The following is a 72,089-nucleotide window of genomic DNA, read 5'->3' as shown; positions in this document are numbered from 1 at the left end:
TAAATCTGCTGCTACTTCTGTCACCATGGTAACTGCATTCATACTCGGCCAATAGGATTGCTCGGTTTGAATTTGGAAAAAAAAAAAAAGTCCTATATCGTCAGTTTGTTCCTTCTCATCTGAGTGTGAAGACAGACACCTGCGATCAGCGAGAGATTATAGGTATAAGACGTGATATAATATAACGGACGGAGCCACATCCCGTCACACGCACTCAGCGACCACAACTGACAGGAATCAGCACATTTACCAGACAATAAGTTATTATTCCCCAACACATGATACGCTGAGACACCAGTGGGGGGCGCCACACTCGTTACATCTCCCATCTGGATGGATCCAGCGACGAGATCCTGATATTTCCCCCCAGCTCCGCTCCTCCATAGGGAATGGCCCAGATGCACGCAGAACGGACCGAAGTGTAATACTGCTAGAACTCTGCATGATATCACATCCTCCATATATACCACATAATAAAGGGGTGCTCCCACTGGGACAGGTCATCACCTATCCAGAGATCAGTGATAACTTGTTCCAACTAGACATCCCCTTTAATGGAAGAGATCACATCTCTAACAGTCAATACGCTATTCATTCCCAATCTTCCCTGGCCCCAGTAATGCCCCTGAGTATATCGCCAATATGAGCCAATCATCAAACCCTCTGCTGACTGTTCCCGATGTTTTATAGAGTTTGGAGACGTTGCTACAAGAGAAGATATCAGCGGACACCATGGGGGTGGAGTATTCTGCCAGCGATGGAGCAGGTAGTATCCACCAGTCTGTGATATCTGACCTTCCTCCATATTCTGCTCTTACATGCGTTTCTTCAGCTTTACCCCTTCCCGACATAACCAATTTATGTTTTTTTTCTGTTTTTTCCTCCGCTTTTTCCAACTTTTCTAACTTTTTGGTATCTGTCCACATAGTGTGAGGTCTTGTTATTTTGTGGGATGAGCTGTCCTTATAAATGACACCATTCATTTACCACATAGTGCTAGAAAACGGGAAAAACATTTCAAGTGCAGTAAAAGTGCGAAAAAAAAAGCCTGACATTGTTTTTCTGGGAACGGTTTTAACGGCGTACATTGTGTGGTAAAAATGACCTGGTAATAGGATCCTACTCCTCAGTGTGATTACAGCAAGACCAAACTTCTCCAATAGTTTTGGCAAAAGAAAAAAACTTTTTTTTGATGCTGTCACCATTTTTTCTGAGACCCGTAACATTTTCAGTTTCCGGGTTGATGGAGCTGTGTGGGGGCTTATTTTTTGAAGGGCAAGAGGACTTTATTGATAACATTTTGGGACACATATGTCATGGTCATCGCTTCTTACAGGATTTTCTGCAGTATTGAGGCGAACAAAAAAATGCAATTTTGTCTTTTTGAATTTTTTTCTGTGTTCACTGATCGTTTTTTTTTTTTATATTTTGATAGATTGTATTTCTCTGAAAGAGACCATACCACAAAATGTGTATATTTTTATTATCTTTATTTTTAGTGGGAGGTGAGTTGAACGTGTGGGGTTTTAATAAATATATATATACTTTTTTTCACTGTATTTGTATACATCATCTGATTGCTTGTGCTATATACAGCGATACCACAGTAATGCTCCATATAGCAAAACCACGGTCTTCTTTACAGCCCAAATGAAGCTTTATGATGACAGGCACGGAGGCTTCAGCAGACCCCCGGATGTCATAGCAGTCCATCGGCGCCCTATGATCGCGTCACAGGAGCGCCGGTGGGCGTATGGAACGACGCGTCCCAATGCTGGCGCACTGTTAATGCTGCTGTTAGAGATTGACAGCAGCACTGAACAGGTTAACAGTGGTGGGCAGATCTTCGCTCCACTCGCAGCTGTTAGAGGCAGGTCCTGGTTGTTTGTTACAGCCATTATCTGCCATGTACAGGGTGAGCTGACCCTGCTCCATACACCCGCTACTGACTTATACCATACATGTACGGCAGATGTTGGTAAGGAGTTAAAGCGGTTGTCCAGCTTTGGGGCCATTTTTTTTACTTTAATGCAAGTATTTGGGGCTAAAATCGATTTCTGTAATTGAGTTTCATTAAAAATGTTGCCTTCTGTAGCATCTGTGCTGCACTGTCTATTGCTGGCTGCAAAATTAGCTAACTGAGAATCTATCAGTGAGCTCCTTAGTCTTAAGGGAGAGTTTGTAGATCTTTAATCTGTTTTTTTTTCCTGAGTGCCTATTAGCTGATCTATGCCCAAAGAAAACACAAAACTTGAATGTGCAGGGAAACAATAAGTCTGTAATAGTCGGTGTAAAACACTTAATGAAACCTAAATGTAAAAAATTACTTTTAGTAGTAAATACATGACATGAGAAAATATACACTGCTCAAAAAAATAAAGGGAGCACTTAAACAACAGAATATAACTCCAAGTAAATCAAACTTCTGTGAAATCAAACTGTCCACTTAGGAAGCAACATTGATTGACAATCAATTTCACATGCTGTTGTGCAAATTGAAGACAATAGATGGAAATTATTGGCAATTATCAAGACACACTCAATAAAGGAGTGGTTCTGCAGGTGGAGACCACAGACCACATCTCAGTACCAATTCTTTCTGGCTGATGTTTTGGTCACTTTTGAATGTTGGTTGTGCTTTCACACTCGTGGTAGCATGAGACGGACTCTACAACCCACAGAAGTTGCTCAGGTAGTGCAGCTCATCCAGGATGGCACATCATTGCGAGCTGTGGCAAGAAGGTTTGCTGCGTCTGTCAGCGTAGTGTCCAGAGGCTGGAGGCGCTACCAGGAGACAGGCCAGTACACCAGGAGACGTGGAGGGGGCCATAGCAGGGCAACAACCCAGCAGCAGGACCCCTACCTCTGCCTTTGTGCAAGGAGGAACAGGAGGAGCACTTCCAGAGCCATGCAAAATGACCTCCAGCAGGCCACAAATGTGCATGTGTCTGCATAAACGGTTAGAAACCGACTCCATGAGAGTGGGATGAGGGCCAGACGTCCACAGATGGGGGTTGTGCCCAATGCCAGACCTCATGTGGCTGGAGTATGTCAGCAGTTCCTGCAAGATGAAGGCATTGAAGCTATGGACTAGCCCGCCCGTTCCCCAGACCTGAATCCCATTGAGCACATCTGGGACATCATGTCTCACTCCATCCACCAACGTCACGTAGCACCACAGACTGTCCAGGAGTTGGTGGATGCTTTAGTCCAGGTCTGGGAGGAGATCCCACAGGAGACCATCCGCAACCTCATCAGGAGCATGTCCAGGCGTTGTAGGGAGGTTATACAGGCACGTGGAGGCCACACACAATACTGAGCCTCATTTTGACTTGTTTTAAGGACATTACATCAAAGTTGGATCAGCCTGTAGTGTGTTTTTCCACTTTAATTTTGGGGGTGACTCCGAATCCAGGCCTCCATTGGTTAATAAATTTGATTTCCATTGATGATTTTTGTGTGATTTTGTTGTCAACACATTCAAGTTTGTACAGAACAAAGTATTCAATGAGAATATTTCATTCATTCAGATCTAGGATGTGTTATTTGAGTGTTCCCTTTATTTTTTTGAGCAGTGTGTATATATAATATAAATAATTACTGCAGCTTTAATGCTATTTATTACGTCTCAGGAGGAGGACGGAAGAGGAAGAGGACGGAAGAGGCGGAGGACGGAAGAGATGGAGGACGGAAGAGGCGGAGGACGGAAGAGGAGGAGGACAGAAGAGGAGGAGGACGGAAAAGGAGGAGGACGGAAGAGGAGGAGGATGGAAGAGAAGGAGGACGGAAGAGGCGGAGGACGGAAGAGGCGGAGGATGGAAGAGGCAGAGGACAGAAGAGGCGGAGGACGGAAGAGGCGGAGGACGGAAGAGAAGGAGGACGGAAGAGGAGGAGGACGGAAGATGAGGAGGACCGAAGAGGAGGAGGACGTAAGAGGAAGAGGACGGAAGAGGAAGAGGACGAAAGAGGCGGAGGACAGAAAAGGCGGAGGATGGAAGAGGCGGAGGACAGAAGAGGCGGAGGACGGAAGAGGCGGAGGACAGAAGAGGAGGAGGACGGAAGAGAAGGAGGACGGAAGAGGAGGAGGACAGAAGAGGAGGAGGACAGAAGAGGAGGAGGACGGAAGAGGAAGAGGACGGAAGAGGAGGAGGACGAAAGTGGAGGAGGATGGAAGAGGAGGAGGACAGAATAGGAGGAGGAGGACAGAACTGCACCTTAAGATCCCTAGGGGGAAAGGGATGGTAGTAATATAGTGGTAGTATATCCGTATTAGTGTAATATGAGTAATAATACTAGTGATAATAGTAAGAAAGTAATAAAATAACAGTAGTAATAGTAGTAGGTAGAATAGCAGTGTGATCCAGGGTCCTAGGACTGATCGCCTTTTCTCGGGGTCAAGAAGGAATTTTTCCCCTGTGACACAAATTGGCTGAAGGTGTCCTGGGGTTTTTGCCTTCTTCTGGATCAACACTGTAGGTATAGGGCAGTATTAGTAGTGATAGGAAAGAAGAATAATACTGTAATAAGATAGCACAATGTAATAATAACCATATCAAATAGATTTATAAAAACAAATTAAAATAACTCCAGTAGTACAATAATTAGTGTAATATTATATAACTTGTAATAACATTAATAGGTTTGATCCAGGGTCCTAGGACTGATCGCCTTTTCCCGGGGTCAAGAAGGAATTTTTCCCCTGTGACACAAATTGGCTGAAGGTGTCCTGGGGTTTTTGCCTTCTTCTGGATCAACACTGTAGGTATAGGGCAGTATTAGTAGTGAAAGGAAAGAAGAAAAATACTGTAATAAAATAGCACAATGTAATAATAACCATATCAAATAGATTTATAAAAACAAATTAAAATAACTCCAGTAGTACAATAATTAGTGTAATATTATATAACTTGTAATAACATTATTAGGTTTGATCCAGGGTCCTAGGACTGATCGCCTTTTCCCGGGGTCAAGAAGGAATTTTTCCCCTGTGACACAAATTGGCTGAAGGTGTCCTGGGGTTTTTGCCTTCTTCTGGATCAACAGCTTTAGGCATAGGGATTTTAGTAATACCATTATTAGAATCACAAGATTAATAAAAAAAAAATTAGAATTACATTTTTTTAATTCGTTTTATAACAGTTACAATTAATTGCATTAATGCAATAATAATAAATAGTAAAAATGGTGGTAATAATAATAATACAAAAAACTAGTCCCAGTTAGTAAGTTAGTGTAATGTTAGTGTAGGGACCCATCTGAAGAGGTCGCCTTGACGTTGGCAGATGGGCTCGCACAATTTGCTCAAAATGTGCGCTAAGAACCTCATATTTCTATGTACAGGAGATCTAGCAGTAATACCATTCAGGAGATATCTGTGTACACACATTTTGTTATATACTTTTGTGCAGCACACAGGGCAGGTACAGGGCGAGAGTGTTACAGTGATATTATAACTCGGCCTTAAGGATAAAATGCTGATAACTACAGATCCTGGAAACACATTCGAAACTAGACCTTGTAAGTAACTGGTTCCCAGCTAGTGGTAAATATGTACAGGGCAGTCCGGTACCAAGACCTGCTCTATAGGACACATTATCATCAGGCAGGTCCTTACAAGATCTGCGGCAGAAGTGTGGCTGTGTAACACAGTCCTGCTCCTGCCTCAGCTGCCCACAGTGGAGCCAACCTTGATCCTGGCAGCTTAATCCATTGTATGACACAGTAGGGGGCTTCCACAGCATTTAGGCACTTTAGACAGGAGAGGGAGGCATGATCATGGTGCCAATGAGTTTCTATGGCAGCTGAGATCTAACAATGGACCCCATGACGGCCATTTTACTGCTCCTATTAGACCCCGGCTGAGGAAAGGTCTATGAGGACACCGGTCAGACTTATGTCGCCTGCTCTGCACATATTAGAAATACCTAGGGCTGATTAGTTTGCCATTTGTAAATCTGATCCAGCAGCGTTGGGCTACCACTGACGTGATCAGGGCTATTGAGCTCCTAGATTGGGCAGAGGAGCTCAGTATTCAGCAGGAGCTGGCCGAGGAGAGCAGAGCAACTTGCATGGGGCTGCTGCACAAGAAGCAACTCACAAGGTGGAGATTTACCCGGAGACGCTGTGCTCGGGCTGTGATCTGCTGTGCAGGCTGCATAGTAGATGCCTCGAAGGACCCGAACTTCACCCCTAACAGGCACAGCAGAGCTCGGACGGCTGCAAGTGAACAGAGAGCGGCTGATTAGTAACTGCTGCGTCTCCTGCAGCTCAGATAAGAGCCGCACAGAGCGGGGGTTCAGTAATGATGAATATGGGAAGTGTCCGCCCCTCACATGCCCTAAATGCGGCCTCCAGAGGTAAAGTTTCCCCTGTAACCAGCGCCTCCTCCCACCTTCTCTGCTGGCATGCTCCATTACTTAAAGGGGATGTCTGTAGAAAACAAGTTATCACTTATCCACAGGCTCGGTGATCACTTACTGATCGTGGGGTCTGACCGCTGCGAGCCATCGTCTGATCGGGAAGGAGTGGAAAGTCAGGGATCAACTGCTGCTCCATTCATTCTCTATGGGGCTCCGGAAAAGCCGAGCTCAGCGCTTGAATGCCACATAGGGAATGAATGGAGCGGATCCTGGAGTAATAACATGCCCTCCTCTCCTCAGCTTTCTGTCTGTGTAAGTGGCTCAGCCCTTGTCTCCCCTTCTGCTCCGGCTTCTGTGCTGGTCCTTGTGAGGAAGAGGAAACCCTCTGCCCTTCTGCTCCGGCTTCTGTGCTGGTCCCTGTGAGGAAGAGGAAACCCTCTGCCCTTCTGCTCCGGCTTCTGTGCTGGTCCCTGTGAGGAAGAGGAAACCCTCTGCCCTTCTGCTCTCAGTCCTCTGCGACTTTTCACAATCGCTCAGTGCACCCATTATATGTAATAAGGATCATTCTTCATCCCTTGTCCAGCTTTCATCCCCCCCAGTCTGACCAGCGGACAAGATAATAAACATGTGAGTGGAAGGTTCACAATTATTAGATGTGTTGTGAAAAGTCTCCACAGCATTATCCGGAGAAAACTGCAGGGTGACCGCTTGTGAAACCAGCACAAAATCCAGCGGACAGCGCTTCCCTGTCCCCCGCCGGTCTCCGTATCCTGGCATTCAGCTATTCCATTTGGTGCTTATTCTGGAAGGAAAACAAAAATGTGATGTTCTTACACAGACGCCTGAAGACGCAGCTTTTCATCATCCATGTTGGGCTGTTGTATGACGTGTGGATTACTCTGCTTGCTGGATTCTTGCATTACCACAAACACTGCCTTTATTTTGTGATTTCTGTGCCGCTTCCCACTTCTATTGGCACTGTGATATATCAGCATGTGATGGCTGCCACAATCATGTGTCAATAGGTTATTGCTGGAGCCTGTGATATAGAGACCATCCTGGACCAGGGAAGACTTGGTACAGAAGCACCTAGAGAGGGGGGTACAGGGGCTTCATTTCAATTTTAAACTTAGCTGGATTGTGTTTAGCTACAAGAATGGAAAGTAAAATAATAAAATCTTAATTTTTTTTTTCTATTTGGCAAAATCGTCCATCAGAGGTTTGGCCACTACCGAAAAGTTTTTGATGAACTTACAGTAGTAGCTGGCGAAACCCAAAAAACTTTGTAATGCCTTTAAGTCTTGAATATAATACCAATCCAGTACCGTCCGGACTTTGGCCAGATCCATGCAAAAACGGTGAATGATAAGAACTAACCCTGAATGGAGAACATACATTTCTCTGGTTTGACAAATAATTTATTATCTTTGAGTATCTGTAAGACCTGCCTGATATGTACCTGATGTGACTGGAGGTAAGTAAATTAATATGTCATCAAGATTGGTTTGTTGTGATCTACCTGCCAGATGACTAAAAATGTCACTAACAGTGTTGAAAGAAAGTGGGAGCATTAGTCAACCCAAATGCCATCACAAGCTTTTCATAGTGCCCCTCAGGAGTATTGAAGGCCATCTTCCACTCATCTCCTCAATGTGAATGAGATTATAAGCCCCCCTGAGGTCTAGTTTAATCAAATCGTAGGAGCCAAATTTTTTTCTAAAGAGGTCGGGGATGAGAGGGAGAGGATATGCATCCCAGACCGTGATCCGATTAAACTCGCGAAAATCAAGGCGGGGGCGCAACCCCCAGTCTTTTTTTTTGACAAATAAAAACCCCACTGCAACGGGAGATGAAGAACGTCTTATAGGGCCCAATGGTAGACTGACTGACCATTCTGTTCTGAACTGCCACCCTAAGATGGCTTCCCATTATATACCTACTGTATAAGTGCTCCCTCTAACGGCTTCCTCCACCCACACCCACTACTGGTTCCCCCTACCTTTGGGTTCCCCCCACTCCAGCCAGGGACAGGGCTCAGCAGCTGCACTCTGCATGTTGGATGCAGGTGTTTTGGGGGGTTCTGTGCAGCACTACCATCTTACCTGAGTGAAGGGAGACACCACACCTCTGGGTGAGGTGCAGTACCACTGTGGCGACTGAACACTCAGGGGCGCCACATTCCCCCCCCCGGTAAAACACAGCACGTCCGCGGGCTGGAACAGAGCAAAACCAGGCATAACTGACATGCAAAATTTTTAAGATGCATCAGCATATTTGACCATAAAACAACATTTCTTCCCTTTATGGGAGGCACATTTCTTTTAACGTTACTGGTTACATTATAAAACATCATAAGTATTGTCATATAAAACAATTTTCAAGACAGTTCCAGCACCAGGGTGCAACAGTAGCAGCATGAGGGACCCGTCCACAAACCCTCAACGTAGGCCCTGGGCATGGCTGCAGGGCATAGACGATCCAATCCTGGACCTCGTCTTCCGCCACGCCAAACGGGTTTTTGTTCTGAGGTATATTTGTAATTATAAAACCAATAGGATGCACTTTAAGAAGTGCTAAACTATGTACAATGTCAACGTCCGGCTTCTCACAGTCCTCAGCCTGTCAGTCTCTGTACCCTGACAGGTAACTGGGTAGCAAACATGAAGTCAACTGCACCCTTCCGGGCAACTTATGTACAGTCCAGTTAACTAAAACAGTTTAACAGTGGGGCCCCCTCCGGGGGAACCCCTGGTTTCTGCAGGCTGACCCAGCCTGGTCATCAGCCTCAGGCTGCAGGGGGACTAGGGATGGAGCAGCGCCAGCCGCATTTGGGACAGGGACATCACTCCGACCTCCTCCCGCGACTGCGTCAGCTCGGCCTGACACCTCCCGGTCTTTACGCAGCTTCTCTCCACCGCCTCTCCTCTTTCGGGGGCGGTCCCATGGCACTTTGCTGTCGGTCACTCCCTGTGTCGGCCTCCCCGCTTTGACGGACACATCTATGCGGACAGTCACTGTTGCAAGGGGCAGGGCCTGCTTTTGGAGCCATTCTGGGACCCGGCCCACGACGGGAGGTTCCATTCTGTTGTTCTTTAGCACGCACATAATGGCGCCCGTTCTTCTGGGGCGGGCGCCACATTCAAGGCAGAAAACACTTCTTTAGGCGCACATTACCCGCAGATGGCAGGCTGGTCACGTATCCTGTTCGTGACGCCAAGTGGTGACTCGCTGCCACCTGGGCCGCGGGGCACACGGCAGCCGGGCCGTATGGCTGCTTTGGGGAATATCACGGTGGCTGGCCCGGGGAGGTCAGTGCAAAAGGGATTATTTATAGGATTTGTCGTGAAGCCACCTGTGGTGTCTGGTGAGGATCACCAGCGCTGCAACAGTCCTCTGAGGCAGATGTTAGGGCAGCTAGAGATGGAACGGATCCCCACAGGTGGAGCGGGCCTCAGGGCAGTGTAAATAGATGGAGGGTGCGCTGGGCGTTGTAGTGCAGGGAGGGAAATGGCACCAGTGAAGGAATAGACGGAGGCAACTCAGTGCAGTCGTCCAAGATTTTAATTCACAGTTCTTCAGGAAACACAAAAGTGCAAGTTATAGGTGAAGGCCTCCCACGTTGCGCCGTGTTCACCCTGGCAGGGGTTCAATCCTTCCTCAGGAAGTTTAGGAATGCTTGGCAGAACCCCACTTTCTCGTGTTCCTACTTTGACCGTCTTCACACTAGGTCCTTCTCCCTGCTGCCCTGCGCTGCCCACTCTCAATCCCGCTCGGGTATGCTGAAGTCCTTCCTGTACGTCGGATCCGGGACCAACCTGACCCCCTGGAGATTAGAATGGGGCAACCGATCCCTCTGTCTTCTGACAGATGCGGGGCGTATGGGTGCTGTCCTGCACGCGCCGTACCCCTGGGATCCCTTCTTAGAATGGAGCCTACTCCCTTCTCCCCTCCGGGGCCTCTATCCCGGGCCCTTCTTGTGGAGCAGAGCTCCTGCTGAGCCTCTGCTCCCAGACAGTCCTCACTGACCGTCTGTACTGTACTGACTGACCATTCTGTTCTGAACTGCCACCCTAAGATTGCTTCCCATTATATACCTACTGTGTGCTCCTTCTAACTGCTTCCTCCACCCACACCCACTACTGGTTCCCCCTACCTTTGGGTTTCCCCCACTCCAGCCAGGGACAGGGCTCAGCAGCTGCGCTCTGCATGTTGCCCTTCCAGCCGGTCTGAAGCAGTGTAATGTTGGATGCAGGTGTTTTGGGGGGTTCTCTGCAGCACTCCCATCTTACCTGAGTGAAGGGAGACACCACACCTCTGGGTGAGGTGCAGTACCTCTGTGGCGACTGAACCCTCAGGGGCGCCACATGCCCACGATGCAGAAATGCTCCGGATTTTTCCTGAGTGTTTCTGCATCTCCCTGGCAGAAAAAACGCATGCAGATTTTACATGCATTTTTCCTGCCAGGGACAAACGTAAGTGAAGCATTTTTCACATGCATGTCCGCATGCGGGTTGTCAACCGCTTTCCAAGCGATTTTAGCATCACTTGGAAAGTGCTTGACAACTTGGTCACACTATATAAATCCTTGCAACCGGCATGTATTTATATAGTGTGAACAAGTTAATAGTTGAAAAAAAGAATAAAAATGGTAAAAAAAAAAAAAAATAGAATTAGATTTACCGGTAATTCTGTTTCTAAGACCCTCCACGACAGCACACCTGGAGGTAGCCTCCCCATCCTAATTAGGGACAGGAAAACAAGATGTTAAATAGCCCCTCCCTGCTACAATCCCCAGTGTTTTCAAAGGACCACACAGTATGAATGCTCTAAATATTTATTAACACTAAGGATTTTTCCAATCAAAGAAATGGAGGGAACTACCCATGCTGTTGTGGAGGGTCTTAGAAACCGAATTACTGATAAGTCTAATTCTATTTTCTCCAATCCCCTCCATGACAGCACACCTGGAGTAATACCAAAGAATGAATTTTAGGGAGCGACAACAGCCTGAAGGACTTTCCTTCCAAATGCTAAGTCTCTATTAGATATTACATCTAGTCTATAATGTTTAGCAAAGGTATGGACAGACGACCATGTAGCTGCCCTGCAAATCTGCTCAATGGATGCACTAGCTTTTTCCGCCCAGGAGACCCACATAGCACTAGTAGAAAGAGCTTTCAAAGATTTCAGAGGAGGCAAATCTTGAACTATGTATGTTTCACAAATTGCTTTCTTAATCCAATTTGCTAGCATATTTTTGCAATTTTCTTTCCTTTATTGGGGCTTCCATATTGGACAAATAGGTTCTGATCCTTCCTCCAGGTTTCAGTCTGCCTCAAATAGCGGATTATAGTCCTTCTTACATCCAACGCGTGGAATTCTTCTTCCTTGCTATTTGATGGATTTTGACAGAATGACGGAAGAATTATTGGCTGAGACATATGAAAATTAGACGACACTTTAGGTAGAAAAGAAGGATCCAACTGGAGGATGATCCTGTCCTCCAAAATACGACAATAAGTCTCTCTGATAGACAGGGCTTGGATTTCACTCACTCTTCTGGCTGTAGTCAGAGCTATAAGCAATGCCGCTTTCCAAGACAATTTGTCTATGTGTGCCTCGGCTATTGGCTCGAAAGGATGCATAGTTAGGCCTCTAAGAACTACGTTGAAATCCCAAGGTGGAACTATTTTAGCTCTTGTTGGATTAATCCAAGAAGCAGCTATCATGAACCTCTTAATCCATCTGTTTTGGGCCAAATCAGCATCAAAATAGGAACTTAAAGGCGAGACTTGGACCTTCAGCTTGCTTGGTCTTAATCCTTTGGACAGACCGTTCTGTAGGAAATCCAAGATTCTGGCCACGTCAGGCCGAAAGGGATCTAATGGACGAGGCTCATACCATAGCTTGAAAGCTTTCTAGATTTTTCCATAGATGGAATTTGTGACTGGTTTTCTGCTTTTCTGCAGTGTATGTGACTCGCCCCCAGGGGTGTCGCGGGGCACCCGGCAGCCGGGCCTAAGACTGCCTGCGGGGATTATCGCGGTGGCTGGCCCAGGGCGGTCAGTGCCAAAAGGAATTATTTGTAGGGAATTTGTTGTGACGCCACCTGTGGTGTCTGGTGAGGATCACCAGCGCTGCAACAGTCCTCTGAGGCAGATGTCAGGACAGCTTGAGATGGAACGGCTCCCCACAGGTGGAGCAGGCCTCAGGGCAGTATAAATGATGCAGGTTGCGCTGAGCATTGTGGTGCAGGGAAAGCGATGGCACAGCAGGAGTAACGGACAGAGACAGGGGATTTGCTTCATTTCCTTTACTGGTACAGCTGTTAGGTACGGTCCAGGGTACTCCAGATGAAGGGCGCACTTTTGGACTTCTCCCCAGGGAGCAGGTATAGGGCCTACTGATCCGTGTCTGTCCCTATGTATGCTCTTGGCCAGCCTGCAACTGGGCCTAGCTTATGTGTCCTGCTTTTACTTCACCAGATGCTCAGAAATAGGACCTCTGGTTGGTAACCACTTTCCCTGGACGTCGGGGCCTTCGTGGTTCCTGATCCTGTGTGTGTCTAGCCTTCAGGTTTGTCAGGGACTTGTAGTCCTCCTGGGATTCCGGTTATCCCCACTGGGTGTAAAGGGTCCCTGTAGGCGCGGATCCGGTGTCCGGTAGATATAATGGGGTGAGCTTATTGTGCTCCTCTGCCCCCTTGGTTTCACTCCCCTTTTTCTCCTTGCCGTCGGCCACACTCGGGGCCCTCACTACTAGGCAGCTGACGTGCTGCGTCTTCACCGCTATCTGAGTGTCGGCACGCTCTCAGGCTCTCTCTCAGCCTGCCTGCTCTGCTCTGACTCTGAGCACTCACTAATCAACTGAGCTGCCTGGCTCCACCTTCCCTATATATATCCCTATCTGGGCTCCCTCTGCTGGTATGAGTTGGAAGGTAGAGGTGTTTGTATCTAGTGAGGGCCTCTTGTGGAGAAATCCATCCATGCACCCTTCTGGGTTCTGTGGCACCAATGCACAGCAGGGCGCCACATTTGGATCACCTGTACTGAGAAGCCTCTGGCTTTTCAGAGGGTGGTCTCAGAAGCCAAGCTGCTAGAGCCAAATTCTGAGGGGCCGGATGGAAAATCTGGCCCTAATGCAGCAGATCGTGGATTCGAGGAAGCATCAATGGATCATCCATTCTTAGACTGCTCAATGTTCCGAACCATGCTCTTTTTGGCCACATTGGAGCTATTAGGATAGTCTTGAGCCCTTCCGACCTGATTTTTTGTAAAGTCCTTGGTATTAACAGAATCAGGGGAAAAGCATTAGCGAGCCCAACTTTCCAAGGGTGAGCGAATGCATCTATCCCTGTTGCTGAATCCTCGGGTTTCAAAGAGAAAAAGGCTCTTACTTTTGCATTTTCCTGGTTCGCAAACAGGTCCACATCTGGGTATTCCCACTTTTGAACAATCATCTGAAATATCTTCGAGTTCATGCTCCACTCCCCTGGATGAATGTATTTTCTGCTCAGAAGATCTGCATGATAGTTGTCGGAGCCCCTCAGATGCAGAGCCGATAAGGATAGTAGATTATGCTCCGCCCAGTGGAAGATCCTTTCGGAGATCATCTGTAACCTCCTGTTTCTTGTACTTCCCTGATGTCTCAAGTGGGCTATAGTTGTCATATTGTCCGAGTAGACTCTGACATTCGACCCCTGAAGCACAGTAGTAGTGGCTGCCCATAGGGTTTCTTCCACCACTTTCATTTCTCTTAAGTTTGAGTACTGCTCTGCTATTTCTTGCGACCAGACCCCTTGGAAGGCCACGTGGGAGACTACTGCTCCCCATCCTCTTTTGCTTGCGTCTGTTTTGACGGATAACAAGGGAAGTTGAATCCATGCTGAACTTTTCTCCAGATTTCCTGGACAGAGCCACCAATTTAAAGATGCTTTCACCTTCTCTGGCAGATGAATTCTGTTGGAGAGGGAACTTGGAGATCTGTCCCAACAGGAAAGGATGTAGTTTTGAAGGACCCTTGAATGCGCTTGAGCCCAAGGTACCGCCTAAATAAATGAGGTCATGGACCCGAGGACGGACATGGCGAATCTTAATGACACTCCTCTCTGGTTCTTTAGTGCATAAACTTTCGACCTCAACTGAATCTGCTTCTCTTTTGGCAGAAAAGAGGCTTGTTGCTGAGAATCCAGGAGAATTCCCAAGGAGGTCTTCCTGGTGGAGGGAATCAGATCTGACTTTTGGTAGTTTATCAACCATCCCAAGGATTCCAGGATCTGGAGGGTCATCTGGAGGTCTCTTTCCAAACTTGAAACCGAGGGAACCATCACCAAAAAATTGTCTAAATATGGGACGATGCAGATATTCAGTTTCCTTAGATAAACCTACTACCTCTGCCATGATCTTTGTAAACAGGCGGGGTGCTGACAAAATGCCGAAGGGGAGTACATTGAATTGAAAATGAAGTACCTCTCGGTTCTGAGTTACAGCAAATCTGAGAAATTTTCTGTAATCCGGATGAATTGGCACGTGGTAGTAAGCCTCTGGCTGGTCTACTGTTGCCACGACAAATCCTTTTCCAATCAATAAGCTGCCATTGAGGAAGGAAGCTCGCAATTCTGCCTCCTACCTTCTTGGCGTCATTGTCTGTCCTGCCTAGAACCTTGAAAGATATTCCTACCTCTTCCCCCTTTTGTGTAACTCCAGCGACCAGTTTTACCCTTGCCTCTGTACTGAAATGCTTGCTGCTGTTGTTGTTGAGGGAGAAGAAATGGTCTCTTTCTGAAACTTTTTGGATTCTTTGGCTCTGGCAGAGACTTCTTCTTGTCGGATGCTTTCTCCAACAACTCGTCTAGCACCGCCCCAAACATATACTCTCCTTTAAATGGAATGGAACAAAGCTTAGATTTTGATGCGTTGTCCCCACTCCACATCTTCAACCACAGAGCTCTTCTCATAGAATTTGATAATGCTGCCGATCTTGCCGCAATCTTGACCGACTCCGCCAAGGCATCCGCTAGGAATCCAGTGGCCTTCTGCAGAAAAGGAAGAGATGCTAGGAGGTCCTCTTGAGTGGTACCTTTCCAGAGATGTTCCTCTAGTTGTTGGAGCCAGAGGAACATGGAACGAGCTACACAAGTTGAAGCGATATTAGTCTTCAGTGAAGCCGCCGATGTTTCCCATGCCTTCCTTAGAAGGCTGTCCATCTTCCTATCCATAGGATTTTTGAGCTGTGACGAGTCTTCAAAGGGAAGGGTTGTTTTCTTCGCAACCCTTGCCACCTGTACATCAACCTTCGGGACTTCCATCCATAGCTTAGCCGCCTTTTCATCTAGAGGGAATCTATCCTTCATTTCTCCTGCCATACTAAGCCTTTTCTCAGGTGACTCCCATTCATCCAAAATAAGACTCCAAATGTTGTCATGCACAGGGAACACTACCTTCTTCTTGGATTTCAGACCGCCAAACATTTCATCCTGAACTGTACGGGTTTCCTTCTCCTCTTCCACCTGCATCGTGTCTCTCACCTGCGACAACAATTCCTCCATATTCTCAGACGAAAAGTAATATTTCCTATCTTCCTCATGATCTTCACTTAGGACCCCTTCTTCCGGTTCCTCCATAGACCATAATTCTGAATCAGAGGTCTCCCTAACCGTATATTTTCTCCTTTTGGGGGGAGATGGACCTTCAGCTCTGGCTTGTGAGAAGGAGGCTAGGGAAGATTGTATTTCCTGCCGAACCATTCCCCTGACTTCTTCCATAAGGGAAGGCTGTTCTTCCTTCACAATGTTGTCAGTGCATTTCCAGCATAGGGGTTTCTTATGCCCTGAAGCCAGCTTTTTTATACAGATGGCACATTTGCAAACTGTAGTGCTTTCTCCCACTGTCGGTGCCGGATCCTTGTCTCCCTAAATTAAAAATAAAAAAAGGGGAGATTTAAAATATATTTAGGATCCTGCTCAAAAGAGAGTGGGGAATAACCTAGGACCTAGTACTTACTGGGGCCGGGTTAGCGCTGGGCTCTGCAGACGCAGGCTTTGGAACAGCACCCTCCATAGTAGCAGAATATTCTGTCCTACCTTAATGGAGTCTTCTCATCTGGGTCTTTTATAGGGGAGACCAAGATCCAGTGCCAAATTTTCACCTATCTGGTGAAGGATCCTCATTTTCAGGGCAAACCGCGGCTTCTCCTTTTGAATTTCCCGCCGCGGCCCCATGCGTTCCACGGTGGAACGCACCAGAAGTGACATCCCGCTGGCCAAAAGCCTGACTTCCGGCACGCCGCCATGGAGGACAGAGGAGACTCCGGCCGGGGAGCTACAGGAGGCCCCCAGCCCCCAAAACCCTACTCGGCTTTACACGCAGGCGAGTGTGTGTGTGGGGGGTCCCGCTCTCAAGGAGACACGGGAGCTGCAAAGGAAGGAAGGTCGGAGGCGATCGCTCCCTGCAGCCCGGCAGGTAAATTTAATAGGGCCCTGCTTGCCGGCTGCAGGCACCCCAGGTAACCTCTTCATCCCATAGGGACAGGAAAACACTGGGGATTGTAGCGGGAAGGGGCTATTTAACCTCTTGTTTTCCTGTCCCTAATTAGGATGGGGAGGCTACCTCCAGGTGTGCTGTCATGGAGGGGATTGGAGAAAATAACATTATACTTACCTTCTGATGGCCCCCGGTCTTTTCTCCACTGCGTCCGGTCTCTTGTACGGCTCGCGGTGGTGTGAAAGGACCTTCCATGACATCATTTAGTTATGTGACAGGTCACGCGACCGCCGTGACCAGTTGAACATCCGCAACAAGACCACAGAGAAACAAATCAAGAAGAAACGTCACACTCACCGGAGTGTTGATCAGGTTCAGGAGATACTTCTTTCCCTCGTAAGTGTAAAACAGAGACGCAGTCAGGGCCTTCACCGTAATCCCGCGCTCCCTCTCCACCTGCAGCTTGTCCAGAACTTGCTTATTGGAGGAGGCTTTTGGCATACAACCTGAGGGAAGGAGCGAGACACCAGAATCCACACTGTTAGATCGTAGTGGCAGTGTCTCCCTCCATACTAGTCTGTCAATGGTAGCTTGTTTCTTTGTTTTATATATGTATTTTAGGTGTGTAAACCCTCTTCATGTGTACAGCAGCCTGGAATGAACGCTGCTTAAAAAATAAATAATAGAGTAAGGCCTCATTCAGACTTTCATCAGCTTTGTTTTGCATCCGAGAAGCTCTAAACTTTGATTTGGATCAAAGTCCGACAGGTCAACGTGTTTCGGTGAAAAATACGCGGTCCACAGAAATATGTGAACAGCCCTAGACTATAATAGATATGAGCTCTGTGAAAAACATGGATCGAGCTCGTACGAAATCCAACATTTCATTCTATAAATCTACATAAATTAAGTAACGTGCCAAATTGCTTTTTTTTTGGTTTATGTTTTGTTTATGTACGGAGGGAAAGTTCCCAGTGCTAGTGTCTAGCTCACTGATTTTCCTTGTTTGGTGCCTGACGTCCCAAAAAACTGACAGTGAGCTATCAATCAAGATAAAGAGGCTGGTGCTGAGCAGGGAAGCAACCTTGGAAGGCTGAGGCTTGGTTAGTGCTCCGTTACACCCAAAGCACTCAGAAATGCAGCAACAGATAAAAGATATAGAGGTGTCTATGGATTTAGCTTTCCAAATCCTGCATGGTCATGAATGGGAATTGGAGGGAGGGGTATATCTGATGGATACCCTTAAATTGTTAATTGGCAATTGCAGTTCACATAGTTGCATATTACTTAATCATTAGAGCTACAAAAATTTGCACTTCAAGCACCAGTAAAACAGAGGCCAAAAAAGATTCCTTAGAGGCATCTGGTCACTATTAGTGATGATCGAGCGTGTTCTATCAACCCCAAGTATTTTGGCATGCTCGGCATTTCTTTTAAGGTCGCCGTGCCTGCAAGTGTCACGGCTGTTAGCGTGCTCGCTGAATGGGTTCATAGAACACGCTCAATCATCACTAGTCACTATACATTAGTATACAATAAAAAAACACATATCACATAGTGAATAACACAGACACTATTCAATACAGCAGGGTTGAGGTGTACTTTGTGGGACAAAATTACAGCATTTTTGAAAGACGCCATTCACTTTACTGTGCAACATATAGAAAAAAAAGGGCAATGAATTCCAAATAAAGTGAAATGGTGCAGAAGAAAACGAAAACATTTTACTGCTTTTAAAAAATTCTAAACTTTGCAAACAAATTGTTTGGCTTGTATTTCAATTTTCTAAGACCGTTTTTAATACCATTTTGGGGTACAACTTTTTGATTGCTCCATCAAATGTATAGTCGTAAGTTACTTACCGGTAACGGGATTTTTCAGAGACAGCACCACGAGAGAGGGGATCCGCCCACCAAGGAGAGGAAACCTACAGGCTTAAAAGGGCGCCACCTCTCTCCCGCCTCAGTTGGGATTACAGAGCATTGAGAGGACTGCCAGGTTAATAAACACAGCAAACAATCACAAAATTGCCATACCAGACGACACCTATTGAGTGTGATATTATAATTAATAAAAGGGGAGTGTTCCCACAAACGTGAAAGGAGGGAATATAAGGGTGCTGTCATGGTCTCCGAAAAATTCCATTACCGGTATGTAATTTAAGATTTTATCGGTCGACCATGACAGCACCACGAGAGAATTACAGAGATGAAGTAATCTATTGAAGGACCACAGCCTGGAACACTCTTCTCCCAAAGGTGAGGTCAGCCGATACACCCATATCTAACCTATCGTGTCTATGGAATGTAGAGGGACAGGACCAGGTAGCAGCCTTACATATGTCTTCTATCGAGACACCTGTCTTCTCAGCCCAGGAGGGGTGGGGTGGGATGAGCCTTCAGCCTTTCTGGCACTTCCTCGCCGCTAGATGTACAGACCAAAAGTTTGGACACATCTTCTCATTTAAAGATTCTTCTGTATTTTCATGACTATGAAAATTGTACATTCACACTGAAGACATCAAAACTATGAATTAACACATGTGGAATTATATACTTAACAAAAAAGTGTGAAACAACTGAAAATATGTCTTATATTCTAGGTTCTTCAAAGTAGCCACCTTTTGCTTTGATGACTGCTTTGCACACTCTTAGCATTCTCTTGATGAGCTTCAAGAGGTAGTCACCGGAAATTGTTTTCACTTCACAGGTATGCCTTGTCAGGTTTAATAAGTGGGATTTCTAACCTTATAAATGGGGTTGGGACCATCAGTTGTGTTGTGCAGAAGTCTGGTGAATACACAGCTGATAGTCCTACTGAACAGACTGTTAGAATTTGTATTATGGCAAGAAAAAAGCAGCTAAGTAAAGAAAAACGAGTGGCCATCATTACTTTAAGAAATGAAGGTCAGTCAGTCCGAAAAATTGGGAAAACTTTGAAAGTGTCCCCAAGTGCAGTTGCAAAAACCATCAAGCGCTACAAAGAAACTGGCTCACATGAGGACCGCCCCAGGAAAGGAAGACCAAGAGTCACCTCTGCTTCTGAGGATAAGTTTATCTGAGTCACCAGCTTCAGAAATCGCAGTTTAACAGCAGCTCAGATTAGAGACCAGTTCAATGCCACACAGAGTTCTAGCAGCAGACACATCTCTTCATCAACTGTTAAGAGGAGACTTTGTGCAGCAGGCCTTCATGGTAAAATAGCTGCTAGGAAACCACTGCTAAGGACGGGCAACAAGCAGAAGAGACTTGTTTGGGCTAAAGAACACAAGGAATGGACATTAGACCAGTGGAAATCTGTGCTTTGGTCTGATGAGTCCAAATTTGAGATCTTTGGTTCCAACCACCGTGTCTTTGTGCGACGCAGAAAAGGTGAACGGATGGACTCTACATGCCTGGTTCCCACCGTGAAGCATGGAGGAGGAGGTGTGATGGTGTGGGGGTGGTTTGCTGGTGACACGGTTGGGGATTTATTCAAAATTGAAGGCATACTGAACCAGCATGGCTACCACAGCATCTTGCAGCGGCATGCTATTCCATCTGGTTTGCGTTTAGTTGTACCATCATTTATTTTTCAACAAGACAATGACCCCAAACACACCTCCAGGCTGTGTAAGGGCTATTTGACCAAGAAGGAGAGTGATGGGGTGCTACGCCAGATAACCTGGCCTTCACAGTCACCAGACCTGAACCCAGTTGTTTCACACTTTTTTGTTAAATATATAATTCCACGTGTGTTAATTCATAGTTTTGATGCCTTCAGTGTGAATGTACAATTTCCATAGTCAAGAAAATACAGAAAAATCTTTAAATGCGAAGGTGTGTCCAAACTTTTGGTCTATACTGTATATGATAGAGAAATGGCCTCCTAATTCCATCTAGCTATGGTGGACTTCGTGACCTTAGACCGTTCCTAGCCCCTTGGTAGGATATAAACAACGAGTTATCTTTCCTAAAGCTTTTGGTAACTGAATGGTACCTAACCACACATCTCCTCACTTCTAACGTATGTAACTCCACCTCTTTCTGGTTACTAGGATGTGGACAAAAGGAGGGTAGGAGGACTTCCTGAAGTCTGTGGAAACGAGTAGCTACCTTAGGGAGAGAGAGTGATTTTTAGACCAGATCCTGCCTATCATCCAGAATTTGAGTAAACGGCGAGGCCATAGACAGGGTCTGGATGTCACTAATGCTCCTGGCCGAGGTTAAAGATATTAAAGCGGTCTTAAGAGAGAGGGATTTAAGGGTTGCTGACTATTAGCTCAAACGGCGAGCTAGTCAAGGCCTTTAGAACCAAATTTAAATCCCAGGGAACCAAGCTGCTTTTAATAATGAGTCTAGATCTAAAAGCTGCCTTAATGAACCGAGAAACCCAGCAGCTACAAGCTACATCACAGCTATATAGGGCACCCAAGGCAGAAATCTGTACTTTAAGGGTGCTGGTGGATAACCCTAGTTCAAGACCTTTTTGTAAAAACTCCAAAGATTTGTCCTATTGGCACCCCTTCCCCATCAACCCCAGAACCAGAGAAAGACAAAAACTTTCTCCAACTTGTGGCATAAATCTGGGTTGTAACAGGTTTTCTGCTGTGCAGGATGGTTACTAGACCTTTGGAAAAACCTTTCTGATTTGGCAGTGTCCTTTCAAGTTCCACACCGTCAAGTGGAGGCCAGTTGCTTGAGGATGGAATATCGGACCCCGGAGAAGGAGATATGGAATCTCTGGAAGAACCCAAGGATCAGAGATGGACATGTTCCTCAGGCATGAGAACCAGGGCCTCCTGGGCCAAAAGGGTGCGATCAGCAGAACCCTGGCCTTCTCCTCCCTGATCTTTCTTATTACCATGAGAAGAACAGCCAACCAGGGGGGGAGGAGTCATACGCCAGGCTGAAATACCAACGTATCAGGAAAGCGTCCACAGCTAGAGGATTTAGGGAACACAAGATCTTTGTCTTCCGATTTAGTTTTGTGGCAAACGGATCTACCTGACCGGAGGCCCCCCCATCTTCGGCTATTTGGGTAAAAATTTCTTGATTTAGTTCCCATTCCCCTTGCATCAGAGGATAGCAGCTTAGGAAATCTTCTCTCATGTTTTCTTTTTCCATTATATGGAGGGCCATCAGGGAAAGGAGGTGACTTTCTGTAATCTGGAAGAGATGATCTGTCACTCTCATCAGCGATCTTGACCATGTATCCCCCTGGTGGTTCACATATGCTACCGCAACTAGATTATCCAAGAGGATCTTTACATTCTGGCCCTGAAGGAAAGGTAAGAAATTATTCACCGCCTTGTCTACCGCCAGAAGTTCTTTTGAATTGGAGGAGAGACCCTTTTCAATATCTGACCAGGTCCCCTGGGCTACCATATCTCCCAGATGGGCTCCCCACCCTCTCGGACTCGCATCTGTGGTAATTGTTCTAGTGACCCTAAGTACCCAGGGAACCCCTCGAGATAGGTTAGGCTCATCCTGCCACCACTATAAAGATTTTACTGACCGGGGTGATAAGGACATCTTCCAAGTGCCCCTTAAGAGAAACTTCATTATGTAGCACATCCCACTGTAGAACTGTGGCGCCCCTGAAGGTTCGACCGCCACAGGGATGCTGCACTTCTGTAATGGAGTGTAGTGTTCCTCCTCCGAGGTAAGAACAGCGTGATGGTCGGGACCCAACCTTTGCATCCAACACCACATTTCTCCACCAGGGGGGCTAGTATGCACCAGGTGCTGCCCTCCTGGTTACAGGGAGACTGGGGAACCAAGAGTGAGGGGAACCAGTTAGTGGGTGAGGGTTGAGGACTTACAATTTAGTGACACTTTAAATTTCATATTTAATAAAAAGCCATCTTTGGTTTTGGTCTTTGTGCAGTTAATTACTGTGAGGTATTGTGATCTCCCACCCTGAACGTGGATCCTGTGTGGACCTGCAGTGGATGGAGACACAGCCCTCATACCCCAGCCTTGGGACGGGGGGCAGGCTGCAGACGAGGAATGTCTCAACCCGGTCAAGGACCACGACCAAGAAGGCCCGGAGCTTAAGAGTGTAGCTCCACAGCTAATGGATCCCGGGGAGGATGCAGACGGAGCAGTGTACGCCACCTGTCCTCACCATCTGATATATTCAGAGGGAGTCCGGCTGCAAGAGGGGTACCGGCCCCGACACCCGACCTTGCTTCTCCATGTCCTGGTTGGTAAAGCCTGGTAGGCCCAGAGGATCCCATCGGGTATCGGAAGGAGCGGAGCTGCCACCCGTGCCCTTGTTCTGAGAGGAGTTCAGAGGGAGACCCGGCCTATCTACACACACAGACAGGAGAGGATACGGTCTGTAGTTCAGGAACACTCTGGTGCGGGGTCCCGATTGAATGCTGGACTTGCTCGGAGGTTGTCGGACCCCCATCCCTGGTGACTGCAGGACTCCGTGGGGATCAGGGAGTCGCTGTAACATACCTGGCGGCGTCCTTGCATAGTGGTCCATTTCCCACTGTGCAGGAGCGCGCACTTGATCTCCTGTCCGGAATGTCTCTCTGGCTTCCCTCCATGCTGTCTGTTTGTGTCTGTCTCTGCTGCTTAAGGGCGGCGCCCGATCACTTCCTGCTTTTTGTACCTGCTGTGGGTCACACCCCTTGTGCGTCCTCAGCCTATTGCTGTCTGACACTTGGTATATAGCTCAGCAGCTCCCTTCTATCCCGGCCTGAGCATAGTGTTTTCCTTCAGTGTGTGCTTGCACTCTGAAGGTGCCAGGTCCCGTCTTTGTTTCCTTGTCTGCCTTTCCTGGAGGCTGTATTTCCAGGCCTGTCTGTACTTAGTCCTGTATGTCTCCTGCTTTGCGGTATTAGTTCCCGTGTCTGAACTAAGTCCTGTATGTCTCCTGCTTTTCGGTATTAGTTCCCGTGTCTGAACTGAGTCCTGTATGTCTCCTGCTTTTTGTATCAGTTCCCGTGTCTGAACTGAGTCCTGTATGTCTCCTGCTTTTTGTATCAGTTTCCGTGTCTGAACTGAGTCCTGTATTTCTCCTGCTTTGCGGTATTAGTTCCCGTGTCTGAACTGAGTCCTGTATGTCTCCTGCTTTGCGGTATTAGTTCCCGTGTCTGAACTAAGTCCTGTATGTCTCCTGCTTTGCGGTATTAGTTCCCGTGTCTGAACTGAGTCCTTTCTGTGTTCTCTTGTCTGTCCTGTCTGAACACGCTCCTTGCCTGTTCGTTCCGCCTTCTAGTGGCCGATTTCCTAGACCCGCTCCTGTTTCTGGTCTGTCCTGTCTGAACACGCTCCTTGCCTGTTCGTTCCGCCTCTCTGGGGGCCGTATTCCCAGACCCGCTCCTGTATCCCGCTGCAGTGTCGGTCTCCTCCGTACACTCAGTTCCAGTCTGAACACTCTCCTGTCCTTTACCTGTTTTGCCTCTATGTCCGTTCCCTTCCTTTTTCTGCAGAGTCTGAACTCGTACCTAACTCCTGCTTGTTTTCTCTGCAAGTACTGTGTGAGTATCTGGCTCTGTCTTTCCCTTCCTGTCTGTTCCGTGTGTACAGAGCCCTGTCCTCCCTGCTCAGCCTTGTCTGCACTCTAGCAGTGCTTGCCTGTAACCCTCTGCCTGTATTGTTCCTGAGTCCCGGTGTGTACTGGGTCCTATCCCGCCTGTGTTCCTACCTGCTAGTGCCTCCCTGTCTGCACTCTAGCTGTGCTTGCCTTTACCCCCCTGCCTGCATACCCGCCTGCCTGCATACCAGTCGTGCCTGCCTATACCCACCAGTCTGTGTGCCAGCCTACCAGCCTGTTCCTGTATTCCCCTGTGTGGGTCAACAGCCGTGTCCGGGGTCTGTCCTGGAGTAGCACCTGGTCCCTCTGCTCGGTTCCTCCTTGGTGCACTGGCGTCGTATGCCGTCGTGCGACCCTGGTCGGATCGGGTGAATACTTAGTCACGCCCCTCCAGGCATTCACTCTCCGGCACGGTCCAGTGGAATCACTACCAATCACACGCACACGCCGCTTAGCCCGGGCGTGTGCATAACAGCATGCTCAGGCCATGGTTCCCGTTGAGCCCCACGGCCTTCGCCCTCTGAGAAGTTTTCCAGCGAATATATGCATTAAAATAAATAAATAAATTTTTTTTCTCTTAGCTGAGTTCCAGGCGAAATTACGCACCGTCCAGATGGATCTATCAGCTCTCGTTCCTGCGGATCCGCCACGTTACTATGGGGATCCAAGACAGTGTCGTGCATTTGTGGAGCAATGCATGCTACACTTTAAGGCCTACCCTCTCTACTTTCCTTCCGATTGGGCTAAAGTGGCCTTTATGATGTCTTACCTGGCGGGTGATGCCTTGGAATGGATCAACCCCCTATATGAAACACAGGATCCGATCCTCCGGGACCTAATGGCCTTCCTGGTGGCCTTTCTAATGGTCTTCGATGATCCTAACCCGGAGGCTCCTGCTGAAGCTTCACCTCCCAATATCCCGGAGCAGCCCCGATGGGTAATGTGTGTGGGTAGCGCAATAGTCCTCCAGCCCAATGAGACTACTGCCCACCCAGAATCCTCACAGGGTGACTACGCTTTCCGGAATACTTCTCTCAACCTCAAGAGGCAGTCCAGACGTGCTAGACGTAGAGGCAAGCCGTCACGCCAGGGTCTGTCCTCCCTGAGACCTCCTGACCCCAACCTTGAAGTCCCTACTGAAGCTTCATCTCCCTGTATCCCGGAGAAACCCCAATGGGTAATGTGCGTGGGTAGTGCACCAGTTCTCCTGCCCGAAGAGACTTCTGCCCATCCAGACTCCACACAGGAGAACTTCCTGCACCCGGCATCAGATGCTTCTCTCTCTTTAACCGGTGTGCATGTCCAAGGATGCTCCAAAGCTGTGGTTACCTCTGAGTCTGTGCACCTCTACTACCTGGCGGAGGATCCCCTGTTGCCTCCTGAATCCTCCGGGATACCACTCGATGACAAATGGAGAGAGACTTCTCTACACCCGGTACTCAATACTTTGTCCGCTTCGTCCTGTGAGCCTGACAATGGGTACCCCAAAGTGGTAGTTACCTCCGAGTCTCTACACCCCTCCGACCAGGCGGAGGATCTCCAGTTGTCTTCTGAACCCTTCGGGGTGCTACCTGGTAACGAAAGGACAGAGACTCTCCTATACTCTGTACCTGATACCTCGCTCGCTTCGTCCAGTGAGTCCAACCTAGTGTACTCCGAAGCAGAAGTTACTCCCGAGTCTCTACACCCCTCCGACCAGGCGGAGGACCTCCAGTTGTGTTCAGAACCCTTCGGGGTGCCACCTGGTGGTGAATGGACAGAGACTTTCCTATACTCGGTACCCGATACCTCGCCTGCTTCCTCCAGTGAGTCCAACCTAGTGTACTCCGAAGCAGAGGTTACTCCCGAGTCTCTACACCCCTCCGACCAGGCGGAGGACCTCCAGTTGTGTTCAGAACCCTTCGGGGTGCCACCTGGTGGTGAATGGACAGAGACTTTCCTATACTCGGTACCCGATACCTCGCCTGCTTCCTCCAGTGAGTCCAACCTAGTGTACTCCGAAGCAGAGGTTACTCCCGAGTCTCTACACCCCTCCGACCAGGCGGAGGACCTCCAGTTGTGTTCAGAACCCTTCGGGGTGCCACCTGGTGGTGAATGGACAGAGACTTTCCTATACTCGGTACCCGATACCTCGCCTGCTTCCTCCAGTGAGTCCGACCTAGTGTACTCTGAAGCAGTTGTTTTCTCTGAGCCTCTGCACTCTTCTGACCCGGCGGAGGACCTCCAGTTGTTTCCTGAATCCTCCGGGGTACCACCAGATAACAAAGAGACAGTGACTTTTCCTCATTATGTACCTGATAACCCGTCTATTTTTTCCTGTGAGCTTGACCAGATGTACCTCGAAGCAGAGATTACCCTCAAGTCTCTGTCCCCCTCCAACCCAGTGAACGACTGGTCCTCGAATTCCCTGCGGAAGATTCTGGCAGGTCTGAAGAAGAGGGGGCGTAAGGGGGGAGGTACTGTAACATACCTGGCGGCGTCCTTGCATAGTGGTCCATTTCCCACTGTGCAGGAGCGCGCACTTGATCTCCTGTCCGGAATGTCTCTCTGGCTTCCCTCCATGCTGTCTGTTTGTGTCTGTCTCTGCTGCTTAAGGGCGGCGCCCGATCACTTCCTGCTTTTTGTACCTGCTGTGGGTCACACCCCTTGTGCGTCCTCAGCCTATTGCTGTCTGACACTTGGTATATAGCTCAGCAGCTCCCTTCTATCCCGGCCTGAGCATAGTGTTTTCCTTCAGTGTGTGCTTGCACTCTGAAGGTGCCAGGTCCCGTCTTTGTTTCCTTGTCTGCCTTTCCTGGAGGCTGTATTTCCAGGCCTGTCTGTACTTAGTCCTGTATGTCTCCTGCTTTGCGGTATTAGTTCCCGTGTCTGAACTAAGTCCTGTATGTCTCCTGCTTTTCGGTATTAGTTCCCGTGTCTGAACTGAGTCCTGTATGTCTCCTGCTTTTTGTATCAGTTCCCGTGTCTGAACTGAGTCCTGTATGTCTCCTGCTTTTTGTATCAGTTTCCGTGTCTGAACTGAGTCCTGTATTTCTCCTGCTTTGCGGTATTAGTTCCCGTGTCTGAACTGAGTCCTGTATGTCTCCTGCTTTGCGGTATTAGTTCCCGTGTCTGAACTAAGTCCTGTATGTCTCCTGCTTTGCGGTATTAGTTCCCGTGTCTGAACTGAGTCCTTTCTGTGTTCTCTTGTCTGTCCTGTCTGAACACGCTCCTTGCCTGTTCGTTCCGCCTTCTAGTGGCCGATTTCCTAGACCCGCTCCTGTTTCTGGTCTGTCCTGTCTGAACACGCTCCTTGCCTGTTCGTTCCGCCTCTCTGGGGGCCGTATTCCCAGACCCGCTCCTGTATCCCGCTGCAGTGTCGGTCTCCTCCGTACACTCAGTTCCAGTCTGAACACTCTCCTGTCCTTTACCTGTTTTGCCTCTATGTCCGTTCCCTTCCTTTTTCTGCAGAGTCTGAACTCGTACCTAACTCCTGCTTGTTTTCTCTGCAAGTACTGTGTGAGTATCTGGCTCTGTCTTTCCCTTCCTGTCTGTTCCGTGTGTACAGAGCCCTGTCCTCCCTGCTCAGCCTTGTCTGCACTCTAGCAGTGCTTGCCTGTAACCCTCTGCCTGTATTGTTCCTGAGTCCCGGTGTGTACTGGGTCCTATCCCGCCTGTGTTCCTACCTGCTAGTGCCTCCCTGTCTGCACTCTAGCTGTGCTTGCCTTTACCCCCCTGCCTGCATACCCGCCTGCCTGCATACCAGTCGTGCCTGCCTATACTCACCAGTCTGTGTGCCAGCCTACCAGCCTGTTCCTGTATTCCCCTGTGTGGGTCAACAGCCGTGTCCGGGGTCTGTCCTGGAGTAGCACCTGGTCCCTCTGCTCGGTTCCTCCTTGGTGCACTGGCGTCGTATGCCGTCGTGCGACCCTGGTCGGATCGGGTGAATACTTAGTCACGCCCCTCCAGGCATTCACTCTCCGGCACGGTCCAGTGGAATCACTACCAATCACACGCACACGCCGCTTAGCCCGGGCGTGTGCATAACAGTCGCCTTCCTTCTGCCATCTCTAATGTGAGTAAAGCCTTGGAAGTTCACCCCTATGGCCTCCGGACTGTTTATTCTGCGCTACACCGCGCGACGTGGCATCCGTTCTTCCTCCACTACTACCCCCTCCATCCTTCCTGTCCCTCTGCCCTGAGGCCTTGCTCCGCCTGTGGGGAGTAAGTAATAACTCTGGCCGCCGTAACACTATGCCTCAGCGGACTGCAGCGGCGCTGGTGGCCTTCACCAGGTGCCACAGGTGGCGTAGTCGTAAATCAGCCACTCAACCCGGATAAGCCCACACCATCTCTTTTAATGTGACGGCCCTGAGCACGGGTCGGGTCCGGGCCACGGCTGCACCCCATCTCTCCATCACAGGACCCGACTCCGAGTCCCCCATCTCCCAGGGTAAAGAAAAGGGCTTTTTCGAGTAAGAGACGTCACGCTATCACTTGTGGGGGGTTTCTGCTGTTTTCGCATGTCAGGGGCTCTCCAAATGTGATATGGCATCCACTTTTTTCATATGGCATTTTGTTTTCATAATGGCATTACGGCATTCATTTTAATATGGTGATATGGCATTCAGTCTTTTTTGCGTTCAAAAAGTCGAAACGGTGCTCCTTCCCTTCCGAGCCCTGTCATGTGCCCAAACAATAGTTTTCCCCCACATATGGGGTATCAACATGCTCAGTAGAAATTACAAAACAAATTTTGTGGTTCATTTTATCTTGTTACCCTTGTGAAAATAAAAAAATTGGGGCTATAGTAAAATTTTTGTGAAAAAAAGTAAAATGTTCATTTTTCTTTCCACATTGCTTTAGTTCCTTTTGGGTATTTTCTGTCATAAAGGCCCCTCAAAGTCACTTCAAATGTGATGTGGTCCCTAAAAAAATGGTTTTGTAAATTTTGTTGGAAAAATTAGAAATCGCTGGTCAACTTTTAAACCTTCTAACTTCCTAACAAAAAAAATGTTTTAAAAATTGTGCTGATGTAAAGTAAACATATGAGAAATGTTATTTATTAACTATTTTGTGTGACGTAACTTTCTGGAATTAAAAGTTTGAAAATTGCAAAATTATCAAAATTTTCACCAAATTGTCGTATCAAAATTGGTTACCACTATCATGAAGTACAATATGTCACTAAACACAATCTCAGAATCAGTGGGATCCATTGTAAAATAAGAAGAAAATAATAAAATCCTTATACTCACATGTCCTATGTGTCCGTAGCTGTAATTCTCTGACCGCTGACGCTGAGGAGCCGAGGAGAATGAGCCGCTCCGGCGAGCGGGCCCCGAAGCTGAGCTCAGGAGCGGTGTCCTGTCACTCAGTGAGCGCAGCTCCGCGGCCACTATCCGGGGAACACTTAGGACCATAGGCAGATTATAATGAGGGCAATCTGGGCTACCGCCCGGGGCCTCGGGGCTCCGGGGAGCCCCGGGGGGTCCATGGCCAAGCTTAAAGGATCCCTCACTTTACACACTTAACATCTTTTATCCATTGTTAAAAAGCGTCATAGATTTCAAGCTTTTTTCATAGTGTTTTTCACCCTTGAATTTGTTCCAGAAAATGAAGTATTGCTCCTGGAAAATTAATGTAATTACACATGTGTTGGTATAGATATGTTTATTTCATTTGTATGTAATGGAACAACACAAAAAAACAAACAAAAAGGCAAATTGGACATAATTTCACACAAAACTCCCAAAATGGGCCAAACCAAAATGTTGGCACTTTTCCAAAGTTGTAGGTAAACAACTTTGTTTCAAGCATATGATGCTCATTCAAACTCACCTGTGGCAAGTAACAGGTTTGAGCAATATGAAATCATATCTGAAACCAGATAAAAAGGTGAGAAATTTACATATTCTTTGCATTGTATGACTGTGTGTGCCAAACTAAGCATGGAGAACACAAAGAGGAGAAGAGAACTGTCTGAGGAGTTGAGAACCAAAATTGTTGAAAAATATCAACAATCTCAAGGTTACAAATTAATCTCCAGAGATCTTGATGTTCCTTTGTCCATGGTGCGCAACATTATCAAGAAGTTTACAACCCATGGCACTGTAGCTAATCTCTCTGGATGTGGACAGCCGAGAAAAATTGATGAAAGGTTGCAACGCAGGATAGTCCAAATGGTGGATAAGCAACCCCAATCAAGTTCCAAAGATATTCAAGCTGTCCTGCATGCTCAGGGTGCATCAGTGTCAGCGTGAACTATATGTAGTCTTTTGAATGAAATGAATCACCATGGCAGGAGACCCAGGAGGACCCCACTGCTGACATAGATACATAAAAAAGCTAGACTACAATTTACCAATATGTGCGTGAGTAAGCCTAAATCCTTTTGGGAAATCATCTTGTGGACAGATGAAACCAAGATAGAGCTTTTTGGTGAAGCACATCATTCTACTGTTTACCAAAAATGGAATGAGGACTGCAAAGAAAAGAACACAGTACCTACAGTCATATATGGTGGAGGTTCAAAGATGTTTTGGGGTTGTTTTGTTGCCTCTGGCACTCATTGCTTTGACTGCGTGCAAAGCATCATGAAATCTGAAGATTACCAAAGGATTTTGGGTCACAATGTAGTGTCTATTGTCAGAAAGCTGGGTTTGCGTCCTAGGTCATGGGACTTCGAGCAGGACAATTACCCCAAACATATTTCAAGAAGCACCAAGAAATGGATGGGAACAAAGTGCTGGAGAGTTCTGAAGTGGCAGCAATGAGTCCGGATCTAAATCCTTTTGAACACCTGTGGATTTAGATCCGGACTCATTGCTTAGTCCGGATATAAATTGCTCTTAAAATTGCTCTTGGGAGGAGACACACTTCACATATGGGAGACCTGGGACAGTTTGCAAAAGAAGAGTGGTCTACATACTTTTATATATATATATATATATATATATATATATATATATACATATATATATATATATATATATATGTATAATACTTGACACCTAATGGGAGCCAAAGGCCAAAGAAGGGGGCATTGTCCTAAGTAGGGGCGACAGAGGGAGACATTATTTTAATTGGGGTCCAAGGAGGGGGACATTATTTTAAATGGGGGCCCCAAGAGGGGACATTATTGTAAATTTTGTCTAAAAAGGGGGGCATCATACCATGGGAGCAAAAGGGGAACATTATGATAAATGGTGGCCAAAGAAGGGGACTTTATTCTAAATGAGGACCAAAAAGAGAGACATTGTACTACAGGGGGCCAAAGAGAGTTATATATAATAATATTTTTTATTTAATTTCTATATTTAGTAGAGACATGTACAAACTGAATAAGACAATACAGATTATCACATAATTCATGACATACTAAGAGGAGTGAAGGCCCTGCTAACAAGCTTACAGTCTATGAAGATATAGGAGTGACACAAAAGATAAAAAGGTGCTTGTCATGTATGGTCCGGCCATGATTATTATAAACAGGGGAATTCAAATACCATTACATGAACCAGTCATCAGCCAGAATCTGTATAAGTACAGATACAAGGAGCTGTAGAGTGCATGAAGGCTGTGGATACAGATGAGTGAAGGGACCAGATTCTGGAGAAAATTAAGGAAGGGAGAACAGGGCATAGTTAGATTAACCATATTCTGTGGGATAGTGCATTCCAGAGAACTGCTGCAGCACAAGAGAAGTCCTGAAGATGGGGGTAGAAGGTTTTGATTACAGAGGATGCTAGTCTTAGGTAGATAGTTGATTTTACATTTCTGGATTCTGTAGATTTGTGATTTGTATTAAACAAAAAAAAAAAACAACAACAATCCGAGGTGTCAGTATTCTTTAATGAGGACATAGCCCTCATGGTTTGTAATTCCAGTGTGTGATGATTAAATAAATGTTGTGATTAAGGTGCAGTTACTGCAGTATATCACAGATCAATTAATCCACAGTCACACTAGCTATGTATACGGATGTCCCCCAGGCCGATACCCCAGCAGTTGTTTCGGGATGCCTTGGCTTCTGCTGCTTTAGAAGATGCAGGTCATCCTTGTGACGCGCCCCTGGGCCTGTGCTGAGTGGCGTTGCGCACGCGGGGGCCTACCTGGAGCCGGGTCCGATAGGGGTAGTAGTCTCGTGGCGGTGACCCGGTCCGTGCCCAGGGAGTCAAACTAAGTGGGGGTGCTTGGCATAAGATGTTATATTGTTCGACTACGCCACCCGTTGAATGCGGTCATGAGACCGCCGCTGCAGGGCAGACCGCTGAGGCCGGTGATACGGTTGTGCAGCGGGGATGGTATAACCCCCAACGGGAGGGGTATGGCCTCAGGGCAGCGGACGTGGATGATGAAACACTCAGAGACGGTGCGGTGTAGTTCAGGGTCTTTACTGGTGGCAAAGGTAGACCCACCCGGAGTACTGGCTAGCGATCGGGGCCTGGTCAGTCCGTGAGCAGATGGAATCCCCCCTGGCCAGGTGGAGTTGTAGGCCTCCCCAACTAATCGTACTCTTCTGGCTACCTTGCTAGAGGCTGATAAAAGTAGCCCACGTCCCTGAGTGTACCGCGTGGTGCTCACCCGTATGGCCGGTGACTCGGGGCCTTCTGGTAGCTTCCGCTCCACGACGGCGGTGCTGGTCCCTTGCGTGTGACCGTGCCTTCGGGTTTCTGGGCCAGAGGACCTGAAATCCCCTGCCGGGCGGTTTCTGCTGCTGGGTAAGGATTAGTCCCCACAGCCTCGGACTCCGGGTCCGGTAAGAACTCTTCAATCAGGGCGAGCTCTACAGCTTCCAGCCCCTGACTCTTTTTAGCACTGCTCCCACTGAGCTCCTGATCTTTCTTTCCTTGCTTTTGCTACACTCCAGACCAGACTGTGTCTCTGTCTGGGACTCCTCTTCTTCTCTTTCTCCCTAACCCTGCCTCAGCCCCAGTCTTATATAGGGGAAGTTCTTCCCCTCCCAGGACTGGGCAGGAGGTGTGGCATGCATAGGATTCCTGGCCAGGAGACCTCCCACCTGCTCTCAGACGTAATATTGCTATTACTGTGGAAACCAGACCCCTGGGGTGCCACATTCCCCCCTAGTGAAATTTAGTACTCCGGGACTAAACATACTTTTGTAAACATAACAAGTTATAAACAGAAACAGTACAATAAAGAAAAACACATTAGGATGGTCACGGCGTGTCCGCAACCGGGTGCAGTTTTTGAAGAAAACAAGGGTGTCCATTCCACCAAAGAACAGGGAGCCGTAACCAGGTAGGGGTCTGTCCTGCCCCCAGTCTTTAACAGTCTTTAGTCCGTTCCTGGGTTACGCTCCAAACATATGTACAAAGGATTCCGGATAATCCCTAAACGACACCTAAAAAATAACTAAAAATACACAATTATTTACAGGCAACAATAAACAGGTAAATACAAATAAAGCAGTCTAAACACTTAGATCCTCCAACGTATGGGCAACTGGCCTCTAGTGGCTCTAGTGGACCTACGGAGCTGACTGACTGGTCCTGAGCTACGGGGTGTAGGAGCTGTCAAAGATAAACTGGGCAGCTGTCTACGGGCTCTTTGGCTCACTAGGGGTACGGCAGGCTCACTATAAGCAGAGGGTTGATCCTCCTGGTCTGCTTGTGTGGGGTCTTCTGCCTCCTGGACCGGCTGCTCTTCCAGCTCTACCTGTTTCTCCGTAGGTACTTGAGATGCTGGTTGGAGGAAGGTGAGGACGGGTACCACAACAGCGCCATTGACTTGAGTCCAAGACCGAGGGAAGTCTCCGAGCACAGTACTGACCATATCTTCCCTTTCCTCTGCGGGTCGAGGGTCTTCCTGTTCTTCTTCAGGGCTCCGTAGCTGTTCGGGACACTTCTTCAGGTGATCTCGGGATACAATGGCTGTGGTTTCTCCTCCATCCTTACTGATTGTGCAGACTTTCGGGTTCTCATGGCTTGAGGGCAGTACGGTGTACGGGTCCTTCTCCCACTGGTCGTCCAACTTGTGGAGCCGTCTCTTCCTCTTCAAGACCTGCTCTCCAGGTACCAGGGGAACAGCGGGAGCATACTGGTTGTAAGTCTTCTCCTGTCTTTCTCTAGCTTGACAGAGACTTCGCTCCACGCTCTCCTGTACTTTCCGGTACTGCTGCTGCCTCTCTGTGTCCCAGTCTGCTTCTGGTGAAGTGTCCTCGGGTGTCAGGACTCCCATATCCAGGTCAACAGGCAGCTTACCAGGTCTTGCTCTCATTAGGTAAGCCGGGGTACAGTTGGTAGAACCTACAGGGATGTGGTTGTATAGGTCCACCAGATCAGGCAGTTTCTCAGGCCACAGACTGCGTTCTTCCAGGGGCAATGTTTTCAAAAGGTCTATCACCACCTGGTTCATTTTCTCGCAGAGTCCATTGGTTTGTGGATGATAGGGTGTTGTTCTTATCTTCCGGCAGCCATACAGAGTGCAGAAGTCCTGGAAGACCTCCGCTTCAATGGCAGGTCCCTGGTCCGTCAGCACCTGCTCTGGGTATCCGTGTGGACGGCAGAAGTGCTGCTGGAAGGCTCTAGCTGCTGTTTGAGCCGTTAAGTCCTTGACGGGGACGACAACCAAGAACCGGGAGTAGTGATCCACGATGGTTAACGCATAGACGTAGCCACTTCTGCTGGGGGTCAGTTTTACATGATCCAAGGCTACCAGTTACAACGGCTGCTTGGTGACGATGGACTGCAGGGGAGTCTTCTGGCTAGCACGGTCCTTCCTTCTTAGGTTGCATGGGCCACAGTCTCTGCACCACCTCTCGATGGTTCCTCTCATGCCTACCCAATGGAAACGCCCGCGCAGCAGGAACTCCAGCTTCTTCCATCCGAAGTGCCCAGCTCCGTTGTGGTATGCCTCCAGTACCATAGCCGCGTCTCTTCTTGGCACCACTACTTGCCAGATCAGTTCATGCGTCCGGGAGTTAACCATTCTGCGGCACAACTTCCCCTTGTAAAGGAACAGTCGACTCTTCTCAACCCACAGTTGCTTGGCCTCCTCCGGAGCGTCTGGGTCAAGGCGGGCATCTGGCTGAGTCAGCATCTCCTTCACCAGTCGGACGGCGGGGTCACTGTCTTGCGTTTCCGCCCAGTTGTAATGAGGTAAGGGGTTGAACGTAGCAGATTGCTTACCCCTTACACGGTGGGAATACTGGATAGTCCCATGACGGTGGAACGCGGGGAGTTCAACTTCTTCCAGTTCCTCTGGATCTTCCCCTACGTCCGGTAGGTTTGGCATTCTGGACAAGGCATCCGCGTTGGTATTGGAGCGTCCTGCCCGGTATTTGATCGTAAATTCATAGTTGGACAGACGAGCCATCGATCTCTGCTCTAGGGCACCGAGTCTTGCAGTGTCCAGATGTGTCAACGGGTTGTTATCCGTGTACACGGTGAACCGGGAAGAGGCAAGTTAGTGCCTAAAGCGTTCGGTGACTGCCCACACCACTGCCAGGAACTCTAGCTTGAATGAGCTGTAATTCTCAGGGTTTATTTCGGTGGGTCGCAGTTTTCGGCTGGCGTAAGCAATTACCCGTTCTTTCCCCTGCTGTATCTGGGACAGTACGGCTCCTAGCCCGATGTTACTTGCGTCGGTGTAGAGGATAAAGGGCTGGCTGTAATCCGGGTACGCCAGGATTTCATCCCCCGTGAGGGCCATCTTCAGCTGGCGGAAGGACTCTTCTTCCAGCTTCTCCCATCTGAAGGGCGGCTTCTGGTTCTTGGCCTTCCTGGACTGGCCTATCAGGAGGTCCTGCATAGGAGCTGCCTTTTTTGGTGAAACCGGGAATGAATCTTCGGTAGTAGCCTACCAACCCGAGGAACTGCCGCACTTCCTTTACGCTGGAGGGTCTGGGCCATTCCTTAATCGCGGTGATCTTATCAGGGTCGGGAGCCACTCCGTCAGCACTCACCACGTGTCCCAGGTACTGCACCTTTGGTTTCAGGAGGTGACACTTGGAGGGTTTCACCTTTAGGCCGTAGTTTGCCAGGGCTTCGAACACTTCTGCCAGGTGTTTCAGGTGGTCCTCGTAGGTCTTGGAGTAGACGATGACATCGTCCAGGTATAACAGGACCGTCTCGAAGTTTCGGTGTCCCAGACAGCATTCCATCAATCATTGGAAGGTTCCTGGTGCGTTGCAGAGTCCGAACGGCATGCAGGTAAACTCGCTAAGTCCCATCGGGGTGGTGAATGCGGTCTTCTCCCGGTCCGCCTCTGCTACAGGAACCTGCCAGTACCCGCTAGTGAGATCCAAAGTGGAGAAGAAGTTAGCAGATTTTAAAGCAGCCAAAGACTCCTCTATCCTTGGTAAGGGGTACGCATCTTTGTGTGTGATACGGTTGATTTTCCGGTAATCTACACACATTCTCATGGTGTTGTCCTTCTTTTTAACCAAGACTAGTGGAGCTGCCCAGGGGCTACAGCTATCCCTGATTACTCCAGCCTCCTTCATGTCTCTAAGCATCCCCTTGGCGTGTTGGTAGTGTGCAGGGGGTACGGGTCGGTATCTCTCCTTTATGGGAGGATGGTCTCCCGTGGGGATGTGGTGTTCTACCCCCTTTACTTGCCCGAAGTCTAACGGGTGTTTACTAAACACTCTCTCGTACTCTTGAACCACCCGATAGACTCCCTGTTTCTGGTGTGAGGGAGTGGAGTCAGTTCCCAAATGTAGTTGCTGACACCAGTCCTCCATTGGTTTCTTAGAGCCGTTACCTTCCTCTAGGTGAGATGGAGGCAAGGGTTCCACTGACTGTACAGAATTTTGGTCGATGGTATACAATTTGGCTAGCGTGGCATACCGGGGCAGGTATACTTCCCTCTTCCCGATATTTATTATGCGAACGGGCACCCTCCCATGGCGTACATCAACCACCCCCCGTACCGTCAAAATGGTGGGCCTACTGTCTGAGTAGACTGGTTCTACCATTGCCTGGTAATCTCTACCTCTCAGACCAATAGCTGCCCGGCACCAAATCATCATTTCACTTTTCGGGGGCATGGCAATAGGGAAAGGGTCACACATTCTCACGCTTCCTATCTCACCACCGGAGAGTTCCACTTGTTGCCGCCGCATCAGTGCCCGGATCTCTTTTTGGAGCACTCGCTGCTGGCCGGAGCTGGCGTTCTTGGCAACCTGCTGTAAAATGAAAATCACCTCTGCAAGACAATTTTCAATCACATTAGTTCCTAGAGTTATCTTTGGGTGACTCTCGCGCTTGTCAATGTCTACAATGATCAGTCCCTGTGCTGCCAGTTCGACTCTACCGATTTTAATGGTCATCTCTTTAAATCCGATCTGTGGCACGGGCTGACCATTGCTGGCGATGATACTCAAGTCGTCGTCAGGGTAGCGGGTTATATCCGAGTCATTCCAGTACTGCTTGAAGAGCACGTACGGGATGGTGGTGACCTGTGACCCGGTGTCAAGTAGGGCACTCATAGGAATGCCATCCAGCACCACAGGCAAGACTGGACGTCCTCCCACGTATTTTTCACGCCAGTTCGATGGGCCTGGTGATCTTATTCCTGGGGGTTGGCCCTCTACCCCAGGTTGTGCCAGTTTAAAGGACAGTACCTTGCCATATGTCCGGGTTGATTGCAGCGGCGGCAGATGGGTTGTCCGTCCTCGTTGTATCGGTCGCTGGGTCTTCCTCTGGCCGGTGGGGTCCTCCTTGGTCGACGCCACGGGATGTCCTCCGGTCCGGATGCCAGCTGGATCTTCCCTGGAGCAGAAACCTGTAAAGACTGCACAGTTCGGGTTAGCGCAGCAACGCTTTTAGCTAGCTCTTGGACCTGATGGTACAGGTCTGGAGCCGGGTCATTGTTCAAAGCCTGCGCGTCAGCTCCCACAGGCCCTGCCGACAAGGGCGCCGCCTCCTGGTGGTAAGCGGTAGTAGGGCGCCTGTGGGTCACCACGCCACCCGGTGCCGGTTCTCGGAGCACCCGGATGGCTCTGTCCTTGAACTGTGCAAAGTCCAGATGAGGATCCTGTAAGGCCATTGCCCGCAACTGGGTTCGGTGGGCATTGCAATATAGTCCCTCTATAAATTGTTCGGTCAACAGCCTGTCCTCGTTTCCCACGCCGTCAGGGTCGGTCTGCTTAATGGCTCTCAGGGCCTCTTGTAGGTTTAGTGCATAGTCCCTTATATTCTCATGTGCTCGCTGTTTGCACCCGTAGAATCTAAGCTTAATCTCGGCTGAGGTGCGGGTATCAAAGGTGTCCTTCAGCCGGGTTAATATCCCTGCGACAGTCCTCCTCCCAGGTGGCCAGGACTTTACCTCCCTTTGGGCCGCCCCGGTTAGTTGGGCCACCAGGATGCTCACTTTTTGCTCTTCTGTGAGGGGGTACACCTGGAAGAGGCTATCCAGCTTTTCTCTAAAGTCATTCAGGGTATGTGACTCCCCTGAGTACTGGGGTAGCCAGGCTGCCCCCGGGATATAGGGCATGGTGAAAGGCATGACCGCAGCAGCGGCGGCGCTGGCGGTGGCTGTGGCAGTGAAGCTCTCCTCCGTATCCGACATCCTCCTCCCCCCTAGTGGACCGTGGCCTACCTTGCGATGATCCTCTTCCGTAGGCCGCGGCTCCGCAGTGGATCGTCAGGGTCAAGGACCTTCCGTCGCGGTCTGGTGACGTCGGCGTCTGCTGGGCTCCTTCCAGGACCTTACGCAACGTCCGGAAGTGAGGCGGGGCTTCAGTTCTCGCGCGCTTTCAGAGTCCACGCCCCTCTTCTTCCCGCGCGGCGTCTTCAAGATGGCGTCCAACGGCGGGAAAACTCCACGGATGGCGGGAAGAAGGCAGAAGATGGCGTCGGATGGCGGGAATCTTCACCACAGGTAAGTTTAAAAGTCTCTTTTTCAGGCACGCAGTACCCGGTGGTTGCGGGCACGGATTCCTGCCGACTACGCCAAAAGTTGACGCGCCCCTGGGCCTGTGCTGAGTGGCGTTGCGCACGCGGGGGCCTACCCGGAGCCGGGTCCGATAGGGGTAGTAGTCTCGTGGCGGTGACCCGGTCCGTGCCCAGGGAGTCAAACTAAGTGGCGGTGCTTGGCATAAGATGTTATATTGTTCGACTACGCCACCCGTTGAATGCGGTCATGAGACCGCCGCTGCAGGGCAGACCGCTGAGGCCGGTGATATGGTTGTGCAGCGGGGATGGTATAACCCCCAACGGGAGGGGTATGGCCTCAGGGCAGCGGACGTGGATGATGAAACACTCAGAGATGGTGCGGTGTAGTTCAGGGTCTTTACTGGTGGCAAAGGTAGACCCACCCGGAGTACTGGCTAGCGATCGGGGCCTGGTCAGTCCGTGAGCAGATGGAATCCCCCCTGGCCAGGTGGAGTTGTAGGCCTCCCCAACTAATCGTACTCTTCTGGCTACCTTGCTAGAGGCTGATAAAAGTAGCCCACGTCCCTGAGTGTACCGTGTGGTGCTCACCCGTATGGCCGGTGACTCGGGGCCTTCTGGTAGCTTCCGCTCCACGACGGCGGTGCTGGTCCCTTGCGTGTGACCGTGCCTTCGGGTTTCTGGGCCAGAGGACCTGAAATCCCCTGCCGGGCGGTTTCTGCTGCTGGGTAAGGATTAGTCCCCACAGCCTCGGACTCCGGGTCCGGTAAGAACTCTTCAATCAGGGCGAGCTCTACAGCTTCCAGCCCCTGACTCCTTTTAGCACTGCTCCCACTGAGCTCCTGATCTTTCTTTCCTTGCTTTTGCTACACTCCAGACCAGACTGTGTCTCTGTCTGGGACTCCTCTTCTTCTCTTTCTCCCTAACCCTGCCTCAGCCCCAGTCTTATATAGGGGAAGTTCTTCCCCTCCCAGGACTGGGCAGGAGGTGTGGCATGTTGAGAAGGCCAAACTTTTTAATTCCTATTTTGCATCTGTTTTCTCTCAGAAAGAAAATGTAACATCAACTGATCTTCACTGTCCTTTTAAAGGAATAGAGGAATCCAAGTTATCTGTAAACAGAAAGATTGTGAGGGAATATTTAGCTAACATAAATGAGTTCAAGTCTCCAGGTCCAGATGAATTACACCCCAGAGTACTGAAGGAGATCGTAGAAGAAATTTTAGAACCACTCTCCATAATCTTTGAAAATTCTTGGAGAACAGGAGAAGTCCCAGAAGACTGGAGAAGAGCAAATGTTGTTCCTATCTTCAAAAAGGGGAAGAAGATGGACCCAGGGAACTATAGGCCGGTGAGTCTGACTTCTATACCAGGAAAGATCTTTGAACAAATTATTAAACAACATGTATGTAAGTACCTGGATAAGAATGAAGTGATTAACCAGAGTCAGCATGGGTTTGCAACTAACAAGTCATGTCAGACTAACTTAATTTTCTTCTATGACAGAATCACTGACTGGGTGGATCAGGGAAATGCTGTAGATATAGTATATCTTGACTTCAGCAAAGCATTTGACAAAGTATCTCACACCATCCTTATTGAAAAAATGACCAAGTATGCAATGGACCAGGCAACTGTTAGGTGGATTCATAACTGGCTTAGTGATCGGACTCAAAGGGTGGTTGTAAATGGCTTCACATCCAGCTGGATGAATGTCTCAAGTGGGGTACCACAGGGCTCCGTCCTGGGACCTGTATTGTTCAACATCTTTATCAATGATTTAGATGAAGGAATTGAGGGTAAACTGATTAAATTTGCTGATGACACAAAGCTAGGAGGGATAGCTAATACTAGAGAAGAGAGAGAGAGGATTCAAAACGACCTAAATAAACTGGAGCAGTGGGCAGCAACCAACAGAATGGTTTTTAACAGGGAAAAATGCAAAGTACTACATCTGGGCAATAAAAATGAAAAAAGCATATACAGAATGGGAGGAATAGAGCTAAGCAACAGTACATGTGAAAAAGACTTAGGTATACTAATAGATCATAGACTAAACATGAGTCAACAGTGTGATGCAGCAGCAAAAAAGGCAAATACAATTCTGGGATGTATTAACAGAAGCATACAGTCTAGATCACGTGAAGTCATTATCGGTCTTTACTCCTCTTTGGTCAGACCTCATCTGGAATACTGTGTACAGTTTTGGGCACCACATTTTAAAAAAGACATAGACAAACTGGAGCAAGTTCAGAGAAGAGCGACCAGAATGGTGACTGGTCTGCAAACCATGTCCTATGAGGAACGGTTGCAGGATTTGGGAATGTTTAGCTTGCAAAAAAGAAGACTGAGAGGAGACTTAATAGCTGTATACAAATATGTCAAGGGCTGTCACATTGTAGAAGGATCATCTTTATTCTCATTTGCACAAGGAAAGACTAGAAGCAATGGGATGAAACTAAATGGGAGGAGACACAGATTAGATATTAGAAAAAACTTTTTGACAGTTAGGGTGATTAATGAGTGGAACAGGCTGCCACGAGAGGTGGTGAGTTCCCCTTCAATGGACGTCTTCAAACAGAGGCTGGACAGACATCTGTCTGAGATGATTTAGTGAAACCTGCTTTGAGCAGGGGGTTGGACCAGATGACCCAGGAGGTCCCTTGCAACTCTACCATTCTATGATTCTATGATTCTATGATTCTATGCATAGGATTCCTGGCCAGGAGACCTCCCACCTGCTCTCAGACGTAATATTGCTATTACTGTGGAAACCAGACCCCTGGGGTGCCACACTTGTACATTTATCTGTATAGAAATAAATGGTTCGAGGCATAGAGATAAACAGAATGTAAATAAAGTCAATACAGCTGTCCTTACCTGCAGTTGAAAGGTTGTATTGTCTTTATTTACATTCTGTTTATCTCTATGCTTGGTGATACCATCTGTATTTTGTGGGCCATGATTGACTTTGCCCTATATTGACACTTGTCTACCACTTGTGGGCTTCTCTCTATATGACCTATTGACATATTTATAGATATATACTTTCAAGGCATTTTGACTACATTTATCTATGCTGGATACTTTAAGGTATGTACTTGTTATCCACTAATGCTTACTAGATGAATGAATTTTGGATACTGATCCTTTTACTTATTTATTTATTTAATTCTTCATGTATTTATCACTGGGTTCATTGATATGATCTCCTTTTGTAAGTCTTGTTAAACAGAATAAATGATTGACTACCCTTGTTACTAGCACTGCAGGCACCTTCATTGGTTCACTTCCCCTTTATGTGTGTTTTATACATTTCTTTTAAATAATTCAATAAAAGTTCCAAATCTTTTTATCAAACTTGTGCATCTATACTTCTTTGACCTGATTGAGTGTTTGTTGAATAGAAGTATTGTACCAAATAGGCTTTTTACTTTTTGGACTAATAGAATGGAAGTATTAGTAGGATATTTTGCAATTATTGGGCTTTTGTTTTGCAGTATATGACAACGCCCCCCTGAGGAAGCGATAGGTGAAACACGCATCAAGCTGTGGGTGGCTGCCTGATCTCCATCATTTCCACTTGATCACATTTGATTGATCTTTCTCATTGTGTACCTAGTGGGCACTTATGATTTTGGTTACTTAGTCCCACTTTGGTTTATGCCCACTATGGATAAAATGCACATTACTTCTGTTATACTATAACTGGGCTGCAATCCTCCTCCTCCTCCTAATCTTTGTGCAGTATCACTTCTAATTGTATATCTATATATTTTTATGCTCTAATAAAGATTGTTATTTTCCATGGATTTTGTATCGTTCACCTTATCCGCATTGTTATACATAGTGGGGAAATCTGTCTGTCTTAGGGGATATATACAGTAGACATTATCCATTATGGAGTGTATAGGATTGTAGTGTTATAGGATTGTATTTTGCAGTGTATAGTAATATAGGAATGAGGCTTCAGATTCAGGATTGGTTATTACTTTCTATGGACGTCACTGTATTGTACAGATCTGTAATACTATAGTGTGCAGGGGCCCTGATGCTTTTTAGTCTAATATAAATATTTGCTAAAGTAATCTGTAGCACCCTGAGGATTCGGCTGCTACAGGGGTATTGCACCTCAACCCAGAGGTGTGGTATTCCACTCCCGGGTAAGGATGGAGTGTGGAACTGAGCTCAGAAGGCTGCATGCACTACACACATCCCATTTCCGGAGGGCAGACCAACGGTACTCCCACTTAGAAATGTGCAGGTACGACCGAGTCTGTCCTTGGCTGGAGTGGGAGGGGGGTGGACCATCCCAGTAGTGTAGGGGCAGATAGGGGGAGCAGTCTGGGTAGTGCTAGGAGCTCATTGGGTGCTGGTCACCTGAGCTCACACATAGAGGGAGTATAAAAGGTGGGAACCATCTAAGATCAGGGTCAGTCAGCCACAGTCAGTCAGTCAGTCTGTGAGAAGTAAGTCTTTGCAGAGCAGTGGAAGAAAGCAGAGGAGCAGAGCAGCCCCAGGCCAAAAGTGAGAGAGGAGAGAACGAAAGACCCAGAGGGGGAGAAAGAAGGAACTCTGAGAGCCCAAATACAACCACAGGGTGAAGAGTTGGCAACAGGGTACCGGATCCCAAACTGGTGGGGGCTACAGCATACCTCAGCCAGAGACTGGAGGCCGTGGGCAGCATCTGCCACGGCCACCCACTATATCCACCCGGAAGGCAGACCACGCATAGGGTCAGGGAACCCAGAGGCAAGGGTTCGCCAACAAGAGGCCCGAGGGAGCCGGACATAGGTGGATCCCTGGTGGGGAAGGCCAGAGACGAGGACAGGACAGAAAGGGAGCTCAGAACCACGCTCCAGAACTACTTGGGGGTTGGCCGAGTCCAGGACCTGGTGGACGCAGCGCGGCTCGGGTGGTCACTCAAGGCCGGAGTGACCGGTACAAGAACAGCAGTAAGTAAAGAACCCTGAACTGCACAACCCGACTCTGACTCTCATTACCATCTTCCCTGCACTTCCACAACCACCATCCTCTGCACCTGACCCCCTGAGGCTATACCCCTCCCGTTGGGGGTTATACTACCGAAGCTGCACAAACACCATCAGCCTCAGCGGACCCTGCTGCAGCGGCGGCCGTAGTGACCGCAATTCAACGGGTGGCGTAGTCGACATAAAGAACTTTAGTAACATCAGTAAGGACTGCCACACACTGAGCTTGACACCCTGGGCACGGACCGGGTCAAAGCCACTCGGAGACTACAACCCCCATCTGATCCGGCTCCGGGTATCCCCTAACAGCACTGGCCCAGGGGGCGCGTCAACTTTGGCGTAGTCGGCAGGATTACGTGCCCACAACAACCGGGTACTGCGTGCCTGAAGAAAAGTTCACCGTTACCTTAAAAAGAAGTCTCCCGCCGGTTCCGGAGGGTCCCCGCCAACGGGCCCCATCACAGGTCGTTTCCCGCCGGTTGTCCGCCATTTGCAGCTTTTTCCCGCCATCCATGGAGTTTCCCGCCACTGGGAGACGATTCCCGCCATTTCCAAAGATTTCCCGCCTTGGAAGAGCGGACGCCATTATGGGCGTGCCAGAGGGTGGCAAGAGGTCACCTCCCATCGTGGGCCAGGTCGAAGAATGGCGCCAAAAGCGGAAACCGCCCCCACCAACAGAGACTGTGATGCTGGAAGTGTCCATCAGCGTAAGAGAACTGCCCCTGGAACTGACAATCACAAAGTTGCCCCGGGACCACCCTCGATGTGGGCGGAGACAGAAGAAGAGAACAAAGATGGGTGTCGCCTGGAGCAGTCTGGAGAGAGCGCACCCGGAGACAAGACGTCTGGAAGAGAGTCCAGAGAAAGCACACCCGGAGATGGAGGGAGAGCCAGGCAGCACCGACCCAGTGGTCAGGAGCCTGATGCGGGCCGCCACTCCAGGCAGCACCGACCCAGTGGTCAGGAGCCTGTTGCCGGTCGCCATTCCAGAAGGCCGGCTGGAGACAACGGGAGGAGAGCAGAGCAGCACCGACCCGTTGGTCAGGAGCCTGCTAGAAGCAACGACCCCACTAGGCTTAGTGGAGGTCTTGGCACAGCTCCCCCGAGATCGGGAGTGTGCACAGACTGCGCTGGAGGGCCTCGCACGGAGGATGGCCCGGGTGCAGCGAGAGACGTTAGCAGAATGGAGCCGTGAGATGGCCCAGCAGACAAGAACCCGTCAGCGGAGCACGCCACCTGAGACGAGGAGACAGACCGCCTCTGAGGATGGCGCAGGAGGACTGAAGGCCGGAGACGGCGCCGAGAAGGGAGCCGAACGAAAGGAGGCAGGTAAAGGGGACGTCTCTACCCCAAACCGAGAAACCGCGTACCTGCCCCAGCTCCCCGTCGCAGAGCCCGAAATTCCCCCTGCCGTGCCCGTCGCTGCAACGTCACCGCCGCAGACTAGGCCTCAAACGGAAGCCGCGACCCCTGTGACGTCACACGCCTCGACCCCGAGCGTGGCCAAGCAGGAAGTACCATCGGCCTGGTCGCAAGGCCTAGTACCCCCGGGCGACGCAATACCAACAGCGCCCCCTACCTCCGCGGAGCCACCGGCCTGGTCGCAGGGCCAAGTAACACAGGGCGCCGCCGTCCTTACGGTGCCCTTTACTTTCAAAGTGCCCCAAGCCTGGTCGCAAGGCTTGGGCAACCCGGGCGCCGCTACCACCACAGCGCCCGTAACATCAAGAGTGCCGCACCTGGGTGAGGACCTGTTCGCCCAGCATACGTGCCCGGATGGGCAGCCCTTCATATGGCCCCAGGAATACATCCAGCTGGAGCTGCAAAAAGCAAGGGCCATGTGCGAACCCCTGATCCCGGCTCCAAAGCCCATGAAGAGGATCTCGCCCCCGCTAGAAGAGACCCAGTTTGAGTGGGATCCCACCGGAGAAGACCTCATGGGGTTCACTCAGGAGACTCGGGCAGCCGCAGCGGAGCGTGCAGAGTGCTGCCGCCAGCAGCTCGAGGTCTTTGAGAGGGAGCGGAGAGAGAGGCGGGTCCGGGAACAGCAAGCCCAAATAAGGAGCGCGGGGCAGAAGAGCCGGACCAGGAGAGACCCCCGTGCAGCGCATGGTCCCCGTACCATCGGGACTGTGATAAAATTTAATCTGCAGCATGGGTGGGGTTTCATCAGGGATCACCGCACCCCAGGCGACGTCTTCGTGACCAGGAGAGACGTTGAGTCCCACCTACCGGAGGGACACAGAGGTCGTGACCTGTATTTAGGGGACGAGGTCACCTTCACCCGGCACAAGTGTGCCAAAGGACCCTACGCCCTCCATGTGCATCGCCTGACGGAGGAGGAGCAAGAGGACCCGAACGGGTCTGAACCAGAACCTGGAACCAATCACAAAGAAAGAGCAGGAGGACGCCGTCGTTGAGTACGGCAGAGTAGAGACTGTATATAGTTGCCCGTCGGGGCACAGTGAACCGTTGCTGCTAATATAGTCCCCGTTGGGACCAGAGAACTGAACTGTTAACCCGTGTGTCCCTATTCCCACTGACCGAGGACTGAGAATGGTCAATCCTCCCTAATACCTGGCCGAGGACTGAGAGCGGCCATATCCCCTTGTATATAGTTGCGCTTCCTAAAGCGCCCCCTACCGGTTTTATAGAGAACTGTTTTATTCCAAGAGAGACTGTCGCACTTTACCCGGTCACAAGTTGCACCGTGACCGGAGGTACCAGAAGACAAGAATGTTTTTATGAAAAGTTTTTATGAAAAGTTTTATATGATGTTTTATTATGTTGTTTATGCAAAAATTGTATGTTTTGGTGTTGTTTATATCTTACAGCCCGAGGGCGTGCTGTGGTTTACCAGGGGGGAATGTAGCACCCTGAGGATTCGGCTGCTACAGGGGTATTGCACCTCAACCCAGAGGTGTGGTATTCCACTCCCGGGTAAGGATGGAGTGTGGAACTGAGCTCAGAAGGCTGCATGCACTACACACATCCCATTTCCGGAGGGCAGACCAACGGTACTCCCACTTAGAAATGTGCAGGTACGACCGAGTCTGTCCTTGGCTGGAGTGGGAGGGGGGTGGACCATCCCAGTAGTGTAGGGGCAGATAGGGGGAGCAGTCTGGGTAGTGCTAGGAGCTCATTGGGTGCTGGTCACCTGAGCTCACACATAGAGGGAGTATAAAAGGTGGGAACCATCTAAGATCAGGGTCAGTCAGCCACAGTCAGTCAGTCAGTCTGTGAGAAGTAAGTCTTTGCAGAGCAGTGGAAGAAAGCAGAGGAGCAGAGCAGCCCCAGGCCAAGAGTGAGAGAGGAGAGAACGAAAGACCCAGAGGGGGAGAAAGAAGGAACTCTGAGAGCCCAAATACAACCACAGGGTGAAGAGTTGGCAACAGGGTACCGGATCCCAAACTGGTGGGGGCTACAGCATACCTCAGCCAGAGACCGGAGGCCGTGGGCAGCATCTGCCACGGCCACCCACTATATCCACCCGGAAGGCAGACCACGCATAGGGTCAGGGAACCCAGAGGCAAGGGTTCGCCAACAAGAGGCCCGAGGGAGCCGGACATAGGTGGATCCCTGGTGGGGAAGGCCAGAGACGAGGACAGGACAGAAAGGGAGCTCAGAACCACGCTCCAGAACTACTTGGGGGTTGGCCGAGTCCAGGACCTGGTGGACGCAGCGCGGCTCGGGTGGTCACTCAAGGCCGGAGTGACCGGTACAAGAACAGCAGTAAGTAAAGAACCCTGAACTGCACAACCCGACTCTGACTCTCATTACCATCTTCCCTGCACTTCCACAACCACCATCCTCTGCACCTGACCCCCTGAGGCTATACCCCTCCCGTTGGGGGTTATACTACCGAAGCTGCACAAACACCATCAGCCTCAGCGGACCCTGCTGCAGCGGCGGCCGTAGTGACCGCAATTCAACGGGTGGCGTAGTCGACATAAAGAACTTTAGTAACATCAGTAAGGACTGCCACACACTGAGCTTGACACCCTGGGCACGGACCGGGTCAAAGCCACTCGGAGACTACAACCCCCATCTGATCCGGCTCCGGGTATCCCCTAACAGCACTGGCCCAGGGGGCGCGTCAACTTAAATTATACAGATCATTACATTGCTGGAGCTACACAATACATCTCCGTATATTCAGAAGAAAACAGAAGAAACTTACAAAAGTCACCAACAATATAAATAATATAAATTACTACTTAAATAAAATAATCTATGACGATGTGTAATGTGAAGTGTAACCACCAGATCTGATGTTACTATGTAACCATTAGTGTCATTTACATTAGATACAAGGGGGCGGAGCTATTACCACTGACCCCTCCCCCAAATGTAGTGTCCCAGTCCTATATAAAGAGGCCTCTTCCATCTGCTCCTCACTTCTTACCTGTAGTCATACAGAAGCGAGGACCACCATGCAGGCCACTTACCTTCTCCTCCTCTGCTGCGTGACCCCCATATTTTCTGCACCTCGTAAGTCCAGTTCCTTTATCTATTGTCAGATTTATTACAGCTTCTTAGTATATGTAATAGTTATATCATAATATCTTATGCTCTAGTGGTTTAATCCTGTAAGAATCTAAATCCAACATCAATGTCTTCAATTAATTAAACACTCAAATGCACAATGTTCCATTATATGTATCTATTGTCTGACTTCTTACTGCTTCTTATTATATGTAATATTTGTATGGTAATATCTTATGCTCTATTGTTGTAATCCTGTAAGAATATAAATCCAACATCAATGTGTTCATTTAATTCCACTATTAATTACAGACTCTTCTATGGGGAATCCCTGGGTAGACCTTACTTTGGGCACAGCTTAGGCGGCATTATGTGTCTTTATGTGTGATAGCATTCTTGGACACACCAAGCAGTTAGATATTTCTATCTGTTGATGAATCTTGCTACAAGAACGGCTTCTGCGATTGTCGCCCTCCACATAATGTAGATAGTTTACATTGTGTAACTTATTTTCCAATAATTCTATTGGTCATTACCATAGGTAATAGTAATAGTATATACAGTTATATGAAAAAGTTTGGGCACCCCTATTAATCTTAAGCTTATTGTTTTATAAAAATTGATGTTTTTGCAACAGCTATTTCAGTTTGATATATGGAATAACTGTTGGACACAGTAATGTTTCTGCCTTGAAATGAGGTTTATTGTACTAACAGAAAATGTGCAATCTGCATTCAAACAAAATTTGACATGTGCATAAGTATGGGCACCTCACCAGAAAAGTGACATTAATATTTAGTAGATACTCCTTTTGCAAAAATAACAGCTTCTAGTCGCTTCCTGTAGCTTTTAATGATTTCCTGGATCCTGGATGAAGGTATTTTTGACCATTCCTCTTTACAAAACATTTCCAGTTCAGTTAAGTTTGATGGTCGCCGAGCATGGACAGCCCCCTTCAAATGATCCCACAGATGTTCAATGAACATGATGGAACCTCCACCAAATTTTACTGTGGGTAGCAAGTGTTTTTCTTGGAATGCTGTGTTTTTTTGCCGCCATGCATAACGCCTTTTTGTATGACCAAACAACTCAATCTTGGTTTCATCGGTCCACAGGACCTTCTTCCAAAAAGAAATTGGCTTCTCCAAATGTGCTTTTGCATACCTCAGCCGACTCTGTTTGTGGCGTGCTTGCAGAAACGGCTTCTTTCGCATCACTCTCCCATACAGCTTCTCCTTGTGCAAAGTGCGTTGTATAGTTGACCGATGCACAGTGACACCATCTGCAGCAAGTTGATGCTGCAGCTCTCTGGAGGTGGTCTGAGGATTGTCCTTGACTGATCTCACCATTCTTCTTCTCTGCCTTTCTGATGTTTTTCTTGGCCTTCCACTTCTGGCCTTAACAAGAACTGTCCCTGTGTTCTTCCATTTCCTTACTATGTTCCTCACAGTGGAAACTGACAGGTTAAACCTCAGAGACTGCTTTTTGTATCCTTCCCCTGAACAACTATGTTGAATAATCTTTGTTTTCAGATCATTTGACAGTTGTTTTGAGGAGCCTATGATGCCACTCTTCAGAGGAGATTCAAACAGGAGAACAACTTGCAAGTGGCCACTTTAAGTAGCTTTTCTCATGATTGCATACACCTGGCTTTGAAGTTCAAAGCTCAATGAGGTTACAAAACCAAAAAAAGTGCTTTAGTAAGTCAGTAAAATGTAGGTAGGAGTATTTAAAACAAGAAAATGATAAGGGTGCCCATACTTATGCACCTGTCAAATTTTGTTTGAATGCAGATTGCACATTTTCTGTTAGTACAATAAACCTCATTTCAAGGCAGAAACATTACTGTGTCCAACAGTTATAACATATATCAAACTGAAATAGCAGTTGCAAAAACACAAATTTTTATAAAACATTAAGCTTAAGATTAATAGGGGTGCCCAAACTTTTTCATATAACTGTATTGTAATCGTAATAGTATATATTATAATATTTAGAGTATTCTAAACATAATTACTGTATATATTATAGTTTACTGCTAAGAACAAATGTAATAATTTAACAAGTAATTACAAATTTATAATGTGATATATATTAACTTGATGTTCATGTGCACACTATCTATGAAGTGGCATAAGGAACAAAATGGCTGAATTTTTGCATTTCTACCATGGTTGCACATACACCAATGTGATACATTTGCTGCAATTAGTGACATTTTTAAAGACTAGTAAATTCATGCCCTCTCTCTGATAATTTTAATAAATATCTCCAATTGAGCTGTTTTATAATCTAATTCTTCCCACGTGAATAAACCCCAGCGCGTTGTGTTCCTTAACACACAAAGTTGCTCTTGGATACTAATCTGCTTGTTCTTTTGTAGTTTTAATATTTTTTTGCTGTTTAGTAACTAATTATGAAATTGATGGCTGCTAACTATTGAATTTTTTAGTTTTTGAAGGATCTGGATTAGGATCTGGCGAGGAATTTGTCACAATAATCGGTCAAGATGAAGGATCTGGCATTGTCATCACTCCAGAAGGATCTGGCTCTGTAATCGGTCAAGATCAGGGATCTGGCATTGTCATCACTCCAGAATAAGGATCTGGCTCTGTAATCGGTCAAGATGAAGGATCTGGCATTATCATCACTCCAGAAGAAGGATCTGGCGCTATAATCGGTCAAGATGAGGGATCTGGCATTGTGATCACTCCAGAAGAAGGATCTGGCGACATAATCGGTCAAGATGAAGGATCTGGCATTATCATCACTCCAGAAGAAGGATCTGGCACAATAATCAGTCAAGATGAAGGATCTGGCATTGTCATCACTCCAGAAGAAGGATCTGGCGCAATAGTTGGTCAAGATGAAGGATCTGGCATTGTCATCACTCCAGAAGAAGGATCTGGTGCAACAATTGGTCAAGATGAAGGATCTGGCATAATCATCACTCCAGAAGAAGGATCTGGCACTATAATCGGTCAAGATGAAAGATCTGGTATTGTCATCCCTCCAGAAGAAGGATCTGGCACAAAATAATTGATCAAAATGAAGGATCTGGCATTTCAATCCCTCCAGAAGAAGGATCAGGCATTAGTTCTTTCTCTAAAAAATAAACTGGTTGAAAATATATACTATTGGGAAACCAGATCACTTTTGGACATTAAGGAGATGCCCCATCACATGTTTGTTAGTGTGATTTCTTCTTTTAGGTGCTTATTTTATGAACTTAATTCCACAAAGCCGAAATAAGGCAAAGTAATCCAACCTGCACTGTATTCATGCATTTATCTTGTGCCTTGTATCCAGTTCACAGTTGAATATCAGTATCTTATATTTTTTTCAATAATAAAAATAACTTTTGCAACATATTTCACTTCATTTCATATGAATTCTATTAATATTACAATGAGAAAATTAATTTAAAAAACTCCATTTGATCTCTGTAAACCAGGGCCGGACTGGGACAAAAAAGCAGCCCTGCAAGACAAACCCCACCAGCCCACATACTGTAACACTCATTACCCCAGATCAGTAAATTTGGCTTTACTTAGTCGTGCCCCTCATCACTCCCTTTAAGGAGTTATTTGATGAGCCACATGTGAATAGTACAGCAGTGTGTATGATCCACCATAGCCCCACTAACATGGTGCTCTTCAGAGCTCTGGATCTCGGGATTATGGGGGTCTCAGTGGACGGACCCCCAGTGATTGGAAAGTTCTCAGGATAGGGGATACTTGGGATGTTTAAATTAGTTTTCCAATATTTATTCTTATTTTATCATAGGAATATTGAAAATAATAAACCAATATTAACCCAACCAAAGTCTAATGTTGCCTCACGACAACAAGACACAAAAAGTGGTACTGTGCAGTGTTTATGTATATACAGGAAACAAGAAGTGGTACTGTGCAGTGTATATATACACGACAGGAGAAGTGGTACTGTGCAGTATATATATATACAGGAAAGGAGAAGTGGGACTGTGCAGTGTATATAAACAGGAGAAGTGGTACTGTGCAGTGTATATACACAGGACAGGAGAAGTGGTACTGTGCAGGAAAGGAGAAGTGGTACTGTGCAGTGTATATATACAGGACAGGAGGAGTGGTGCTGTGCAGTGTATATATACAGGAAACAAGAAGTGGTACTGTGCAGTGTATATTTACACGACAGGAGAAGTGGTACTGTGCAGTATATATATACAGGAAAGGAGAAGTGGTACTGTGCAGTGTATATATACAGGACAGGAGGAGTGGTGCTGTGCAGTGTATATATACAGGAAACAAGAAGTGGTACTGTGCAGTGTATATTTACACGACAGGAGAAGTGGTACTGTGCAGTATATATATACAGGACAGGAGAAGTGGGACTGTGCAGTGTATATATACAGGAGAAGTGGTACTGTGCAGTGTATATATACAGGAGAATTGGTACTGTGCAGTGTATATGTAGCGCCCCGAGGGTTCGGCCGCTACAGGGGTATTGCACCTCAGACCAGAGGTGTGATATTCCACTCCCGGGTAAGGATGGAGTATGGACCAGGGCTCAGTTAGCTGCATACAGCACACACACCCAATTTCCGAGGGACAGCTCAGCGGTGCTCCCACTAGACAGAAGTGCAGGCACGACCAACTATGTCCCTGTCTGGAGTGGGGAGGGGGGTGGAACACCCAGTGCTGTAGGGGCAGATAGGGGTTGGTTCCTGAGCGTAGATAGGAGCTCATTGGTTGCTGGTCCCCTGGGCTCATGGCTAGAGGGAGGTATAAAAGGTGGGCACCATCTTAGATCTAGGTTCTGTCCAGAGAAGAGAAGACAGGGAGTAGAGGCTCTGTAGGAGCTCTACTCCAGAGTGGGCCTAGTGAGAGGCCGAGGAGGAGAGTGGAGAGAGAGAGAGAGGAGGTGAAGTGGAGCTGAGATTACGTCTCATCCCAGCTCCACGAGAAAGGAACAGAAAAGGAGAAGAAGAGAGAGAGAGAGAAACAGAAGGGCTCAGGAACAAGAAGGTGGAAGGGACCCTAAGAACCCCCGAGAATCCAGGGTGCAGGGTCAGGCAGATTAAGGGTACCAGATCCCAAGTTGGTGGAGGAGAAACAACCCTCAGCCAAAGACCGGAGGTCGTGATCATTTATTGGTGCGACACCTCATCAAACCTGCTAGGAAGGCACCATATAGGACAGCGGAGGACGGGGCCCACGTTTAACCGCACAAGTCCGCGGTAGCTGGACAAAAGTGGGTCACTGGTGAGGCAGGCCAGAGAAAGGACAAAAGGGGGTCTTGAGCCATACTCCTGAGCTGTCTGGGGGTTGACCGAGCCCCTCACCTGGTGGACGCAGCACGGCTCGGGCAGTCATTCCCCGCAGAAGTGACTTGGATATTAACCATGAGTAAAGACCCTGGACTGCAGTACGTTGTCTGTGTGCTTTTTCACTCCTCCGGCATTACCGGTACTGGGACTCTCACCACCATCACTCCCACCATCCACTACACTGCCCTGGGGCCGCACTCTTCCCGTGGGGAGTCACACCATCCCAGCTGCATACATCATCGGCCCCAGCGGTCTGCCCTGCAGCGGCGGTTCCTAATAACCGCAATCCACGGGTGGCGTAGTCGGACATTATCTAAAACATCTAAAAGACTGCCACTGGTCTGACCACCCTGAGCCACGGGACCGGGTCGCCACTACTACCCCCATCGTCTCCCTATTGCCCGGTTCTGAGTGCCCCACGGCCCAGGGGGCGAGTCATATATACACAGGACAGGAGAAGTGGTACTGTGCAGTATACAGTATATACAGGAAAGGAGAAATGGGACTGTGCAGTGTATATATACAGGACTGTGTATATATATAGTGTATATGTACAGTGTATATATACAGGACTGTATTCAGGACTGTATATATACAGTCTATATATACTGTATATATACAGGTATATATACAGGACTGTATATATACAGGACTGTATATATACTGTATATATGTATATATACAGGTACTGTGCAGTGTATATACTGTATACAGGAGAATTGGTACTTTGCAGTGTATATATACAGTACACAGGACAGGAGGAGTGGTGCTGAGAGTAGCACCTGCCTCCTGAGCTCAAGCACTTCCAGGAGGAGGGTCGTCGTCTGCCTCTCTTCTCCCTAGGGAGAGGCAGGCCTACTGGGAGGCCGGCATGGCTTCCCAGCCTCCTATCCCCCGGTCTATGCTGGCGGGGGAGAAGGAGCCTCAACAACCGGCCCAGAAGGGAGTGAGGAGATCGGGAAGGGTGAGGAAGAGTACATCCACCTACTCCAACCCCGAGACTGTTCACCGCCCGCCCAGAGAGGGAGACCGGGGCACCCCAGGCCCCAGGAACAAGAGCCCAGCAAGATCCTGGGGGGAGATGAGCTCTTGCGAGTCCACAAGTTCCTTCTCCTCCCGAGTGGTCGCCACGTTGCGAGAGTACGAGGACGCCGGCAAAGCACTAACCCAGCTGAAAGAGGAGCTGAGGGAGGCCTGGGTCCTGAACACCCGGGCGTCCAACAAGGAAAGACCCGTGACCTCCCAGAGGTTTAAAGCCCTCAGAGACGAGGTGGCCAGGTTAGTGCTCCTCCGGGAGGGGATTGAGAAAAGCGCAGGTCCCTTCCTGGAAAGGTTTAAGAACCAGCGGTGGTTCTCAGAAATGAAGGGGTTAAACACCTCAGGAGAACCGCCAACCGGCGTCCTTAGTGAAGAGGAGGAGGAGGATGAAGAGGTGACTGGAGTTTCAGTTGCTGGAGCCAGTGAGGGGCAGAGCCGGAGCCCAAGTGGTCTCCCTGCAGGGCAGAGGACTCCGACAGCAGAGGCTGGAGTGTTGGGGGAGGAGGAGGAAGGAGGATTGCTGAGGGAGATCCGACTGCTGGAGTTTCCAATGGACCTGACGCGGTTTTCCTTCGGTGAGAACAAACCAGTGGAGGAGACCAAGAGGAGGAAGAGGAAGACCAGAGGAGCCGCACAGGAGGTGGTGAGTTACAAGTATGTACCAATGTCTGATGTTGTGCCTGCCGCCTTCTGTTTAAACCCCACCAAACCTAAAGACACGGGCTCTGCAGTGGGCTCGAGGCAGAGGCAAGGTGGGGAGAGGAGAAGGATGTCCGGCGATGCTGCCATCTGTGCAGGGAACAGTGCAGAGGGCGAGGCTGTGGAGGTACTCACAGCGCCGGACATAGGAAGTTCTGTGGAGTTTCCATCCCAGCCCTCTGCGGCTAAGCCAGTTATCACCGGGGCTGGGGGGGCCGGGAGGGATGTGAAAAACACATCTGCGAGGAACACTGGGCACACTGCTGCGACAGGGGGGCAGTGTGCCCCAGCGCCCAAAAAGGACACTAAGACCCCAAAGTCTGTGGGTGCAGGGCGGGCAGCGGTGCCCAACAAACAGTCTGCCCAGCACAAGGACCAAAATGCTGCAGTAGGGGGGCAGGGCGCTCCAGGAGACGACCTGCAGAAAGCCAGCAGCAACCAAAGGGAAAAGGGTGTGGTGCTGCAGGGAAAGGAGTCTCTGGAAGTGCTCTCCTCCCCCGGCCCAGCAGGTGTGAGTGCAGAGACACCAGACACAAGGGAGGAAGGAATGGAGGTGACTGTGGAAGGTGCAGAGAACAGCAGAGGTAATGGGGTGACAAGTAAAGGGAATGGAAGTAGTGGTGTAGTGAATGATGGGAGTAGTGGTGGAGCAGATGGTGGGAGTAATGGTGGAGCAGATGGTGGGAGTAGTGGTGGAGTGAATGGTGGGAGTAGTGGGAATGGTGGGAGTAGTGGTGTAGCAAATGGTGGGGGTAGTGGTGGAATGAATGGTGGGAGTAGTGATGCAGCAAATGGTGGGAGAAGTAGTGGAGTGAATGATGGGAGTAATGGTCCTGCGAATGGTGGGAGTAGTAGTGAAGTGAATGGTGGGAGCAGCACTGGTGTTGGTGGGGGGAAAGTAGGTGCTGGTCCCGCTGCCCCCCCCAGCATTGGCGGGGGCTTCAGCCCAAAGCTATTCAGGAGCTGTCAGTGCTGGGGGTAGTAGTGCGCCCTCGTCTGGTGGCCCTGGGGATGGTGACTTGCAACAGCAGCTCCTGGACGCCCTGAGGAGAGGGGAGAGCTCCATCACTATAGAGGGGAGGGAGGTTGATCTGTCTTTCTGGATAGAGAGACATGGTCTTTCAGCCTTCCGAGATAGAGGGGCAGAGACTGTCTGGTCTCTGTCGACAACGGGGCAGAGGAGTAACCATAGGAACGTGGTCCGTCTCCAGTGGGTAAGCAAGGATGCCTGTCCTGATAGGTGGAAGGTGGTTGAGCTCCTGCTGGGGATGGGCTTTGCGGCATATGACATCTTTGCCTTGATCCATCCCTACGGGACCTCCTACTTCGATGTCAGCTTCGTGAGACCGGAGGGCCTTGAGCTTTTCTGGTCTCGCCATGAGCTGGCTCGGAGTCGCCCCGAATGGCATGGTCTCTTTCCCCTGGCAATAACCCGCCAAGATTCAGTCAGGAAAGTGACCGTTTTGACTAGTAACGAGTCGCTTTCCTGTATGGACATTACGACCTGGGTGAGTCGATACGGAGAGGTCACCAATATTCCCGAAAAGAATCTGAATGGCCATAGTATCTGGTCAGGAGCCTGGACCTTCATGGTGAGATTGAAGGTTTCGGGAAACACTATTACCCATATCCCCTCCTCAACCTTTTTGGGGAGGGATAGGATCTTGATTTTCTGCCGGGGGCAGCCTAAGGTCTGTCACAGGTGCGGTAGCCCCACACACTTCAGTGCGCAGTGTACCACCCAGAAATGCGCACTGTGTGGGGACCTTGGTCATCTTGCTGCTGCCTGTCGCAGGATTAGGTGTAACTTGTGTGGTGACCTCGGTCACCCGTTCAGTCGCTCTCCACGTTCCTTCGCCAATGCTGTCCTGAAAGCGGCGAGTGCGGGACAGGCGAAAGCCAGGACTAATCTTGCCGGTGAAGGGACCAGAAGAGGCGGGGAGGCAGGGAACCGGTGAGGAGCAAGCTGCCGCCATCCACCATCAGGCGGCAGGAGCAGCGCCGTGGGGACAGGGGGCAGGGAGTAATGTCCCTAAACTCTGACCCAGGTACTTCACTTGCAGCTGAGGATCCTAAAGACAGTGAATTGAGCGAGGAGGTCAAGAGACTTGAAAGGGAAGAGCGAGAGGACGCCACGTCTTCCCAGGAACCCTCTTCTGGTGACAGTCTAGATGAGGGAGAGGGGGAGTGGTCACAGAAAAAGAAAAAGGGTAACAGGAAAACGGCCAGAGGTAGGAGGGGGACCAGGTCTCGAGCTGCCTCTTTGGAGTGCGACCCCTCTGACTCTCTGGCCGTGATCCAAGCGCCATTGGAGGGTTCAGCCGCCCCCCCTCTGGTGGATCTCTCCAACCGGTTCGGGGCTCTCCAGGACCTCCCTCTGCAGGGGGGAAATGGGGACCCGGGGCCGGAGGTTGCGGACAAGGTGGTTGGGGCTCAGGAGATGGCTGGGTCTTCCTCTCGGGAGCAAATACAAAGCCCTCTGGGGGAACGACTAACCCAGGACCACCAGACGGGGGCAAGAATGTATGTAAGGAGAGAATGGACGAGTCTGTTTGTCTTAAGCGCACTAAAAACCCGTCATTATCGGAGGAAGAGGTTGGGACTGTCAGTGGTGGGAAGAAAAAGGCTATCTAATTCAACCATTCATGATGGCGGCACCCACCCCGTTGACGTTGGCAACTATTAATGTTTGCAGCATAAAGTCAGATGCGGCAAGGTACACGGCCTTTCATTTTCTCGGCCAACTTGACGCCGACATTTTATTTTTGCAGGAGACCAGGTTGACCGATATATCAACCTTGCATAAAGCAAGGCGGGAGTGGAGGCATGGGCCCTCCTACTGGTCTCTTGCGGCCGAGCCGTATAGCGGGGTGGCGGTCCTTTTTAAGACCGCAGCGGTTGAATGCAGACGAGTGATCGAATTAGAAATGGGGAGATGCTTGATCCTAGATGTCTGCATGGGGGGACAAGAGCTTCGGCTCATTAACATCTATGGTCCCCAGTCCAAGTGGGACCGCAAATGTCTCTTCCTGAAGATCAAACCTTTTTTATTTTCGAGTTGGCAGGTGGTCTTCGGAGGGGATTTCAACAATGTCACGAGATCCTGTGATAGAGGAGGTTCCGGAGACCGGCTGTCTTATGACTGGGTCGCGTTAAACAGGATAGTGAGTGAGGCTCGCCTGGTGGATGTCCACATCCGGCACAACCCGGGCAACACGGGATTCACCTTTTCTAGAGGTAGTCAGTGCAGGTCTAGGCTAGACAGGTTTTATTTGAAGGAGGAGGCCGTCTCTTCACCGTTGTCGGTTGTGGAGGTGGAGTTCTCCGATCACTGTTTGATTATGTTTTCTCTGAACGTTACAGAGACTCCTCGGATGGGAAGAGGTTATTGGAATCTGAATTCGTCACTCCTTGAGGAAGAAGCTGTAAGACGTTCTTTTGAGGAATTATTTCAGAGCCAGGTACCATTACTGGGCCTAAGTAACACTAAGTCAGAGTGGTGGGAGATGTTCAAAAATCGGGTGGCGAGATTCTTCCGGCAGCTCTCGAACTTCAGAAGCCTGAACAGGGATCGCCTGTATCAGAGCCTGAGGAGGAAACTCGAGCATCTTGTTTTGACTGGAGGTAGCCGCGAGGAGATCTCCAGAGTGAAGTCCTTGCTGAAGAGATGTCAGTACGATAGGCACGCATCTATGGTTTTCGAGAGGGACTACGGGAAGTACTGCTCGCCCGACCCTTACAGAAACTGTAAGATGTCAGTAAATAGTAAGATAGTCCCTGAGAAGGTCCAGGTCAGTGATCTTGGAGGTCGTCAGTTCCTACTACTCGCAGCTCTTGGGAAAGAGGGAGCTTGATCGTGACGGGATGTCGGCTTTCCTGACTGAATCTGTTCCTGAGCCAGGGGCTGACCTCTCGCTGGGCGATTTGGCAGAAGCGATCAAAGAAGAGGAAGTGAGACTGGCGATCGATGGGCTTAGGCCCAAAAAGTCGCCATGTCCGGATGGCTTAACATCCGAGTTCTTTAGGACCTTTAGGGACTCTTTGGTCCCCCTCTTGACTCAGGTGCTTAACGAGTGTCTCTCCTCGGGCACTCTGCCGAGATCGTTAAGGAGGTCAGCTTTGATCATTTTGTCAAAGGGTAAGGATCCGTCACGCATTGAGAACTGGCGTCCCATAGCACTTCTCAATGTGGACAGGAAGATTTTGGCTAAGATACTTTTCAACAGGCTGGTGAAGTTTGCACCCTGGCTCCTTTCGGAGGTTCAGCACTGTTGCGTTCCTGGCCGTAGCACTTTTAGTGCTGTTCTAGGTGTCCGAGAGGCCGTGGAGCAAGGCAGGGCGGGCCTCTGGGAGGGGTTCTTGCTGACCTTGGATCAGGCAAAAGCCTTTGATCGGGTTAACCACGAGTACCTCTGGTCCACTCTTTTGAGGTATGGTCTGCCTGGAGGGTTTGTGGACAGGCTTAAGACCTTATATGCAGGGGCTGAGACTTTCCTTCTGGTGAATGGGTGGATTGGACGACCTTTCGGGGTAGGATCCGGTGTCCGTCAGGGCTGTCCTCTTAGCCCTTTGCTTTACGCGTTTGCAATCGATCCCTTCCTCAGAAGGATCGATTGTGGACCGTTGGCGGGGGTGCGGATGGGCGGGGCGGCACCGGAGGCTATCCTGAGGGTGGTGGCCTACGCGGACGATGTCACCGTATTTGTTTCTTCGCAAGGGGAGGCAGCGAGTGGAGCGCTACTCGGAGCATCCGGGTCCAAGGTCAACCAGGATAAGTGTGAGAGTCTCTCGCTGGGAGGCGAAGATCCCGGGTTTGATCTTCCGGACACCCTCCCCGAACCCCAAGAACATGCCAAAGTCCTGGGCATCGAATTCGGCCAGGGTGATTACTCCACGAAAAGCTGGGAAGGCAGAATCAAGGTGTCGCCCAAAGAGTGGACCAATGGAGGGGATGTTCTTTGACCCTGAGGGAAAGGGTTGGCCTGTGCAAAGCTTTCCTGCTCCCCTTGCTAATCTACCTGGGCAGCGTCTGTGTCTTGCCAGAGCCTCTCTGGACACGGGTCTACAGTCTGTTCTTCCAGATGTTATGGGGTAACAGACTGAACCTAGTCAAGCGGGAGGTCACTTACCACACGAGTAGACTAGGGGGTTTGAATATGGTGAACCCCGTGGTGTTCCTAGTGAACACCTTCTTGAAAGTGAACGTGTCAAACCTCTGGAAAGAGAGGGCTCCTCCGTGGGTATTCTCCTGCAAGGGATGGTTTCAGCCTTTCTTCCAGGAATGGGAGACAGGGGGAAGATTGAACGATCTTCGCACACCACACGGGCATCTCTCGGCTTATGTTACCCCGGTTCTGAAAATAATCCGCCGGTGGGGTCTGGGAATGTGGGAGGTGAGGTCCCTCCCGAGGAAACTCCTCGATATGAGGGTCTTGGTTTCTCATTTTCAGAGTCCATTGGCCCTCAAAGACTGCCCAAGTCGGGATCTGGAGGTTGGGTTGAGTTTGTTAAATTCTAGCAGGATCCCTGAGAAGTACTGGGACTTGACTTGGCGCTGCTTCCATGGTAAGCTGTATGTGAGGGACAATTTGAAGTACAGGAGCTCCGAGGACAGGAATTGCCCCCGTGAGGCTTGTGCTAACGTGCTGGAAAGCATGGAGCACTTCCTGCTTCATTGTCCCTTTAATACAGAGGTGTACAACAGGGTGGGGACTTCCATTGGTTGGCTGCGGCTGGCTACTCTGTCCTACCCCGGGTGGGCCTATGGAGCGTTCGGAGACCTTGGGAGAAGGGACCGAGACACTTTATTCATAGTCAGCGCAGTGGTCAGGTATTTCACGTGGAACGCACGAGTTTTAGTTTCGACGCAGAGTAAAATCCTCCATGTAGATGAAGTCTGTAGGAACATCCTAGGTGACCTGGTGAAGGTACATTCTCTGGAGTATGAAAGACTGGGTGCCCGGAGGGCGGCCCGTCTCTGGAGGGGCTTTTCCTTCAGGGTGCCTTAGTCCGGTAGTACTCCTATATCCTGGTGGTGGGCTGATGTCTTTCCACCCTAGATTTTTGTTTTGTATTTCTGTCTCCTGAATAGAAGGTTTGCCGGCATCGAACTTGAGCCTTGGATGGTGAGTGTGTAGGTTGTGTTCTGTATATATTGTATATAATGTATAATAGGGGTTTTTAGTTAGGTTGGGTGGGGGATTTGGGGAAGTTCTTCATCAGCGGTGATAAGAGGACTGATCTGGCCTGGTCCAGGCCCCGCCTGGGGAAAAATTTTGGGGTCTGATCCTAGCTCGGAGTAATCCTGAACTTTGTGGCCAAAGCTGGATCAAGGGTGGCGGGATAGTTAGTGTAGGTGTGTGTTTTATATATATATTAAAAAATTACAAAAAAAATATTAAAAAAAAAATACAAAAAAAAAAAATATACAAAACAAAAAAAGGTTTAAAATGGTTCATGTCACTATTGTATATATTGTTATTTTTGGTTTTCTGTGGTGTGAATGAGGTGCGGTAAGGGTGTGACTGTAAGGTCAGGCAGTGGGACCAGTAGGTTAGTGTTAGTTTCCGGTTGTATATACATTATATTAGGTTTAGTGTTTTGTGTTTCTAGCGTTTTATTGTATATAATCTTGTATATAGGACGGTGTTTTATGTGTATATAGGACAGTGTGAGCGTTGTGTGGGATTGTATATAGTAGTATGAATGAAGCTGGGCCGGAGGTTTTATAGGTTTTATAATATTTATTTCTTGTATATGTATATATTCCTGGGGGGATTTATTTTGTTTCTATTTTCTGTGATTTGTCGTCTTGTTTTGTTCATATGTTTGGTGTCCTGTAATGTATTATTGTTCTGTCATGTACTGTACTTATTCTATCAATAAAAAAAAGACCTGCAGTGTATATATACAGGACAGGAGAAGTGGTGCTGTGCAGTGTATATGCACAGGACAGGAGGAGTGGTGCTGTGCTGTGTATATATACAGGACAGGAGGAGTGGTGCTGTGCAGTGTATATATACAGGACAGGAGGAGTGGTGCTGTGCAGTGTATATATACAGGACAGGAGGAGTGGTGCTGTGCAGTGTATATATACAGGACAGGAGGAGCGGTACTGTGCAGTGTATATGCACAGGACAGGAGGAGTGGTGCTGTGCTGTGTATATATACAGGACAGGAGGAGTGGTGCTGTGCAGTGTATATATACAGGACAGGAGGAGTGGTGCTCTGCAGTGTATATATACAGGACAGGAGGAGTGGTACTGTGCAGTGTATATATACAGGACAGGAGGAGTGGTGCTGTGCAGTGTATATATACAGGACAGGAGGAGTGGTGCTGTGCAGTGTATATATACAGGACAGGAGGAGTGGTGCTGTGCAGTGTATATATACAGGACAGGAGGAGTGGTGCTGTGCAGTGTATATATACAGGACAGGAGTAGTGGTACTGTGCAGTGTATATACAGGACAGGAGGAGTGGTGCTGTGCAGTGTATATATACAGGACAGGAGGAGTGGTACTGTGCACTGTATATATACAGGACAGGAGGAGTGGTACTGTGCAGTGTATATGTACAGGACAGGAGGAGTGGTACTGTGCAGTGTATATATACAGGACAGGAGGAGTGGTTCTGTGCAGTGTATATATACAGGACAGGAGAAGTGGTACTGTGCAGTGTATATATACAGGACAGGAGAAATGGTGCTGTGCAGTGTATATATACAGGACAGGAGGAGTGGTGCTGTGCAGTGTATATATACAGGACAGGAGGAGTGGTGCTGTGCAGTGTATATATACAGGACAGGAGAAGTGGTACTGTGCAGTGTATATATACATGACAGGAGGAGTGGTGCTGTGCAGTGTATATATACAGGACAGGAGGAGCGGTACTGTGCAGTATATATGTACAGGACAGGAGGAGTGGTACTGTGCAGTGTATATATACAGGACAGGAGGAGTGGTGCTGTGCAGTGTATATATACAGGACAGGAGGAGTGGTGCTGTGCAGTGTATATATACAGGACAGGAGGAGTGGTACTGTGCATTGTATATATACAGGACATGAGAAGTGGTACTGTGCATTGTATATATACAGGACAGGAGAAGTGGTACTGTGCAGTGTATATATACATGACAGGAGGAGTGGTGCTGTGCAGTGTATATATACAGGACAGGAGGAGCGGTACTGTGCAGTGTATATATAGAGGACAGGAGGAGTAGTACTGTGCAGTGTATATATACAGGACAGGAGGAGTGGTACTGTGCAGTGTATATATACAGGACAGGAGGAGTGGTGCTGTGCTGTGTATATATACAGGACAGGAGGAGTGGTACTGTGCAGTGTATATATACAGGACAGGAGGAGTGGTGCTGTGCAGTGTATATATACAGGACAGGAGGAGTGGTACTGTGCACTGTATATATACAGGACAGGAGGAGTGGTACTGTGCAGTGTATATATACAGGACAGGAGGAGTGGTACTGTGCAGTGTATATGTACAGGACAGGAGGAGTGGTACTATGCAGTGTATATATACAGGACAGGAGAAGTAGTACTGTGCAGTGTATATATACAGGACAGTAGAAGTGGTACTGTGCAGTGTATATGTACAGGACAGGAGGAGTGGTACTGTGCAGTGTATATATACAGGACAGGAGGAGTGGTGCTGTGCAGTGTATATACACAGAACAGGAGGAGTGGTGCTGAGAGTAGCAGCTGTCTGTGGAGCTCAAGCACTTCCAGGAGGAGGGTTGTCGTCTGCCTCTCTTCTCCCCAGGGAGAGGCAGGCTTACTGGGAGGCCGGCATGGCTTCCCAGCCTCCTATCCCCCGGTCTATGCCGGCGGGGGAGAAGGAGCCTCAACAACCGGCCCAGGAGGGAGTGAGGAGATCGGGAAGGGTGAGGAAGAATACATCCACCTGCTCCAACCCCGAGACTGTTCACCGCCAGCCCAGAGAGGGAGACCGGGGCACCCCAGGCCCCAGGAACAAGAGCCCAGCAAGATCCTGGGGGGAGATGAGCTCCAGCGAGTCCACAAGTTCCTTCTCCTCCCGAGTGGTCGCCACGTTGAGAGAGTACGAGGACGCCGGCAAAGCACTAACCCAGCTGAAAGAGGAGCTGAGGGAGGCCCGGGTCCTGAACACCCGGGCGTCCAACAAGGAGAGACCCGCGACCTCCCAGAGGGTTAAAGCCCTCAGAGACGAGGTGGTCAGGTTAGTGCTCCTCCGGGAGGGGATTGAGAAAAGCGCAGGTCCCTTCCTGGAGAGGTTTAAGAACCAGCGGCGGTTCTCAGAAATGAAGGGGTTAAACACCTCAGGAGAACCGCCAGCCGGCGTCCTTAGTGAAGAGGAGGAGGAGGATGAAGAGGTGACTGGAGTCTCAGTTGCTGGAGCCAGTGAGGGGCAGAGCCGGAGCTCAAGTGGTCTCCCTGCAGGGCAGAGGACTCCCACAGCAGAGGCTGGAGTGTCGGGGGAGGAGAAGGAAGGAGGACTGCTGAGGGAGATCCGACTGCTGGAGTCTCCAGTGGACCTGACGCGGTTTTCCTTCGGTGAGGACAAACCAGTGGAGGAGACAGGGAAGAGGAAGAAGAAGAAGACCGGAGGAGCTGCACAGGAGGTGGTGAGTTATAAGTATGTACCAATGTCTGATGTTGCGCCTGCCACCTTCTGTTTAAACCCCACCAAACCTAAAGGCACGGGCTCTGCAGTGGGCTCGAGGCAGAGGCAAGGTGGGGAGAGGAGGCGGACGTCCGGCGATGCTGCCATCTGTGCGGGGAACAGTGCAGGGGGCGAGGCTGTGGAGGTACTCACAGCGCCGGACATAGGGAGTTCTGTGGAGTTTCCCACCCTGCCCTCTGCGGCTAAGCCGGTTATCACCGGGGCTGGGGGGGCAGGGAAGGATGTGAAAAACACATCAGCAAAGAACACTGGGCACACTGCTGCGACAGGGGGGCAGTGTGCCCCAGCGCCCAAAAAGGACACTAAGACCCCAAAGTCTGTGGGTGCAGGGCGGGCAGAGGTGCCGAGAAAACAGTCTGGCCAGAACAAGGACCAAAATGCTGCAGTAGGGGGGCGGGGCGCTCCAGCAGACAACCTGCAGAAAGCCAGCAGCAACCAAAGGGAAACGGGTGTGGTGCTGCAGGGAAAGGAGTCTCTGGAAGTGCTCCCCTCCCCCGGCCCAGCAGGTGTGAGTGCAGAGACACCAGACACAAGGGAGGAAGGAATGGAGGTGACTGTGGAAGGTGCAGAGAACAGCAGAGGTAATGGGGTGACAAGTAAAGAGAATAGAAATAGTGGTGTAGTGAATGATGGGAGTAATGGTGGAGCAGATGGTGAGAGTAATGGTGGAGCAGATGATGAGAGTAGTAGGAATGGTGGAATTAGTGGTACAGTGAATGATGATGCAGCAAATGGTGGGGGTAGTGGTGCAGTGAATGATGATGTAGCAAATGGTGGGGGTAGTGGTGGAATGAATGCTGGGAGTTGTGGGAATGGTGGGAGTTGTGGTGTAGCAAATGTTGGGGGTAGTGGTGTAATGAATGGTGGGAGTAATGGTCCTGCGAATGGTGTGAGTAGTAGTGGAGTGAACGATGGGAGTAATGGTCCTGCGAATGGTGTGAATAGTACTGGAGTGAATGGTGGGAGCAGCACTGGTGTTGGTGGGGGGGAAGTAGGTGCTGGTCCCGCTGCCCCCCCAGCATTGGCGGGGGCTTCAGCCCAAAGCTATTCAGGAGCTGTCAGTGCTGGGGGGAGTAGTGCGCCCTCGTCTGGTGGCCCTGGGGATGGTGACTTGCAACAGCAGCTCCTGGACGCCCTGAGGAGAGGGGAGAGCTCCATCACTGTAGAGGGGAGGGAGGTTGATCTGTCTTTCTGGATAGAGAGACATGGTCTTTCAGCCTTCCGAGATAGAGGGGCAGAGACTGTCTGGTCTCTGCCGACAACGGGGCAGAGGAGTAACCGTAGGAACGTGGTCCGTCTCCAGTGGGTAAGCAAGGATGCCTGTCCTGATAGGTCGAAGGTGGTTGAGCTCCTGCTGGGGATGGGCTTTGCGGCATATGACATCTTTGCCTTGATCCATCCCTATGGGACCTCCTACTTCGATGTCAGCTTCGTGAGACCAGAGGGCCTTGAGCTTTTCTGGTCTCGCCATGAGCTGGCTCGGAGTCGCCCCGAATGGCATGGTCTCTTTCCCCTGGCAATAACTCGCCAAGATTCAGTCAGGAAAGTGACCGTTCTGACTAGTAACGAGTCGCTTTCCTGTATGGACATTACCACCTGGGTGAGTAGATACGGAGAGGTCACCAATATTCCCGAAAAGAATCTGGATGACCATGGTATCTGGTCAGGGGCCTGGACCTTCATGGTGAGATTGAAGGTTTCGGGAAACACTGTTACCCATATCCCCTCCTCAACCTTTTTGGGGAGGGATAGGATCTTGATTTTCTACCGGGGGCAGCCTAAGGTCTGTCACAGGTGCGGTAGTCCCACACACTTCAGTGCGCAGTGTACCACCCAGAAATGCGCACTGTGTGGGGACCTCGGTCATCTTGCTGCTGCCTGTCGCAGGATTAGGTGTAACTTGTGTGGTGACCTCGGTCACCCGTTCAGTCGCTGTCCGCGTTCCTTCGCCAATGCGGTCCTGAAAGCGGCGAGTGTGGGACAGGCGCAAGCCGGGACTAATCTTGCCGGTGAAGGGACCAGTAGGGGCGGGGGAGGCAGGGATCCGGTGAGGAGCAAGCTGCCGCCATCCACCATCAGGCGGCAGGAGAAGCGCCGTGGGGACAGGGGGCAGGGAGTAATGTCCCTAAACTCTGACCCAGGTACTTCACTTGCAGCTGAGGATCCTAAAGACAGTGAATTGAGCGAGGAAGTCAAGAGACTTGAAAGGGAAGAGCAAGAGGACGCCACGTCTTCCCAGGAACCCTCTTCTGGTGACAGTCTAGATGAGGGAGAGGGGGAGTGGTCACAGAAAAAGAAAAAGGGTAACAGGAAAACGGCCAGAGGTAGGAGGGGGACCAGGTCTCGAGCTGCCTCTTTGGAGTGCGACCCCTCTGACTCTCTGGCCATGATCCAAGCGCCATTGGAGGGTTCAGCCGCCCCCCCTCTGGTGGATCTCTCCAACCAGTTCGGGGCTCTCCAGGACCTCCCTCTGGAGGGGGGAAGTGGGGACCCGGGGCCGGAGGTTGCGGACAAGGTGGTTGGGGCTCAGGAGATGGCTGGGTCTTCCTCTCGGGGGGCAAATACAAAGCCCTCTGGGGGGATGACTAACCCAGGACCACCAGACGAGGGCAAGAATCTATGTAAGGAGAGAATGGATGAATCTGTTTGTCTTAAGCGCACTAAAAACCCGTCATTATCAGAGGAAGAGGTTGGGACTGTCAGTGGTGGGAAGAAAAAGGCTATCTAATTCAATCAATCATGATGGCGGCACCCACCCCGTTGACGCTGGCAACTATTAATGTTTGCAGCATAAAGTCAGATGCGGCAAGGTACACGGCCTTTCATTTTCTCGGCCAACTTGACGCCGACATTTTGTTTTTGCAGGAGACCAGGTTGACCGATATATCAACCTTGCATAAAGCAAGGCGGGAGTGGAGGCATGGGCCCTCCTACTGGTCTCTTGCGGCCGAGCCGTATAGCGGGGTGGCGGTCCTTTTTAAGACCGCAGCGGTTGAATGCAGACGAGTGATCGAATTAGAAATGGGGAGATGCTTGATCCTAGATGTCTCCATGGGGGGACAAGAGCTTCGGCTCATTAACATCTATGGTTCCCAGTCCAAGTGGGACCACAAATGTCTCTTCCTGAAGATCAAACCTTTTTTATTTTCGAGTCGGCAGGTGGTCTTCGGAGGGGATTTCAACAATGTCACGAGATCCTGTGATAGAGGAGGTTCCGGAGACCGGCTGGCTTATGACTGCGTCGCGTTAAACAGGATAGTGAGTGAGGCTCGCCTGGTGGATGTCCACATCCGGCACAACCCGGGCGACACGGGATTCACCTTTTTTAGAGGTAGTCAGTGCAGGTCTAGGCTAGATAGGTTTTATTTGAAGGAGGAGGCCGTCTCTTCGCCGTTGTCGGTTGTGGAGGTGGAGTTCTCCGATCACTGTTTGATTATGTTTTCTCTCAACGTTACAGAGACTCCTCGGATGGGAAGAGGCTATTGGAAGCTGAATTCATCACTCCTTGAGGAAGAAGCTGTAAGACGGTCTTTTGAGGAATTCTTTCAGAGCCAGGTACCATTGCTGGGCCTAAGTAACACTAAGTCGGAGTGGTGGGAGATGTTCAAACATCGGGTGGCGAGATTCTTCCGGCAGCTCTCGAACCTCAGAAGCCTAAACAGGGATCGCCTGTATCAGAGCCTGAGGAGGAAACTCGAGCATCTTGTCTCGACTGGAGGTAGCCGCGAGGAGATCTCCAGAGTGAAGTCCTTGCTGAAGAGGTGTCAGTACGATAGGCACGCATCTTTGGTTTTCGAGAGGGACTACGGGAAGTACTGCTCGCCCGACCCTTACAGAAACTGTAAGATGTCAGTGAATAGTAAGATAGTGACGGGGCTGGTGGACAGTACGGGGTCCCTGAGAAGGTCCAGATCAGGGAACTTGGAGGTTGTCAGTTCCTACTACTCGCACCTCTTGGGAAGGAGGGAGCTTGATCGTGACGGGATGTCGGCTTTCCTGGCTGAATCTGTTCCTGAGCCAGGGGCTGACCTCTCGCTGGGCGATTTGGCAGAAGCGATCAAAGAAGAGGAAGTGAGACTGGCGATCGATGGGCTTAGGCCCAAAAAGTCGCCAGGTCTGGATGGCTTAACATCCGAGTTCTTTAGGACCTTTAGGGACTCTTTGGTCCCCCTCTTGACTCAGGTGTTTAACGAGTGTCTCTCCTCGGGCACTCTGCCGAGATCATTAAGGAGGTCAGCTTTGATCATTTTGTCAAAGGGTAAGGATCCGTCACGCATTGAGAACTGGCGTCCCATAGCACTTCTCAATGTGGACAGGAAGATTTTGGCTAAGATACTTTTCAACAGGCTGGTGAAGTTTGCACCCCGGCTCCTTTCGGAGGTTCAGCACTGTTGCGTTCCTGGCCGTAGCACTTTTAGTGCTGTTCTAGGTGTCCGAGAGGCCGTGGAGCAAGGCAGGGCGGGCCTCTGGAAGGGGTTCTTGCTGACCCTGGATCAGGCAAAAGCCTTTGATCGGGTTAACCACGAGTACCTCTGGTCCACTCTTTTGAGGTATGGTCTGCCTGGAGGGTTTGTGGACTGGCTTAAAACCTTGTATGCAGGGGCTGAGACTTTCCCTCTGGTGAATGGGTGGATTGGACGACCTTTTGGGGTAGGATCCGGTGTCCGTCAGGGCTGTCCTCTTAGCCCTTTGCTTTACGCATTTGCGATCGATCCCTTCCTCAGAAGGATCGATTGTAGACCGTTGGCGGGGGTGCGGATGGGCGGGGCGGCGCCGGAGACTATCCTGAGGGTGGTGGCCTACGCGGACGATGTCACCGTCTTTGTTTCTTCGCAAGAGGAGGCAGCAGCGGTGATGTCAGAAGTGGAGCGCTACTCGGAGGCATCCGGGTCCAAGGTCAGCCAGGATAAGTGTGAGAGTCTCTGGCTGGGAGGCGGAGATCCCGGGTTTGATCTTCCGGACACCCTCCCCGAACCCCAAGAACATGCCAAAGTCCTGGGCATCGAATTCGGCCAGGGTGATTACCCCACGAAAAACTGGGAAGGCAGAATCAAAGGTGTCGCCCAAAGAGTGGACCAATGGAGGGGTTGGTCTTTGACCCTGAGGGAAAGGGTTGGCCTGTGCAAAGCTTTCCTGCTCCCCTTGCTAATCTACCTGGGCAGCGTCTGTGTCTTGCCAGAGCCTCTCTGGACACGGGTCTACAGTCTGTTCTTCCAGATGTTATGGGGGAACAGACTGAACCTAGTCAAGCGGGAGGTCACTTACCGCACGAGGAGACTAGGGGGTTTGAATATGGTGAACCCCGTGGTGTTCCTAGTGAACACTTTCTTGAAGGTGAACGTGGCAAACCTCTGGAAAGAGAGGGCTCCTCCGTGGGTATTCTCCTGCAAGGGATGGTTTCAGCCTTTCTTCCAGGAATGGGAGACAGGGGGAAGATTGAAGGATCTTCGCACACCACACGGGCATCTCCCGGCTTATGTTACCCCGGTTCTGAAAATGATCCGCCGGTGGGGTCTGGGAATGTGGGAGGTGAGGTCCCTCCCGAGGAAACTCCTCGATATGAGGGTCTTGCTTTCTCATTTTCAGAGTCCATTGGCCCTCAAAGACTGCCCAAGTCGGGATCTGGAGGTTGGGTTGAGTTTGTTAAATTCTACCAGGATCCCCGAGAAGTACTGGGACTTGACTTGGCGCTGCTTCCATGGTAAGCTGTATGTGAGGGACAATTTGAAGTACAGGAGCTCCGAGGACAGGAATTGCCCCCGTGAGGCTTGTGCTAACGTGCTGGAAAGCATGGAGCACTTCCTGCTTCATTGTCCCTTTAATACAGAGGTGTATAACAGGGTGGGGGCTTCCATTGGTTGGCCGCGGCTGGCTACTCTGTCCTACGCCGGGTGGGCCTATGGAGCGTTCGGAGACCTTGGGAGAAGGGACCGAGACACTTTATTCATAGTCAGCGCAGTGGTGAGGTATTTCACGTGGAACGCACGAGTTTTAGTCTCGACGCAGAGTAAAATCCTCCATGTAGATGAAGTCTGTAGGAACATCCTAGGTGACCTGGTGAAGGTACGTTCTCTGGAGTATGAAAGACTGGGTGCCCGGAGGGCGGCCCGTCTCTGGAGGGGCTTTTCCTTCAGGGTGCCTTAGTCCGGTAGTACTCCTATATCCTGGTGGTGGGCCGATGTCTTTTCACCCTAGATTTTTGTTTTGTATTTCTGTCTCCTGAATAGAAGGTTTGCCGGCATCGAACTTGAGCCTTGGATGGTGAGTGTGTAGGTTGTGTTCTGTATATATTGTATATAATGTATAATAGGGGGTTTTAGTTAGGTTGGGTGGGGGATTTGGGGGGGTTTTCATCGGCGGTGATAAGAGGACTGATCTGGCCTGGTCCAGGCCCCGCCTGGGGAAAAACTTTGGGGCCTGATCCTAGCTCGGAGTAATCCTGAACTTTGTGGCCAGAGCTAGATCAGGGGTGGCGGGATAGTTAGTGTAGGTCTGTGTTTTATGTATATATATTAAAAATTACAAAAAAAATATAAAATATAAAAAAAAAAAAAAATTGTTCATGTCACTATTGTATATATTGTTATTTTTGTTTTTCTGTGGTGTGAATGAGGTGCGGTAAGGGGGTGACTAAGGTCAGGCAGTGGGACCAGTAGGTTAGTGTTAGTTCCCGGTTGTATAT

The sequence above is a fragment of the Phyllobates terribilis genome, unplaced genomic scaffold (assembly GCF_046119375.1).
Source record: "Phyllobates terribilis strain yellow unplaced genomic scaffold, ASM4611937v1 Scaffold_139__1_contigs__length_4784569, whole genome shotgun sequence".
NCBI classification, from domain to species: Eukaryota; Metazoa; Chordata; class Amphibia; order Anura; family Dendrobatidae; genus Phyllobates; species Phyllobates terribilis.
Note: the sequence above shows the minus strand (reverse complement) of the source record.